The 72,089-nt window shown below is 37.6% G+C and overlaps 2 protein-coding genes, 2 long non-coding RNA genes and 1 pseudogene across 13 annotated transcripts in view; all 5 read left to right on the forward strand.

Moving 5' to 3' along the window:
* Positions 1 to 2,272: 2,272 nt before the first annotated feature.
* LOC147487173 (uncharacterized) lies at positions 2,273 to 42,248 on the forward strand. 8 transcript variants are annotated; one of them, XM_086571253.1, is made up of 4 exons: positions 2,273 to 2,474; positions 2,582 to 2,654; positions 2,734 to 2,883; positions 13,880 to 14,249. In XM_086571253.1, exons 1-4 carry the CDS (start codon positions 2,440 to 2,442, stop codon positions 13,949 to 13,951), a joined length of 330 nt encoding a protein of 109 aa, XP_086427379.1. In that variant the 5' UTR covers positions 2,273 to 2,439; the 3' UTR covers positions 13,952 to 14,249. The 8 variants fall into 8 exon arrangements, 4 of the variants coding, with proteins under 4 accessions (XP_086427379.1, XP_086427381.1, XP_086427378.1 ...); XM_086571255.1 differs by having other exon boundaries at positions 2,785 to 2,883; XR_015201282.1 differs by having other exon boundaries at positions 2,286 to 2,474; positions 2,771 to 2,898.
* Positions 21,343 to 21,437, forward strand: LOC147487174 (small nucleolar RNA R71; annotated as a pseudogene).
* A 5,065-nt stretch (positions 42,249 to 47,313) lies between the features above and the next one.
* Positions 47,314 to 48,138, forward strand: LOC147487175 (F-box protein At3g07870-like). Its single transcript, XM_086573966.1, has 2 exons — positions 47,314 to 47,581; positions 47,633 to 48,138. Exons 1-2 carry the CDS (start codon positions 47,314 to 47,316, stop codon positions 48,136 to 48,138), a joined length of 774 nt encoding a protein of 257 aa, XP_086430092.1.
* Positions 48,139 to 52,810: 4,672 nt separating this feature from the next.
* Positions 52,811 to 53,992, forward strand: LOC147487176 (uncharacterized). 3 transcript variants are annotated; one of them, XR_015202379.1, is made up of 4 exons: positions 52,811 to 53,032; positions 53,120 to 53,189; positions 53,342 to 53,524; positions 53,622 to 53,992. It is a non-coding gene; the product is annotated as an uncharacterized LOC147487176 (long non-coding RNA). The 3 variants fall into 3 exon arrangements; XR_015202378.1 differs by having other exon boundaries at positions 52,811 to 53,189; XR_015202380.1 differs by lacking the exons at positions 52,811 to 53,032; positions 53,120 to 53,189 and adding an exon at positions 53,228 to 53,317 and having other exon boundaries at positions 53,397 to 53,524.
* A 16,056-nt stretch (positions 53,993 to 70,048) lies between these two features.
* LOC147487177 (uncharacterized) overlaps positions 70,049 to 72,089 on the forward strand; it is a 3,393-nt gene continuing 1,352 nt past the window's right edge. The window contains exons 1-2 of the long non-coding RNA XR_015201495.1: positions 70,049 to 70,401; positions 70,506 to 72,089. The exon at positions 70,506 to 72,089 is cut by the window's right edge and continues 1,352 nt beyond it. This is a non-coding gene — a long non-coding RNA (uncharacterized LOC147487177). The remainder of the gene's footprint in view (positions 70,402 to 70,505) is intronic.

Below are 72,089 nucleotides of genomic sequence, written 5' to 3' on the forward strand. Positions count from 1 at the left end.
ACCTGGCCCTAAAAGTCTACACTGGCCTAGTGAATCAACCTGACCCACTTTAAAACATATGGACCAAGCCCAAAATAAAAACAGAAAAACGATCCAAAGAAAGCTAATTGGGTTCGACCCAAGCTAACAGAAAATGAAACTTAAACTGGCCCAAAACCTTAATTGGTTCGGCCCACAAACCACTAAAATGAAACTGGCCCCATAACAAACTAAACTAATCTTGGGCCCAAAGACTAAACTGAAAATGGCCCAACACTTAATCTAATCCGGCCCAAAACAAAACCAAAAGACTTGGGCCCAACCAAAAGTAAAAGAAAATAATCCTGCCCAACCACCTAAACCACCTAAGCCCAAGAGAAACCGACCCAGGCCCAAGTAAGAGGAACAGGTCGTCCTCTTCCTTCTTCCTCCCAGCAGCTCTCTCCTCCACCACTTCCAGCCACCACCCACCGGCGCTCCAAACCAAACCGAACTAACTTGGTTTTGTACCCCCCGAAAAACCCCATCTTTTGCTACCCTCAAACTCGAGTTCCCTCCTCCACCGGTAGCACGACTTCGCATCGGCCACCGCTAAGTTCCAATCGCCATTTCAACTCAGCGGTTTTGGTCCTGGAGGAAACCCCCACCACTTTAATACAACCAAAACTTTACTACCTAACTCCGAAAATTCAGCTCCCAACAACAGTCCGACCACCATTGACAAGCCATCAAGCTCCCAACAGCCCTATGCTAACCACCAACCATCAACCCACCAACATCACAACCTAAAATCCCATGTCTAGTTTCAACCAAAACAGTACAAAGCATAAACTGGTGATTTTTCTCTGGCCACCATTAACACTTTTACAGAGCACCAGCATAGCTTGAACAGCCACACTCCTCTCCAACAATACAAACCCACAACAACCAAAAACGAGTACAAACAACCAAAAACACAAACCCACAACAACAAAAACGAGTTCGAACAACCCAAAAACAGGACGATTCCATTATTTTAGTTTTAGCCGCCATTAACGACCTCCTGAGTTCGAGCACTCCAACAGTTCCAACGAATCCTACTCCTAAAGTTTTAGTAATTAAACGAAACAACACCTAACGTTTAAGAGTTAATCATTTACCTGGATGAGAAATAAAACAGCATAGAAAAATAGTACAGAAACTGAACGGAAGAAAACAGATAAAACAAACATATATAACTTCTATTTATTTTTCGATGGAAACAAAAATGTAACTACTCACAATAATGAATAGCTCGACGAAATTCCTCCGAGTCCGAGTCGTCGCGCTCCAACGCTCGAGCAAACATGCCGCCTCCATTTTTACTATTTTATTTTTCTTAGAACCCTATTCTCCAGAACAATACAAATATATACTTGGGTTTGAAACCCAATCCCAACGCAGACTCGGGCCCAGAAACCAGGCCCGTATCCCAAATCCAATCCAGCCGATTTTATATAAAATTAAATTAATTAATTAATAAATAAATATGTATTTTAAATACGGGCGTTATACATACGAAATCGGCGTCGAAAGTCGTGGTCACGAAATATAGGATTTGCGCCGAAGTAGTTAGCATTTACACGAGCCATTGTTGCCTCGTACTAACGAGGCTTATATTTTCTTCCTTTCTTCGAACCACCATGTGGTCTATAAGAAGACTCCGCTTCTTACTGACGCAATAAACTCAGACGATGTCGAACTAAAGGTAGAGCAATAGCTACTAATTTGCGAGTTTTAACTGCAGTGTTATCATTTGAAGAGCTCAAACTCGAACTCGAGCTGGATGAAGAATCAGAAAAAGATGAATGATCCATTGAAAAAATCTTCAAGAGTTTTGGTAGGGTTTTTTTATTTTTCTCAAAGAGATGAGATGAGAGGGAACATGAAAAATGAAAAGAAGATCGCAAAACTGAGAGTTAAATGGTTATAGCACGCGGTTTCTGGAAAACCGCGCAGTTTTGGCAAAACCGTGTGGGCTTGGACCTGTAAGATGGGCTTCTACGGAGCGGTTTTGGCAAAACCGCGTGGCCTATATGGCACGGTTTTCGCAAAACCGCATAGTTGTTTGGTGTTTTTTTGATGTTGCTCCTAAAATTACTTGGTGTTTTTTTGGTTTGGTGTTTTTTTGGTTCAAAATTTTGGTGTTTTTTTGGTTGCTCTGTCAAAGATGCTCTTAGGTATTAATTAATAAGTGGAAAAAGGCTAAATATTATGTAGATTAAGTAGGATGTTAAATATATATTTAATTAGCCTTTCGGGTACTTGGTTGTATCTCAACTATCTCTTGCTCTTTGTTCTCGATGAGCATGAACAATTTATGGACCAAATTGAATGTAGATTTCTATAGTGCCTATATGGGGAAGTATTCTTTCCTGTCAGACTTCTGGCAATTTGGATTGCTGATCTTTGGAAGTATAAATTTGTAACTATTCATATAGGATGTTGGTCTTTACATGTCCATTTAAAATGGTCTGGTATTTCCTCTTCTTTGTTTTTTGTTTTTTGTTTTTTGTGAATTGATGGACTGTTTCCTAATTTTATGTATTATTATAATATCCATCATTGTCGTATAAAATGTCAGGTGCTGTGATGGAAAAGGGTGCAAAAGAAACTATCATCTCAATTGTCTCAAGGTTGTTCTGCTTGGAGTGAAGGTATGGTCGCAAGTGAATACTATTTTAAATATTTTGCTTGTCTACTTCTGTTTGCCCTCTAATATGTGGATGATTGTAGTATTTGTGCCAATTTTTAATACGTAAACCGATGGTAGGAATCCACAAGCAGAAGAAATATTTGGTGAAGTATAAAGTCCTTGCTCATGTTCATAACAGATGGATCCCGGAACATCAGCTGCTTCTTGAAGCTCCATTGATTGTCGCCAAGGTCAAGAAACACCAGGTTTCCCAACTTGATATTTCCTTTCTGTATAACAGTATGCCATTTATGATTTTCTTATAGTGAGTCAGTAAATTCCTGTCTTTTGGATTTATTGCACTACTTTGCATTAGAGGATGTGTCCCTGCCTTCATTTATTTTTTCTACTATAGGTCCCCAAGTCGGAATAGACTAAACCATTAGGTATCAACATATTGAAATGTTGTCATGGTATTAGATCAGGATGTAGAAAGCAATGGGAAGAAATTGTTTCCAGTGGCAGCGGTCGCCTCTTTGCACTGCTGCCGGACTTGTATCCTTAACTATTGCTTCTGCTGATTATCGGTTCCCTTAGTTAGTAGTTTTGAGGTTGGAAGTGTTCCATTTTGCATTTCAATTGGCGTAAAGCATTTGCATTTATTCGGGACTTGGGACTATGGAATAAAGGTGGATTTGCTTCCGCCGGAATTTTTTTAGTTTGGGTAAGGGAAATCACAGCAAAAGTAGGAGCGTGTTTTTTCTTTAGGAAGGGCGATTACCAGTCTCACTCTGCTAAAAAGGTGTGACTTTCTTCCATTGCATCAATATTTCATTTATGTTTATAGACGAGTTTGGGTTTGTAAGTCGACTATCGATGAGGTCACAGTAGTAGGTGATTTGAAAGTTTGGTCAAGTTGGTTGTAGTCATCCATGGGGTTGTGTTGTTTTTATTGCCTTTTGTTTCCGCTGTAGCATTCGCGTTTCTTTCTTTCTCGTTGGATCTGATTATGGGTGCTTGCAACACACAGACTGTTTGTTTGCTGGATCAGATAGCACATAATCTAACCCATACACCCAAGATTCGCAAACATTGATAGTCATCTCGTTGCGTTGATTTACTTGTGCAGCCTCCTTATATTAAATTTATAGGTCTATTTTGTTCTCAAGCCTTTCTTTCTTCGTCTGAATTTGGTGAATGTTGTTGATGTTTGATGTGTTTCTTTGGAGTTTGGAGTGATGAAGTTAGTTTCAATTAGAAATGGAAGGTGGTCGATGAAAATATGAAGTGATAGAGTTTGAAAATTTGGTAATATTGGTGTGAAATTGGCAGTTCATCCAAAAGGTAGCTCTTACTTGTTGTTTTTCAATGTATCAGTATCAATATTTGATGTTGAGGAATGAGGTCAGTTGTTGGTATATCGTGTTTTGTTTAATCGGGTTTTAAATTGTTTGATGTGGTTTGCTTGCGTTGTATTGGATATGAATTTGAGAGGGCATAGAATCTGGTTCGAGATGTTAGTAGTTCAGTTTTGATACCCCTTTCACTATTTTTCTTCTTCGTTGGTGTTTATTGGTGTGGGAACATGTGATATGGTAGTTGGTTAGAATTTGTCAGATGTCTTGGTGTTGCAACAAGTTGGTTGTATCCCTTTCTTAGTTTTTGGCTGAGCTTTGTAAGTTGTTTAGAGCTCTTATCAAATTGTAATTGGGATGTAGCGACATGGTAGTAGCTATGGTAGCATGGTAATGGTAGTAATATTTGACATGGTAGTAGCAAGTTGAGTATCCAAGATGCTCAACTTGAGTGGGGGAAGGTGGTTATGGTAGTTGGCAATTGAAGATCAGAATTTATGGTAGTATTTAGTTGTAGGTATTTGTGTGTTTCTCAACGGTGTTGGAGGCTTTTGGTCAGTTTGTTTGGCAAAACAATGGCATTGCTTTGATGAATTTTATCATTTACGAATTACATCTTATTCCCTTTGCAGCCGGTACTTTATGTATGGCATTCGATTCTCTTCTCCTTGTTTTCAGCCACTACAGTGTAGGGCTTTTGAATTGGCATATTCTTCTATATGCCACCAGTACCTGATGTACAACATTTGTCTCTTCACCCCCCGTTGCAATCGGTATTTGGTAGATTTTCATGGCACAGTGGTATGGTTTGGCTTGACATTGGTGTTAAGATTTTGGCTTGGCAATGGCATACTCTTGATGTTACACATCATGAGTTTTAGTAAGGGTGTTAGATATTAGGCTAATATGTAAGAATACTTTAGTATATTACTATATTATAGTTAGGTATCAACAAACTGCATAATAGAAATGTTGTTAGTGAGATTGTATTGCTGTTTTTTTAATCCAATTCTAGCAAAATCCAATCCACAAGTGGGTGCATTGAGCAGTGCCAAAGGCGCCTGTCCTTTCTTGAGTGGCATTCTGTAGGTGAGCCAGAGGAAATTAGAAGCCCTCAAGTGGTTGGTTCATCCAAGAAAGTGAAAAAATGGAAAATAGATTCTTCAAATGGGTTCAAAAGGAGGAAAGCAACCTCCATTTTTTTTAGGAAGGAAGTTGTTTTCTTTTTCTTTTTTTCAGCCCGACGGCTCACAGGAGAGAGAGAGTGAGATATTTGGAAATTGTTGAGTTTTGCCAGGTTTTGATTGCATGCTTCACGGGTTTCATAAGCATTGATCCAGTATTCCTGAGCTAAACTGTAGGGGGATTTTCCGTCACTGAATAGATGACACGTGTGTGGGAAATAACCTAAGACTATAGATGTCCAGAATTAGACGAGGACCATCGGATCAATTCTGTGAATAAGTGATCTCGTGCTTAGCACGAGTGTTTAGTGGACATGTGCCAGGCACATGACTGACCGCCTTCAAACATAACAGTTACCTAGTCGTTAGGAACTTATATAGACAGTTCCTGAACAGAAAGAAACTGAAGATGACGATCTTTGATGATAAAGAAGGAATCGTGATGACATATCTTAGGAGTTATCTTTTAGATATAATCTTCCCATATACGATAGGACATTATGATCAACAAGGAAACTTACCTCTCACAAGATATGGTCTAGATTCAGACTTCTATAAAAAGATGAATCCTAATAGGAAGGCAGAGTCCAAAAATGGAAGGGAACTCACAAGCGGTGAGGACAGCCGTAACCCTAGGACTCTCGTCACCCTTCCTATATATACCATAGGGATTCGCTCTTAGGAACTACACAAAATAGGGTTTGATTCTCCAATAGAACAAAGGAGATACGTAGGCAGCCGTCAAATGGTTCAACCCTGAACTCACCATCATCTCATCCCTTCTCTATTCAGCAAAGGATTCCATATCACAAGGCACAGAGAAATATCAGGGGATACACGGAATTTCCACTACATCTTTTGGCGCCGTCTGTGGGAACGAAAGCAGGTAAATATTCATTGCAAACGATTAATTTATTCTAAAAACTATTACTGTTGTGATGGCAGGAGCAAAGAAAACAAAGGGTGGCGCTACCACGCACAACGTCGCCATTAGAGAAGACGTGCACGAGATGCTTGAAGGGGGTGAGAATGTCGATCGTCAAGATGCGAATGATCCCCCCCAAGGACCTATGACCAGCACCGATGGGCCAGTTGTTCCCGGAGCAGGTCCCAGAAATAACGCTCAGGAGGAACGTCAAAATGGCAAAAATGTTGTCCTCACGAACCCAAAGTCTGTTCAGGCGATTCAGTCGGTGCAGGCTTTGGAGCAACCTAGAGTGAGAATTACAACTACTAAGGCACTTATATTAGTCTGACACTGGAAAGGAGCCACTCATCGATCTCGATGATGACGACCCTCCGGAAGGCACTCGTACTAGGATCCCAAGGCGTGGGGACTCAATTTGGCGCGAGCTATCTAAGTCAGAATACAACAACTCAGATGAGGACTCAGGAACAGCCTCAAAGCCAGAGTCCACTGACCAGGATCGTGATGTCGACCCTAGACACCGAAAAAGAACTCAGAACAGGAAACTTTATATCAAAGAAAGTGCATGAGAAACTGAGAAGAATGACTTGATCCGTCAGATGCATCATATGACAGGCAAGGGGAGAAAAATGCAAAACTCCCTTGTTCAATCTGCCATAATGGGGGCAGGCAGATCTCCTTTTGCATCATGGGTGATGAAAAAGCCATATCTCTGTGGGTACAGACAGCCGAAGTTTAGTGTTTTTAGTGGCAAATCAGATCCGGTGGACCACGTGTTCAGGTATCGTGCCATTATGGGACAATATGAGAGATATGACAATGTCATGTGTCAGGAAGTTCAAAGCATTCTTGTCTAGATCTACGCTCCAGTGGTATCATAGATTACCTGAGCGTTAGATTAGGTCCTCAGAAGAACTATTTAGGACCTTTATAGACAGGTACTCATGCAACAAGCATCAGCCAAAACGGATCGACGCATTATCCAACATCAAGAAAAAAGATGGAGAGGCATTGAGATCCTACATGCAAAGGTTCATGGAAATTTCAATCCAAATAGAGTCTTATGATGAACAGACTGCTATAATAGCTTTCAAACAAAGGTTGGATGAAAACAATGCCTTATTTGGATCTCTCTCCAGGAAACCACCCCGTGATTTAGAGAAACTCCTTGACAAGGTTGAAACTCATGTGGGGTGGGAAGAAGATGTCCTGAACAAACGCCAGGAAGCGAAGAAGACTAGTCGGTCAGTTCATGGGCTCCCCAGAGAAGGGAATGGAAATACTTCCCCTCAAAAGTCGAAGAGAGACTGTAATCGTAATCGCCAAAGGGCCGAATCCCCATCAAAGGGACGAACGCCTAGAGGACAATACCAAAATGTAACTAGTAGTGCAAATGAAAACAATAGAAAAAACCACATATGGAAGGAACTAAAGAAGCTCTTCCATCGATGGACAGAAACTTCTCACCTCTGAACAAAATGCAGATGAGGTCCTGGACTCGATAAAAAATCAGAGCTACCTCAAATGGCCAGCCCCGCTAAAGCTAGGCTCCCTAGGTACCAGAGACCAAAGGACCTACTGCAAGTTCCATAAGAGTAAGGGTCATAGCACCAGAGCCTGCAGGACCCTGAAAAATGAACTACAGGATCTGATTGAAAGGGGGTATCTAAAGTGGTTTGTGGCACACGAACAGGCAAATGCAGTTCAGCCTGAGGAAATCAGCACTTCAGTTAAGGATCCCCCAGGTACTGGACCGCTCAATGGCCGACTCCAGAGAAATATGATTTTCGGAAAAGCAAGTAAACGGAGTGGACAGATCACTGAAAAGGTTGCGCGATATCAAATGTGCATCGCTAAGCAGATGAGGATCATGAACAACGAGCTGACTACAGGAGCTTAGGTTAATGCAGTACCCCACAAAGATCCGCGCATCCTCTTCACTGAGGCTGACTATTGTAGCATTCAGAGCCCCCATGAAGATGCACTTATGTTGACACTTCTTTTTGGAGATTATGATTTGCATCGCATATTGGTTGTTCCAGGCAGCTCAACAGATGTGTTAAACTATGCCGCATTTAAAAAGTTGCAGACTCTGAAATGGTCACCACCAGCTCCAACCTATATGGTTTCAGTGGGGACAATGCTCTGACAGTTAGGGAGATCCAACTACCCGTAGCTACTGGTCTGGTAACTCTCATCATAAATTTTGTCATAGTAAAAGCTAACACTCCCTATCATATGATCTTGAGCAGGACCTGGCTGCATAGACTCCGAACTGTTCCCAGCACCTATCACCAATGTCTGAAGTTCCCGCATAATGGGACAATTGAGACGATCAGGGGGGATCAGGTGGCTGCCAAAGCATGCTACGCGCTGGTAACGAAGCAGTCCCCACTCTCTTTTGAACCAATGGAGGTGGGGCGACCTGCCAAATAGCAATTACAGTTGGATCCACATCTCCCGGACCTAGTCCCACGAGAGAGGGAGGATCCCCCCCCCCCCTCACTGGAGCCGTTAGAGGAAGTGGAAATTATAGGTGGTAGCTCGCCAAAAACCACTTTCATCGGAACCTTGTTGAGTTCTGAAGAGTGCCAAGTTCTGATACAGTTCCTCCGAGAGCACAGAGATGTGTTTGCTTGGTCATTCGAAGAAATGCCAGGGATGGACCACGTGGCATGCCACAAGCTCAATGTCCGCAGTGATGCAGTAGTAGTCAAGCAGAAACCAAGGAGGATAGGTGCTGACAGATCCAAAGCGGTAAAAGCTGAAGTTGAAAAGCTAAAGACAGCTAATTTTGTCAGGGAAATCAACTTCTCCACCTGGATTTCTAATATTGTCCCGGTAAGGAAGAAGAATGGGTCATGGAGAATCTGTATCGACTTCACGGATCTGAACCGTGCATGTCCGAAAGACAGCTACCCTCTCCCACGAATTGACAAGTTGGTGGATATAACGGCTGGACACGAACTGTTATTATTCACAGATGGGTCGTCAGGTTACAACCAGATCCCCTTAGATGAGGAGGACCACAAGCATGCCAATTTCACAACCGAGGATGGCCTGTACTGCTATCAAGTCATGCCATTCGGATTGAAAAATGCAGGAGCCACATACCAGCGTTTGGTAAACAAGATGTTCTAAGGTTTAATAGGCGACATTGTGGAAGTGTATGTGGACGATCTTCTAATCAAGAGTCTGAAACGGGGAGATCATCTCTCCCACTTGAAATGTGTATTTGACGTTCTTCGAGAATATTGCATGAAGCTCAACCCTGCGAAATGTGTTTTCGTTGTATCATCAGGAAAGTTCTTAGGGTACCTGGTAACTAAAAGAGGGATTGAGGCGAACCCAGATCAGATCCGAGCGTTCATAGAAATGCCCTCACCTAAAAACATGAAAGAGGTTCAAAAAGTTACAGGTAGGTTAGCAGCTCTGAACAAGTTCATCTCCAAGAGTTCAGATAAGTGTAAACCCTTCTTTCAGTTACTACGAAAGAACACCTCCTTCGCATGGACGGAAGAGTGCCAAACGGCGTTCGATCAACTCAAAACATACATGGGGGCACCGCCAATTCTTTCAAAGCCTATTGAGGGAGAAGTCCTGGGTCTTTATCTCTATTCATCTGACTATGGCATCAGTTCGGTACTGATATGCGTGGATGAAAAGAAGGTTGAGAAACCTGTCTATTTCTTGAGCCGAACGCTCCTACCAGCAGAAACAAGGTACCCTAAACTTGAAAGAGTCGCTTTAGCACTTGTTTTTGCCGCAGAGAAATTACGACCGTACTTCCAGTCCACACCATCAGAGTGATCACAGAGTACCAATTGCGATCAGTTCTGGAACGACCGAACAGGTCAGGAAGGCTAGCTAAATGGTCTGTACAACTGTCAGAATATGATATTATTTACGTTCCCAGAATCAAAGATAAAGGTCAGGCACTAGCAGAATTCTTGGGAGATTTCCCAATGATCTACACAGGGTACGATTCAACCACTCCCAGTTCCGATGATGGCATCCAGCCTGAATCTCCAAACTCCCATCCCGACCCATGGGAGTCGAACTCCGGATGGCGTTTGTTTGTGGATGGATCTTCAAATGACAGAGGTGCAAGAGTTGGAGTTGTGTTAGTTACTCCCGACAATATACAGCTGGAAAAATCCATCCGATTGGGTTGGCACACCTATAACAATGAGGCAGAGTATGAGGCGACACTTGCTGGCCTCACAATGGCCCTAGACCTGGGCCTAACACACCTCACAGTTTTTAGTGACTCACAGCTGGTTGTGTTCCAAGTTGATGGAGGGTATGAGGCCAGGGATGAACGAATGGCCAAATACCTGGAACTTGTAAGGGGTATCCAAGGAAAGTTTGAGAGCATTCAGTTCTATCAGCTGCCTTAATTTGAAAATCGACACGCAGATGCTTTGGCTTATGTTGCCTCAATGCTGGGCAATAGTGAGTCACGTTCCATCCTTATAGATTTTCAGGAGAAATCTAGCATTCAGATCTCAGTTACAACAGTTTGTGTTGTTCCAGCCATTACTCCAAGTTGGATGGATCCATATAAATCCTACCTCAAAGACAGAACACTCCCTGAAGATAAGAATGTAGCAAGGCGTCTGCCGGCAAAGATACAAAGATTCACCCTCATTGGAGACGATCTGTACAAGAAGTCATTTTTGGGACCTCATCTCAGATGTCTCTCCCCAATCTTCGTTGAACAGGTTATGCAATAAGTTCATGAAGGAATTTGTGGCAACCATGCTGAGGGCAGAACACTAGCTCTCAAGATCCTAAGGCAAGGGTACTTTTGGCCTTATATGCAAAAGGATGCACAGGTTTTTGCCCACAAATGTGAAAAATGTCAACGATCTACTCCACTAATCTATGCTCCAACAACAGAGCTGCACCCATTAGCCAGTCCATGGCTATTTGCGCAGTGGGGAACTGACATAATTGGACCTCTACCACCTGCTCCTGGCAATGTCCGATTCCTACTAGTTGTGACGGATTACTTCACCAAGTGGATAGAAGCAGTTCTGCTTGTCTTCATTCGAGAACATGTCGTCAGAAAGTTCATTTGGAACAACATTGTCTGCAAGTTTGGTATACCCAAAGTTATCATCTCAAATAATGGGCAATAGTTCGCTGGAGGATTGGTCGCTGAACTCTATGAGGAGTTTCACATTACCCATATGTTCTCAACTCCAAGGTACCCATAAGGCAATGGCCAAGCTGAAGCTTCTAACAGGGTTGATAAAACATAAAATTGAATAGTTTTACCTACGAAATAAGCGATGAAACTCAAAACGCAAGTAAAACTAAAACTATCTTACGTGCCTATGTTTATCAAAGATTCTACTCTCAATCCTATAAGATATAGTGGAGTAGATTGATTCGTTCCACTCCTAGTCCTTCCGCATGCTGTGTTCTCTACATATAAGTACTCTAACTTAAAGTCTAATGAGAGATTTACGAAGTGGCGACTAGACTACGATGCGACTACCCACAAGGTGCAACTAGTCGGTTATCAAAATAACTAAGGGAATAATACGTTGATTCTATGATAAGGAGTTAGAGGAGGATTGATTCCACCTTAACTCAACTTAATCCTATTAACGACGAATCATCGTAATCCGACTTGGACTGCTTCGCAGAACAATTGGTTCTTCCTAATCTCTAATTACACATGGCATTTCTACCAATTCATAACTAGCATGTGAACGATCAAACTCATTCTCATAGTGAACTAATCGTTTCTAGAGTGGAAAGGAAATTACGACGACTCTACGATAATCGGAATCAAGCTTTCATCAAGACTTTTCAACCCCCTCTAATGGAGGTTTAGCCGAGAATCATTACGCAATCATTTCCGATTAAATTAAAACTAAACATAGTATAAAGAATTGAAATTTACTAATCTAAATTAAACAATAATTAAAATCTAATTAATAACTAATAATTGAATAACAAGTAATAAATGAAATAAGATCTAACACAAATGTAAATGACAAGAATCGAAATTGATAAACTAGCTATTTTATTTATCAAACTAATTAAAAACAATGATTCTAAGAGTTTAATCTAAAACAAGAGTTGGATTTTAAACTAAACTTAAATAAAAACAATTAAATCTAGATCTAGAAGCTATTCTAATGGCTACTTTCTATTCTAAGCTACTTTTTATTTTCTAATCTATTTTCTGCCATTAACAAAGAGTTAAGCTTTTGTTTTTATACTTTCAGATCCAAAAATCGTGCATGGGCTTAGAGCCATGTTTTGGGCCAGAGAATCAGGCCCAAAACCCAATTCTTTCAGTCCATAAAGGCCTCTTCAGCTGCAGTTGGCTTCAACAGACTTTTCGTCCACTTTTGCCCCTCTGATTGGATCAGGGCTTAGACCATTGGAAAGCTCTTTCCGAGCCGGTCGTTTTGACATAAGGTAGGCCCCATTCTGAGGTCTGAGTCCAAAGATACGGCCTTCGGAAGTTCTACTGACTTTGTGTGTTGTTTCTGCCCGCGTCAACTTTTCAGCTTTTGACTGGGCTTTAGAAAGGCTTTGTCTTCTTGAATATTGGCCTTTAATTACGGAACTCCTTAGCAACCGACCTTTGCTCCTTTATCTCGCTAAAGTGGCACATTTCTGCACATAATGGACTTTGAAGCCTGAAATGCATAAAAACACGTAATCAGTGTTAACTCTTAATTATTACTCACATAATTGGTCTAAAAGTATGACTCTTAAAGGGTTAAAACTACAGTTTTGGGCTTTTATCAAACCACCCCCAAACAGCATTTTGCTTGTCCTCAAGCAGAGATGAGAAATTAGAATAAGTGACCAAAAATGGAGTTTTAACTACTATCGTTTCGCTGAGTGCGATTGCATTGACCATATGCAACAAGGCCTTAAACCACTAGGAATTCCCTAGTAGACGAGTTATAGCCTCGTGAGAGTTTTCCAGTGAAGGTACTCACAAACTTCATCTATACTACAACGACTAAGAAATAAAACTATTGTTTTCTTATTCATGCTCTAAATTAACTATACCTCTCACTAGCAATGCATATAGAGTAATCAAGTCGAAACCTAAGCTAATATATGCATAATAATCAATCATCTACAATAAACATATATACAATGAGTAATACTATGAAATGTCTAGCAGGTTCGTTTCTGAAACTCAGAATAGCGTCCTTAAGTAGGTTCTCACAATAATAGTCAAGATACAACACTCTGATTTTTCCACTCAAGTTTCGTTACTCCAGTGTGCAGTGGGCACACTTTACCTTACAATCTTAAGGACAACAAGGAAGCCGGAGTCGATCAAACACATTTGCCACTTACTATCACACTAACCTATTCCTAATTGAGCTAGAGGTCTTTATTAGGTGTTACGGGGATTAGGAGATGGTTTAAGAAGGAAGGAAATGGATATTCAAAAAGGACAAGTCTGAGATAATAGAGTCTTCATATTATGTAACTTAGAGAAAACCTTGTTATTTTCTTTTGCTTCTATACTTTGTTTCCATCCTTAGCCATATTTTTTTTCTTTTTCTTTTCTTTGGCTTTTGACTCCTTTTTATTCTATTTTTGGAGTTTCTATTTTATTTCTATTTTTCTTTTTCTTTTCTTTGGATGGAAGTTCTTTTCTTTATTTTCTGAAGCAATTAACTAACTTTTGTATACACAGGTTTTCTCTTCTTCTTTCTTCCTCATTCTATTCTCAGACTTATCTAAACTGGGTAGGTTGAATTTTTTATTTTGTTTTGTTTTGTAACAGGGTAAAGGATTTGTGGTTTATGAAAGGCTAAAGAAAGGCTCAGAGGGGCGACTAGCGGAAAATAATTCATAGGTTTGAATTTCTGGCTATATCGATCCAAAGAGGGGCTAAATTCTCGCTTAGGATATGGCATAGTGATCAAGCAAGTGGACGTCTGATTCTTCTATCCGGATTTTACTTCTCCTTTGTGTCATTTCTCAAATGTTTCGCTCATATAAGGCTTTAGGCTATATTCTCACAGGATTTGTAGAATAAGTACTCTAACCTAGATTTCAGAAACTTCATCGCTAACAATCATAGATACTCATGTAATATATTTATAGATAGATGCAAAGATTATTACCTATATATTAACCTAAGTTTCTAACAATTATTACGATGCAAAAGCTACATTGAGACTTCTAGATTGTTAAGAGCATGGAGAAAGAAAACAATACCAATATCCCTAAGTGTATAACATAACTTATTTATTTATATTTTTAAATTTTTTTTTAAAATTTTAACTAGAAAACAAATGCATATTATATCTATCTATATCCTAACAGATGCCTTAATTACACGTGTTTCTATGCCCCCCCCCCCTCCCCAAACAAAAAATGCTTTGCTTTGTCCTCAAAGCATTTAAATAAAGAGGGTAGGAAAAATACCATTAAAGCGCGTGAAATTCAGGAACATCTGCAAAACAAAGTTAGAACGTACTAATATAGGAAATAAGAACTGACGCAACTCTATACGAGTTCTACCCATTATGGGGTTAACAAGAATGAAATTGCTTGGGACATAAGCAGACTCTACTAGAATGAAAACTTACGTTATCTCCCGCACTACTCATCATCTTCCTCATCCTCTTCTTTTATAAAGAAGTGAGGTTCCTTCGCGTCCTGCTATGCCATGACAATTTGTCAGGCTTCCCGCCATTTATCATCTATTATTGCTAACCTATTAAGAGCCACTTGGTCTGACGAGGTGTAAGGTGCAACCTGATGAGGTTGTATCCTCCACCCTTGCCAAGTCATTGCACGGAAAGATCGAATAATACTATTGGTGGTGGGTCGATTGATCGATAAGCCGTAATCCAATCCGTGAAACGTGTACAAAAAACAGGAAAGAAACATAGCATAATACGTGAAATTAGAACAGGCATAAGAATGTACTTATGCCTCATGCTATGGGATCGAGCTAAACTAGACATCAAGGTTCGGGGAAGGTCATGACACATACGTCCCGTGGCTAAAGCAAGGAAGACGCCGCAAGTGGCATCATTCACGTAAGAAAACGCCATTCCCTAAAAATATTTAGCATGATCCAAATCATAACAGTTCCTATGTTCATGGACAGGCTACCAAAGCGACGTTATATTCCCTTGGTCCTCTATAACGGAAAAATGCGGCCATACGACTCATGCAAAACTTCGTAAAGTGTAGACATACATATTATCTACCCAATAGCACCATGGGTCTTGTATTTCAGCGGGCATAGCAAGTCCAAGAATGAATGCTAGCAAGAACCTGGTAATTTCCATTGGTTCATTATCAATGTTGATGGAGAACACTTGTTCTCCATCTGGTCTTTCAAAGAAAATGCAGTTATCATAAAAATAAGATGCTAGTGTTGGAGAATAAAGTGTATTGGGTCTTACCATAAGTGGCTCTCAGCCAACGAATGTGATCGCCTCGCGAAACCAAGCACCATAAGTAGTGCTTTGGAACAAATCTTCGAAAGACTGTTCCGGTATCAATGTTGGAGATGTCATCTCAAACTTACGCTCTGGAATAGCTGCGAATGATCCGGATACTACCCGCAGAAAACTGGAAATTTTTCTGGTCCACGGAAGTCAGGGCGCGAGTGCGCTCTGTATAGTTGGAATTTCCAGTGTTTGAGCGCGGGTCGCGCTCACCTTGGGCGTGAGTGCGCTCTGACAAAAAAACTGAAAAAAATATGCAAAGCGCGAGCGCTTTTTGTAGGGCTGAAAGTGCGCTTCGGAGTTGAAACTTCGAAAAAATGAGCCGAAACGTGGGAATCGTGGGAGTGAAAGGTGAGTGATGGAGTTTAGGTGTAGTGTGAGTTGTGAGTGTAGAATGTATGAAGTTTATATAGGTTTTAAGTTGCTAAAATGGATCGGGAAGTTGCCAAAACTAATTACGGCAGTTTCCGGAAATCCTAAAATTTTCAAACCCGAAAACGGAAACAACTCATTTTCTTGATTCTAATTCAAACCTAGTATCTTTTAGGTTGAATTTATGATAGAATCTACCTATTTAATCGAGATTTCATCCTATCCTTATACTTATTCCTAGATATGCCTAAACGGCCATATTTTCACCTTGACTCCGTAATAAATTCTAACACGAGGGTTATATAAAAATCATGCTGGAATAGATAAAACCACCCCCAAACAATTTGGGAAGGTGGGATCAATATGAGACAACCACGCATAATAAAAATAACCGCATTATATTAAAATTTTCATTCGAAGTACATTTCACTACAAAATTCAAATTACGGAAATAAAACTTACATTAAAATAAATAACAATAATGAAACTACAAATAAACATAAAAACATCAAACGATGCTATCCCTAACCAACCGCTCGATCGGGTAGCGGAGGGCACACGGTCCGGAGATCGCCCGAGCTCCCGATGGACCTCCGCACCACTCGCTTTCGGCGACGGGCGCCGTGCCTCGAGGGTGTGTCCTCGAAGGAGAATCCCGTGAGGTGGGAATCGTAAGCATCTCTTCCCCGAACCGGCGCCGAGCTTCTAGCTCGCCCTAATCTATTCCCACCTCTCGTCCTCTCTGCGGTAACGGATCTCGGTTATGATGGATCGTTGTTCGCCGAGTCCGGAGGTCTTCACAGATAGTGTTAAGTTTAACGCGATGCCACGATGAATCACAGTCATGCGTTATGCGTCGACCGACCAAAGACCTCTCCAAGGCCCGCGATCAAAACAAGTCAAATCCTCCTCATCCTCCGAGGCATTCGATTTCCCCGGCCTCCTCGGCATTCTCCTCTCCACCATCCTCTTCTTCTTCTTCTCTATCCTCAGCCAACCTCCAAACTCGTTGGACACACTCCTTATAGATGCGAGGGTTACGGTGTAGGGTGATGTAAGTCCTATCGCCTCGAAGCCGCTCTCAACTTCAAAGATGATCTTGGTTATCAACACGAGGGGAGAGGTGCAATGGACTTCCCTACTCCCCTAATCATGCTAAGTAAAACTCCAAGATGCAGAACTCATACTTCGTTCTCGGAGTATCCATAAGATATGGAGGCAGTTCAGCCGATGTCGCCGACCTTCTCCTTCCCAGGGCGTTCCGACCAATCCATCGCCGCAGCCTACCGGTTGGTCCTAAGGGAAGCCTGACGAACACAATGCGACCTCGCATTGTAGTTCCCTTCAGTAACTGTCTCGTTCATCAATGGCTCTACCCCATTATGTTGGGACTCCTGCAACGCGTGACATCAGATGGATTCTAGGCGAATGCCTAGAATCTCAGCCAACAACCCAGTCGTCACTTCCTTCCTCCTCTTCGCCACCACAACAAAAATCCTAGTCCCTTCCAACTCCCTCGTATTGTAGAACCGTCGGACTAAGTCCTCGTGGTAATAGGCTTCAGTCGAGTACCACAAGCTATTCCGATCTCGATCGATCATTTCACACCGTAAAAACGGTCGCGGTGGTGGCCGATAAAAGCTTTGTCCGCAAAATTCGGGCGTTGTTGAACCATTGGTGTTTGGAATGTAGTGGGGGTTTAAATGGGATGTGGTGGTGGATTTGAATCGACCAATGAAGCAAAACAGTGGTGGTGGAGTGGTGGGTGGCGCAGCACCAAAATTTGGAATTTTCGGTGGTTTTGTTGATGTAAGTTGGTGGAGGTGGTGGTGGAAAGCTTTAGATTAGATTTGAAATCGATTTGAACTGGGGGCATGGGTTAATTTAGTTTTCTTTTTATTATTATTTTTTTTAGGTTTTGTTTGAAGCTTTGTTAATGGTGGTTTGTAAAAAAAACGATGAACTGATGGTGAAGGTAAGGGCGCTGGTGAGCTACCGTATTTGTCGATTGGTCGAGCCCAAGCCCAAATCGAAATTTTTGATTTTTTTCGATTTTTCACAAAACTTCAAATCAAAATTGCCGCTTCGTTACCGGTCCGATTTTTGTGAATGAGATATGAAAATGATCAGGAGAGAATTTCCAATCTAATGATCTATAAAACACTCTATTCCGACCGTGGATGACATATAAGATAGTGGAAAATGCCTCAAAGTGCGTGCATGACGTACGTTATGCGAACAATTGAACTCTAAATTCATGGATTATGTCAACCCGAATCGTAATACAATTAAACGGCCTAAGCAACTCTAATGGGACATAAAACATTTTAGGACGGAAACACGAACACCCCACCCCCAAACAAATTTTTTACAACGAAGCTTAAAAAATTTGTTTTTAGTAGTGGGTCTTTTAAAGTCAGATTTCCAAGACTTCCTAGGTTACTATGCTTATTCTATATATATATATATATATATATATATATATATATATATATATTTTAATTTTAAAAGAAAAACAATAAACAAGAAAGACATAATTCACCCCATAGAGAAACATGACTCAAAAATCCGAGAAAACATGCAAGAGTGGAAAACGGGAATTATGTTTAAACGTGGACTTAGGATCCGGTACTTACAGCCACGCACTCCGTAGGGAGGGCCCGGTTACCTTAATGGTGCACTCACCAATATATGGAAATGAAAGGAAATGCACCAAACACAAAAGTTGAGTCCTTTATAGTCAGATACTCGAGACTTTATCTAAACATATGTATGAATATGCAGTTTATCATATATCAACAACCGAAATAGTTGAGGATCATTCCATAAATAAAAATCACAGAAAACATATCCAAACACAATCAAGCACCAAGATTTCCTATGACGCAACCTAGTAAAATGAAAGCAAAGTCGGATAACCCTATTACATAACCTAGCATGCACCTTCTTTTTCATTTTTGAATGAGTGGGTGTTCTAGTAAATAAGTGTGGAAAAGTGAATGGTTGTGGAGAATATGGTGGATATGGATAAGTTGTAGAAAGGCAGCCTGTAAACAATGAGGATGTGGTTTTAGCACAAAACTCATTTATTGTGTGTGTAGGGACTGTCTCAAGTCTGAAAATGAAGGTGTCAAATGGTTTGTCCTTCTGAAGTATTTGTTTACTAGGGGGATTTAAAAAATTATGGAGCACAGAAGAAACAAAAGGATCGAGTGCAAACTCGAGATTCCTTTGAAAAGGTGGAAGGAGGGGAGTCGAGGTGGGTGTTGTGCAAAGTAGTTCTTGATAGGGTGAATCATCACCTGCTCTAAGAAAACCATCCAATTCCTCATCTAGATTGGTCATATCCACGTTACTATGATAGTCCTCTATATCTTTGAGAAAGTCATCTATCTCCTCGTCATCCGTAATATGTGTATCGACTAGTGTAGGGATGGAAATGTTGGAGTCTGAACTTCCAAAGGACAGAAAATTGGGCATATGATTATCAAGGAACGTGTTGTTGAAATAATCTCGAGCAAAGCTCTCAATCATGCTAACCTCTCCATCCATAGACGAATCGGGTAAATGTGTCTTTGTTTTAAAAACATTGACTTCAACAGCAAGATGGCCAAAAGACATGGACATTGAACCATCACGGCAATTAATGAGCGCATTGGCAGTTGCCAGGAAAGAACGCCCTAAGATGATGGGACGAGTCGTTAATCGACTTCTCAGATCGAGGATGACAAAATCAGCCGGATAGTAAAAATCCTAAATTTTACCGTAACATTTTCGACGACACCCTTAGGATACTTAATAGACCGATCAGCTAATTGCAACGCCATTTTAGTGGGTTGCATCTCGCCTAGACCTATTTGTCTATACAAATAAAAGCGGAGTAAGTTAACACTAGCCCCCGTGTCTAATAATGCGTCGTTGTATAAGAACCTCCTAAAGTGCATTTCAGACAAGAGGATCTAACCGTGGTCCTTGTACTTAACAATTCCATTATATTCAGATAGAGTGGGGAATTGTTCTGTTAAAAGGTCTTTTGGTATATTGGTCTTACGCTAGTAGTAGTACAATTCCTTAAGAAACTTAGCATGGTGTGGTAGCTTTTTAATAGCTTCGAGGAAGGGAAGGTTTATAGTTAGATTCTTGAAAACATCCCTAATCTCCTCATAATTTGTATCCCTAGTTAACATGGCTAATTTTTGTGGAAATGGTGGTTTCTGTCTATATTTAGCAATGGTATTACCTGGATGTTTAACCGTGGCTTCCTGTTTCTTAGGTTGTGTTGTAACTGGTACCTCTACAGTGGTAGGCTTTTCAGTTTCTATTTCGGTATCTAGTAAAATAGCAGGTGTAGGGGCTACTGGTGGGGTAACTATAGGAATAGTTACTTTGTTATCAACCACTCTGCCAGAACGGAGAGTGGTGATGGCCTTTAGCTCTCCTACATTTTCATATTCATTACTAGTATTATCGGTTATCTCAAAGGCTGTATTTGTTGTTTTAGGATTAGGTATTTCGTGACCTGGAAACACACATTTGGGTTGGGCTTTATCTTGGGCCAACTGTTTTGTTAAATTATTAACGGATTGTAGAAGCTGTTGGTTAGATTGAGCCATGGTTTGGAAAAGTTTTTGGCTCACTTGTATGAAGGTGTCAAGACGATCCGGTTGTGTGGGTGTAGTAGTCACGGGTGATGTGACTGGAACTATTTTACGTGAATTATTTATGGGTGGATTTTGATAGTTATTATTTACCGGAACGATACCTCTATTAGCATTATAATTATTATAACTACCTTGACCTTGTGCTTGTCCTTGTCGAGGTTGCACTTGGTTGTTATAATTATTAAAATTACCCTGACCCTGTCCTTGTCGTAGTGGGCCTTGGTTAAAGCTGTGCGTAGGCCTAACATATTGATTATTGTACCCTGGAGGTGTGACGTGTTGGTTATTTCTCCAACCGAAGTTGGGATTTTGTCTCCAAGGGGCGTTAGGTTCACTATTAATGGAACAAGCCTGTTCATAGGCTATAGGACAGTGGGAGTCGGGATGCTCAGGGCTCCAACAGAAACTACATGGATTTGAATTTACATTCATGACGGGGATAAGATTTTGTTGAACCGAAATGGCCTCTACCTTTTTAGTGAGTGATTCGATTAGAGTTTTAAGCTCGGGATCGTGTTTAATTTCAAACATACCGGCGGCCTTAACTGTATTTGATGAACTAGCGGAGCGGTGGATATCATCACTACCCCCCCAGTTGTTATTTCGCTTAGTTTGATCCTCTAAAAATTTATAAGCCTCCCGAGGCTCTTTTTACTTAAGAAACTACCCCCATTCATTATGTCAAGGACTTCTTTATGGTGGTGTAGAAGTCTTTTGAAAAGGCACTAACTAACTTGTCTTTCGCTAAGTTATGATGTGGACACTCTATAAGGAGATCGGTGAAACGATTCCAAGCCTCTGAAAATGATTCATGAGGATTTTGTCGAAAAGAAATGAATCTTGGAAAGCATCTCATCCGCCTTTAGGGGTGGGTAAAAATATTCCATAAACAGTGAACAAGTTTAGCCCACGAGTCCACGTAATTAGGCACTTGGGCAGTTAACCAAGACGCCTTTATCGGCTAAGGTGAAAGGGAATACCCTTAATTTAATTTGTTCCGCATCAACCGTAGGATGGTGGAATGTTGTTAGGACTTGTTCAATCCTACGATTAAGTTGATAAGGTTTTTCATGGTCTAATCCATGAAAAACGGGTAACAAATTAAAAATATTTGGGGGCATTCGAAATCCCCCATCGGTCCGCTAAAACGATGCAAGATTTGGGGCTATCGCCAAGGCTTTGTAGAAGTCGAGAGAGAGAGTCTCTCTTCTTCACCATTATATCGAGGTGGTGTGTGTGAAATAGTAGCTAGAGGTGTAGTGGGTGGTATACTAGATAGACTTGATTGTTGATGTTGTTGTGTATTTACGTTCGGTGTTTTTGTTCGGCCAGACCTTAACCTCATACAAGGCTAAAACCAAACTTAGCTAAACACGTCGACACTCCAAACAATTCTGATATACTAGTATAAACCTCTAACAGGAGATGCGAGGTGTGGAAGAAAGGAATACCTTATTGCGTCCTTGCTTTGCTTATGAATAGCGTTTTGTTTACGCGTGTTCAGTGTATATAACAAGTTAGAACACTGAAAAAATTGAAAAAACAAAGTTCGAATCAAAACTGTCGAAATCCGGAAAAATTTGCTAAGGGCGCGGGTTGCACTCGCATAGGGTGCGGTCGCGCTCAGTGTAACTTGGAATTCCAGAGTTTAAGGGCGGGTCGCGCTCCACATGGGGGCGGGTCGTGCTCTTGTTTACGGCTATAGGGCGCAGGTGCGCTCCTTATAGGGCGCGGTCGCGCTCAGTGTAATTTTGTCCCGGAATTTTTCGACGCTTAAACGGATAACCACAATATGAATCAAACAAGGGTGGGTGGGTGAAATGGGACTTTAGGAAAAGTACTTACACTACGAAAACAATGCGAAAGTGAAACTAAGATGGCAGCGGCGCCATTTGATAAAACATAAAATTGAATAGTTTTACTTACGAAATAAGCCATGAAACTCAAAACGCAAGTAAAACTAAAACTATCTTACGTGCCTATGTTTATCAAAGATTCTACTCTCAATCCTATGAGATATAGTAGAGTAGATTGATTCGTTCCACTCCTAGTCCTTCCGCATGCTATGTTCTCTACATATAAGTACTCTAACTTAAAGTCTAATGAGAGATTTACGAAGTGGCGACTAGACTACTATGCGACTACCCAGAAGGTGCAACTAGTCGGTTATCAAAATAACTAAGGGAATAATACGTTGATTCTATGATAAGGAGTTAGAGGGGGATTGATTCCACCTTAACTCAACTTAATCCTATTAATCCATTTAATCGTCGTAATCCGACTTGGACTGCTTCGCAGAACAATTGGTTCTTCCTAATCTCTAATTACACATGGCATTTCTACCAATTCATAACTAGCATGTGAACGATCAAACCCATTCTCATGGTGAACTAATTGTTTCTAGAGTGGAAAGGAAATTACGACGACTCTACGATAATCGGAATCAAGCTTTCATCAAGGCTTTTCAACCCCCTCTAATGGAGGTTTAGCCGAGAATCATTACGCAATCATTTCCGATTAAATTAAAACTAAACATAGTATAAAGAATTGAAATTTACTAATCTAAATTAAACAATAATTAAAATCTAATTAATAACTAATAATTGAAAAACAAGTAATAAATGAAATAAGATCTAACACAAATGTAAATGACAAGAATCGAAATTGACAAACTAGCTATTTTATTTATCAAACTAATTAAAAACAATGATTCTAAGAGTTTAATCTAAAACAAGAGTTGGATTTTAAACTAAACTTAAATAAAAACAATTAAATCTAGATCTAGAAGCTATTCTAATGGCTACTTTCTATTCTAAGCTACTTTTTATTTTCTAATCTATTTTCTGCCATTAACAAAGAGTTAAGCTTTTGTTTTTATATTTTCAGATCCAAAAATCGTGCATGGGCTTGGAGCCATGTTTTGGGCCAAAGAATCAGGCCCAAAACCCAATTCTTTCAGTCCATAAAGGCCTCTTCAGCTGCAGTTGGCTTCAATAGACTTTTCGTCCACTTCTGCTCCTCTGATTGGATCAAGACTTAGACCATTGGAAAGCTCTTTCCGATCCGGTCGTTTTGACATAAGGTAGGCCCTATTCCGAGGTCTGAGTCCAAAGATACGGCCTTCTGAAGTTCTAATCGACTTTGTGTCAAGTTTTCGCCGGCCGACTTTTCACTTTTGACCGGGCTTTTTAAAAGCTTTGTCTTCTTAAATCTTGGCCTTTAATCACGGAACTCCTTAGCAACCGACCTTTGCTCCTTTATCTCGCTAAAGTGGCACATTTCTCGCACATAATGGACTTTGAAGCCCCGAAATGCATAAAACACGAATCGTCGATGTTAACTCTTAATTATTACTCACATAATTGGTCTAAAAGTATGACTCTTAAAGGGTTAAAACTACAGTTTTGGGCTCTTATCAAGGGTCATCTTGGATAACATGAAGCGTAAATTAGACGACGCGAAAGGTTTATGGATTGAGGAACTTCCTAAGGTCCTATGGGCATACCGAACTACACCCAGACGGCCAACTGGTGATCGAATCCCCATTTTCACTGACCTACGGAACTGAGGCTATCATACCTCCAGAACTGGTAGCTCCTACTCAGAAATCAGATATTGTGCACACTCTGGACAATGAGGAGTTGTTATGCAGAGAAATGGATTTCTTAGATGAAAAGTGAGAAGGTGTCGCACTTCGCTTAGCTGCTAACCAGCAGATTCTAAAGAGATCATACGACAAGAAAGTCCGAATTCGATCTTTCAAAATAGTAGATCTAGTTTTGTGAGAGATCCCAGAACCTAACGGCAGGCTTGGGCCCAACTAGGAAGGACCATACATCATCGACAAGGTTTGTCGAACTTGTTTTTAATATCTATGCACTATTGAAGGGGAAGTTCTTGTCAAACCATGGAACGTGCAGCACCTTCGCAAGTACTATCAGTAAATTGTTATTCTATGTTTTTCTATACATTGTTCACTCCTCTCCGAATCATCAATAAAGTGCTTCACATTGCCATCTAATTTATTCCTTGCATTAGTTCTTTATTTATGATCCACAATGGACTAAGCTTTTAGGGAATTATCTCCTCACTATCTGTTCAAGAATATTGTATATGCCAATTTGCTTTCAAACCAGTGATACTGAGTATGGGAAAGTTGAACTAAACGTCAAATCCTTTCCCACTCCCACGCAGCTGGAACTGTACGCCAGTTCTTTCAAACTGTGCTTATCCTCGATGGGTTAAGCCTTTAGGGAATCTGACCACACTAACTGTTCAATAAACTATATGCCAGTTTGACTTGGAGCAAGAGATAGTGTTTTTGAGAGTTTTAACTGCGGTACCAATTCCTACCACTCTCGAACATCAACATAGGGGTTGCTGGGAAGATTTGGGTTGGATCCAGATCCTAGCAAGCAAATCATGGGCCTGGAACTGTATCGGCATGATAGGCGCTGAGGAAGACTCCCCCACTGCTGTTCTGGCGATAACATATGTGTTTTTTAAATAAATTGGACCTATTGTTATTAAACACAGTGTTGTGCTCAAAGCACCGAGTTACTTTCACAAAGCTATATGACTCTTGCGATCGAACTCCTACTTACAGTTAAGTTGAATGGCTTCCATGATATCCTTATCAGATTCTGGACATGCCTCATTTTAATCTGTTTAGCCTACTAGGGTCACCTATTGTTGTTCCAAATGGACTTTGGGGGCATCAAAGGTAGAATATGCATAGTAACAAATGTCATATAACATAAAGTGCTTCTAATCCTTAGATATATATTATAGCTATACCCTATTGGCTCTATTTTTCAAGGCTTTACAGAGTTTCCAACTTTTTCTAAACTCTAATACTAATTACGGAAAAAAAAAATCTAAATCTTTAGATATATATTATAGTTATACCCTCACCAATCTATTTTTTGGAGCACTCTAGAGACTCCAATTTTTTCTAAACTCTATTACTAATTATAAAAAGTAGGATATAAATAAATAAACATTCTTATCTAAAGTTTCATGGAATCGTCCAACTTTTTCTAAAACATATAGCTAATTACTAAAAAAAAAAAAAACTAAATTGCAAAAAAAATAATATTTTCAACCAAAAACGATTTTCCTAAAATCCTTACGCTTACAAAGAATAGTTTCCACACTAATTTCGCATCTAAGTTTAACATAACAAAGTTTCTTTCTAGAAAATGATAATGAAACAATGAAAGAACAAAGGAAAAAATGAATTGAGTTGCTTGAACATTTACTTTATGTATTTGTTAACCACACATGTAACTGGAAAAAAGGGAAAAAAAATAAACTAATCATAAAATAAGTAATAGTGTACACCAAAAACAAATAAAATTGTATTGTATGCAATATATATATGGGCATAACAAATAAATTTGAATCAATTTGAGGTGTAAAATTTAGTCATAGTTAAGGATTTCAAAAACCACATGCCATAACAATTACGATATATTCTAATTAAATTTATGAATTTTATAATTTCTAATTTTAGCGGAATAACGAGATTCAGTTAAAACGGACGTTGGCTTAAATAAATTATATAACTATTGATTTAGTTAAAATAGACGTTGGGCTTAAATAAATTATATACCAAACCAAACCAAAACAAATTACATGTGGAAAATTAAATTATATAAAAAATAACATCACAAAATATATAATAGCAATTGGAAAAAAAAAAAAAAACCCCCCCAATAATAACAAATATTTTCAAATATATATAATACTGCATGAAACTAACGTCAAAGAACAATTACCGAGAAACAGAAAACTAGATGCAAATGCATTGAACTAATCTCAAATAATATTTAACAGGAAATCGGAAATTGGATGCACATGCAAACATTAAACTAATAAACTAATCTTAAAAATTAATTAATGGACAATCAGAATATTGATACAACTACATTAAACTAACTTCAAAAAATAATTAACGGAAAATCAAAACTTGGATGCAAATACATCAAACTAACACCAACAAATAATTGTCGGGAAATCGGAAACTGGATGCAAATGCATTGAACTAACCTTCAAAAATTAAATTACCGGGAAATCGGAAATTGGATGCAATTGTATTGAACTAACCTAAAAAAAATAACTAAATTGCAAAAACCAATATTTTCAACCAAAAACGATTTTCCTAAAACCCCTACGCCACAAAGAATAGTTTCCACACTAATCTCAGGTGAAGTTTAACATAACAAAGTTTCTTTCTAGAAAATGATAATGAAACTACGAAAGAACAAATGAAAAAAATGAATTGAGTTGCTTGAACATTTACTTTATGCATTTGTTAACCACACATGTATTTGGGAAAAAGAAAAAAAAAAAAAAATTAAACTAATCATAAAATAAGTAATAGTGTACACCAAAACAAATAAAATTGTATTGTATGCACTATATATATGGGTCTAACAAATAAAGTTGAATCAATTTGAGGTGTAAAATTTAGTCATAGTTAAGGATTTCAAAACCACAGGCCACAATAATTACGACATATTCTAATTAAATTTATGAATTTTATAATTTCCAATTTTAGCGGAATAACGAGATTCAGTTAAAACGGACGTTGGCTTAAATAATTTATATAACTATTGATTTAGTTAAAGTAGACGTTGGGCTTAAATAAATTATATACCAAACCAAATTACATATGGAAAATTAAATTATACAAAAAATAACATCACAAAATATATAATAGCAACTGAAAAAAACCCCCCCAATAATAACAAATATTTTCAAATATATATAATATTGCATGAAACTAACGTCAAAGAACAATTAATGAGAAACAGAAAACTAGATGCAAATACATCAAACTAACCTCAAATAATATTTAACGAGAAATCGAAAATTGGATGCACATGCAAGCATTAAACTAATCTTAAAAATTAATTAATGGACAATTAGAATATTGATACAACTGCATTAAACTAACCTCAAAGAATAAATAACAGGAAATCAAAACTTGAATGCACATACATCAAACTAACACCAACAAATAATTATCGGGAAATCGGAAACTGGATGCAAATGCATTAAACTAACTCTCAGAGATTAAATTATCGGGAAATCGGAAACTGGATGCAACTGTATTGAACTAACCTAAAAAAAATAACTATAAATTGAAAACAGGATGCAAATGCGTGAAACTAATCTTTACAAATAATTAACGGGAAATCCGAAACTAGATGCAACTACACTAAACTAATTTCAAAAACTAAATTTGATGCAAATGCATTGAACTAACCTCAAGAAATAATTAACGAAAAATCAGAAATTGGATGCAAATTCATTGAACTAACCTCAAACAATAATTAACGGGAAATCAGAAACTAGATGCAAATACAACCTCATCGAATAATAAACGACAAATCGGAAACTGGCCGGATGCAAATGTATTAAACTAATCTAAAAAAATGATTAACGGAAAATCGGAAACTAGATGCAAATGCATTTAACTGAGCTCGAAGAATAATTAGCAGTAAATTGGAAATTGGATGCAAATGCATTAAACTACAGCAAAGAATAATTAACAAGAAATCGGAAACTGGGTGCAACTGCATTGAACTAACCCCAAAAAATAAATAACAGAAAATCAGAAATTGAAAGCAAATGCATTGAACTAACCTCAAAATATAGTTGTGTTATATGTTGTGGGAATGTCTCGATAAGTATAGTTTTGCATTTAAAACGGTGTTTATCTAATCTTTTTTCGTATAATTGGGAACACCTTGCTATTCAAGTAGCTTCAATATGAACTTTATCTTATTAGACAATTTCATAAAACTTCAATCAAACTTCTATTATTAAACAACAAATGAAGTTGAAGGTTTTATCAATGGCGAGTTATTTTTTTTTAATAGAGAGTACGTGAGGTTTTCATGTTATAAAAAATTTGGATGAGTGAGCAATATAATATCTGTATATAATAGTTATGCGTATATAGTTGAATATATTTTTCAGAATAATTAATATGACAGGACCCGTTCGTAGATAATCTTTGAAGATCCCACATAGTGAGTCAGGTATATAATTTAAAGAATAATTAACGGAAAATCGGAAACTGGATAATGTTTGATGATCCAATATAGTAAATCAAGCATAATTTATATTTATGCCATGTTTGCAAGGACACTACATATAGATAAGTAGAAAATTGGTATTACACACCACATTGGATAATTAAAAGGAAATCGAAAACTGGATTCAAATACATTGAACTGCGCTCAAAGAGTAATTAACGGGAAATTAAAAACTTTATGCAAATGTAATAAACTAAACTCAAAAAGTAATTAATTAGAAATCGGAAACTGGATGCAATTGTATTAAACTAATGTCAGAAAATAACTAATGGGAAATTAGAAATTGGATGCAAATACTTGAAAAATATTTAACAAGAATCGGAAACGGTATGCAAAAATGCATCAAACAAATCAAACAAACCTCAAATAATAATTAACGATGAATCAAATGCAAAATTGAATGCAAAATGAAAAATATTTTGAACTAACTTCAAAATATAATTAACATGAAATCAAAACCAAATGCAAAATTGAACTAACTTCAAAATATAATTGAACTCAAAACCTCATGAACTAAGAATAATTGACGGAAATCAGAAACTACATGCAAATACATTAAAATAACTTCAAAGAATAGTTAACAGGAAATCAGAAATCGGATGAAATTGCATCGAACTAATTAAAATCTTAAAGCATAAATAATCATAAATCATAAACTAGATGCAGATGTATTGAACTAACCTTAAAGAGTTATAAATGAAAAATCGAAAGTTGTATGCAAATATAATGAACTAATCTAAAGACTAATTAACGAATATAGAAACATAAAAAATGGATGCAAATGCACTAAACTAACCTCAATGAATAATTAATGGGAAATCATAAATTTGATGCAACTGCATTGAACAAACCTCAAAAAATAATTAACGAGAAATCAAAAACTTGCTGCAAATGCATTAAACTAACCTCGAAAAATAATTAATGGAAAATCAGAAATTGGATGCAACTGCATTGAACTAACCTCAAAGAATAATTAACGGAAAATAGAAAACTGGATGTAACTGCATTAAACTAAAATCATATATTAACTAACAGGCCGGGAAATCAGAAATTGGATGCAATATCCTTGATGAATATTTAACGGAAAATCAGAAACTGGATGCATATGCATTAAAATAACCTTAAAGAATAGTTAACTAGAAATCGAAAACCGGATGTAACTACATCGAACTACCCTCAAAGCATAAATAACCGGAAATTGATTGGAAACTAGATGCAAACTAACTTCGAAAAGTAATTAACGGGAAATCAGAAATTAGATGCAGATGTATTAAACTAACCTCAAAGAGTAATTAACGGAAAATTGGAACCTTAATGCAAATGCAATTAACTAATCTCAAAGAGTCATTAACGAAACATTGAAAACTAGATGGAACTGCACTGAATTAATTTTAATGAATAACTAACGGAAAATCGTAAACTTGGTGCAACTGCACTAAACTAACCTCAAATAATAATTAACGGGAAATCAAAAACTTGATACAACTACATTGAATTAACCTCAAAGAATAATTAATGGAAAATCGGAACTAGATCCAACTACATACATTGAACTAGCCTCAAAGAATAATTAACATAAAATTAGAAACTTGATGCAAATGCATTGAACTAACCTCGAAATATAGTTGTATTATATATAGGGAGAATATAATATCTAAAAGTATAGTTTTGCATTTTAAGTAGTACTTATTATAATTATTTTATTATGATTGAGAATGTCTTGCTATTTAAGTAGCTTCAATATCATCTTCGCCACATTGAGCATTTGATAAGCACCCAAAACTGTAATATTAAACCCCGAGAGACATAGCATTTTGGTCGATTATGTGTTTAATAATCATGTAATAATTATATTTTCGCACTTTGCAGGTTTCCGCTAATTAAAATGAATATAGTGATAAAACACGATCGAAGCACGTGAATACGGAATATTTGGAGTTTCCCATCGACTCGCGGAAGTCGAAGTTTCAAAAGAAGAACCAGTCATGAACGGGCCCACATATGAAGAAGCAAAAATTTCGAAGCTCAAATCGGATAAATCTAGATGCCGACGCGTTGGCTAGTGAAGTCGCCAAATACAGAATACGGGAATATTTGGAATTCCCACTCAATCCCCGTGAAGCCCAACAAAGCCCCGACTAGAGCCGGTTCCCAAAAGAACGTAACCGGTCGCGAATCCGGCCCACATATAAAGTTAAGGTGAAACTTCCGGCTCAAATCGGATAAATCTAGGTGCCGACGCGTTGGCTAGTGAAGCCGCCAAGTACAAGAATACTGAGGAATATTTGGAATTCCCACTCAATCCCCGTGAAGCCCAACAAAGCCCGACTAGAGCGAAGTTTCCAAAAGAACGAACCGGTCAAGGGGGCCCACATATAAAGAAGCAGAAACTTCCGAAGCTCAAATCGATAAATCTAGGTGCCGACGTTGGCTAGTGAAGCTGCCATAGCGACAAGGCGGCTTAACTAACTCGCAAGAAGGACAAAAGTCGAAAACGCCAAAATCGGCCACGCCCATCTGGACACACTCTGCGCCCGTAAGGCATGATGAGTCAAGATAGGCAGGTGGCAAAGGATGGTTTAAATTTGATACCACCGAAAGAGAGAAGAAGATCGCACTCAATTCAAACCGGTGGTTTGAATTGAAATGAGCTAACAAACAAAACATAAAATCGCTAAAGGACAAAAATTTAATATTAGTGGAAAACAAAACTTTGATTCTCAAAGTTTTGAACGTTTCAAATAGGTAACAAACAAACCTGATTTAATTGTTAGAATTCACGTGAAGGGACATCCGCTATATATATATGAGGGTTCGCCTTCATTATAAGGTCTTCAAAGATATTAATGCTTTTTATTTTACGCTTTAGTTTTTCTTCTTCTTCAAGACTTACATTCCGCCATTTTTTTATTTCAAAGAAGCTTTAATACGTTAGTTATTTTACCCTTAATAACATTCATTTCTTTCTAGTTTTTAATTTCGTCCTGCATTTATTTACTTAATGTATACAGCAAGTTTTATTATTCCTTCTATGATGATGAGCTAATCCCCCCTCAGGGGGAGGGTTATGCTGCTCGTGTAAAAATCCGGATTGACTCGTTAATATTCTAGAATCACTACTTAGGAATTAGGCATAGAATTAACATCCGGTCCCAAAATGATCGAGATCAGTATAAAGTTGGATCGGCCGATGCTCCAGATTCGGTCGCCGACCCAAAATGTCTCACGCGCGACTCTCTGGTGTCAGACAGCTCTCCAATTCGTCCAGCTAATGTGAAATCGAGCCAGGAGCGGAAATAATATACCAGAGATGCGGTATTATTAAAACTCCTTATGCTAGTGAAATGCGACCTAGAGATGTGGGCATGCACTAGGGATCAATACTCGACGTCGTCTCCGAAACGAGACGAATTAGAGATGTAGTGATTTGGTAATAAAAACTGTTAAGAAATGATTCTTGCATGAGCATGATTAACTCTCTCCCTGTTTCTCTACATTTTGTTTACCTACATATAATCGCCGTAGTAATTTATTTTATTTGCATTACCGTTATTTTAATTAAAAACCAACTAAAAAGAAACCTAAAAATCCTTCTCACTTAAAGTTGTAATTTCCAGTTGTGAACCTATCCGAGCCCTAAGGTTTGGATGATCCCTTACTCGACCTATCCTACCAAACCCACGGAGTAAGGTAACTTGACTAAAACGCATCGACTATACCGTAACGTTGGACTTTGGACTTTGGACTTGGTGTGGACCTCGGACTTAAGAAAATAAGTGGCGAAAGCCAATAAACGTCGGTGTAAAGAGCATTTTATCAAAGATTCTCACAAAATTTCAATCAAACTTCTATTATTAAACATAACAACCAAAAATAAATCGACGGGTTTTACCAAGATTTGGTGTTTTTCGTTTGATAGAGAGGTGCAAAAATTTAAACAAGTGATTAATATAATTTTCATATCTCATAGCTATGAATAGTTGCTAATATTTTTTAGAATAATTTAATATAACGACACCCGTTCGTAGGACGGGTTCGAAAGCTAGTATATACATAAACTAGAAAAGCTACAGAGCTCAGTAAATAAATAGTACGCATGCATAAAATAGAAGAGCTACATAGCTCGGTAACTAAATTGTATGTGAGCTACATAGCTCAATATTACAGATCCATAGAATAATTGTTTAAAAATTGTTTTTGTGAATCATCAACTGAAAAGCTTATGAAGCAGGGGTAAAGTCAAACTTTGGTTCACCATCAGTGATTGCTATTGCACTAGCATCAGGAACTCGTGCTTCACTCTCGTGAAACGGAATCGTGGTGGTTGGATTAACCGAACGATTGAAGGCTGAATAGAACACTCACCAAACCGAACCGCGTAAAAGGAAGTTGAATGGGAGGCATGTGATCATCGATTGTCTTCTTCTTCAGAGGATGAGGAAGCATCGCATAAGTTCTTCTTGGATAGCCGAGATATTGGTGTCTAGATCAGGAAACAAGATGAAAGGGTTGGTCACTCAAGCCTCGAAAGCATCCAACCGAGAGACATATCCAAGAGCCTCAATAGCCTCCTCAAACTTAACTTGTCCGGCAAACCTCGAATGACTCTTGAGAAACATCAAAGTACTCTCGAGCAAAGTGAACGGCATTTTCAGTGACCTCTACCTCACCTCCTTCACCACTTGAGAATAGAACTCGTGAGGTCTCGCCAAGAGGTCACCGGTCTTCTTATCGAGCGAAGACATTTCTCTTTTAGAGCCTTTCATAACCCCGACATGACCTCATTTGCATGGGCAATGGCTTGCCCGCGGTCCTCATCTCGGTGTCCCTACGGTTAAGTTCCCCTTGGACTTGGTCATGTTTTGCTTGCGGTGGTAGTGAAGTGGGCGCTAGAAGTTCCAAGAACTTTACTTTCCAAACGACAACATCGCCAGCCTCCTTTTGGGCTTTCTCCGAGAGCTCCGGCGTTGGAGATAGTGTGTCTCATGTTCCTAAAACAAGATCGATTTCTTCTCTTTCACCAAGAGCTGGTCAACCCGATCTGCAGCTCGCAAGTTCTCTTCTCGGCAAGCCCTCTTTGCCCCAGATCACCACCGGTGATCACACAATCATCAATGACAGCAGGCTCCTGAACTGAACCCGACGTCGCAGCTTCACTGGAAACGGCCTCTGAACTCTTCTCCTTGCTATTTTCTCTTCTTCTAGTAATTAGAGAGGATTCATCCTGAACTGGAGGAGGAAGAAGTCCGGCATCCTGATCAACAGGAGGAGGAAGTGTTGTGCGCCCAGAATTCACAGTATTTAATCCAAAGGGGGAAGAGCCAGGAACAAGTTGCAGCAATTCTTCAGTAGACATGTTGAGATATTCAAAAAGATGGGTGGGATCAGGAACTATCACCCAAGGCATCCTCTGTTCCTTGGGGATCTTCTTGATAATGTCCACCATAGCAAAGCATCAGTTGCAGTTAGTTCATTCTAGGGGGAAGAATCATCTAAGGAATAATAGCAAAAGATATTCGTGCAAAAGACTCTATATCAAGTTATATAAGTACCTAAGTAGGAAGACTTACCGTTGGAGCATGGGTGTGTTTTCTTGGCACAGGAATTCCCATGGGCTCACCATCGTCATCGGAGGGGCGAATGTCCCAAGCATCACCCAATACACGAAGGTGGTGATCAGCCCAGCCTTTGTCACTCTGCTTCCCCTCAAAAAAGACGATCGGAGAATTCTTGTCTCTCGGTCACGGAGGTAATAGGCACGATTGGTCTCCGAATACGCCGGACCTCATAAAAGTAACCGAACACCCAACGGTTGAGAGCAAATCCATGTCTCTTGGCGAGAAGGGCAGGGTACATAACAGTTCTGTAAAACAGGGGTGCTGCCTGACCAAGAGCAAGATTGAAGTGAATCAGACACTCTCGTAGCAATGGGTGGAGGGGAAGAGTGAGTCCGGCCCTAAGTTGACCAATGGTGATGAGCGCCACCTCCTTGTAAGCCAACTTATCAGATATCCTCCCCCACTCCAAGCCAATATCTTCAGGGATGTGAAATTTTGCGCGGATCAGTTCCAGGGAGGAAAGATCTCCGAAGTTTACAAGTGACCAGTTGGGATTCATGATCGAGAAAGATGAAAAGTTTCAAGCTTTGGTTAAACCCTAACGGGATATCAAAAGGTTCAGTATGCAGAAAAAGGCAGTAGAAGAGATAATGAAAATTCTCTCACCAGATCTCTTATATACAGACAAGATAGACGGTTAGGATGAGCCCAAGCGCCAAGGTCTTTTTCGGGATGGAACTGCCATCATTACCTTTTTCGGGAAACGGAGTGTCTGTTCGAGTCGTCTTTTCAGAGCCTTAATTAGTTAAGTACGTCCGCAGTTCCCAACAACAGTTTTGGAAAAATGATTCTCGCGCCAAAAAGCAAATGCTTCCACGCGTGCTAGCCTGGCATGAGCGGGGGGCATCTAGTAGGGGATTTCCGTCCACCGAATAGATGACATGTGTGTGGGAAATAACCTAAGACTATAGATGTCCAGAATGAGACGAGGACCATCAGATCAATTCTGTGAATAAGTGATCTCGTGCTTAACACGAGTGTTTAGTGGACATGTGTCAAGCACATGATTCGCCTTCAAACATAACAGTTACCCCAGTCGTTAGGAACTGATATAGACAGTTCCTGAACAGAAGGAAACTGAAGATGGCGATCTTTGATGATAAGGAAGGAATTGTGATGACATATCTTAGGAGTTACTTTTTAGATATAATCTTCCCATATACGATGTGACATTACGATCAACAAGGAAACTTACCTCTCACAAGATATGGTCTAGATTCAGACTTCCATAAAAAGAGGAATCCTAATAGGAAGGCTGAGTCCAAAGATGGAAGGGAACTCACAAGCGATGAGGACAAATTTCTAACCATAGGACTCTCGTCACCCTTCCTATATATACCATAGGGATTCGTTCTTAGGAACTACGCAAAATAGGGTTTGATTTTCCAATGGAACAAAGAAGATACGTAGGCAACCGTCAAACGGTTCAACCCTAAACTCACCATCATCTCATTCCTTCTCTATTCAGTAAAAGATTCCATATCACAAGGCACAGAGAAAGATCAGGGGATACACGGAATTTCCCCTACATAAACTATGCTAAAACAAAATTTTCCATTTCTAACCAAACATACATAAACCAGATTCATGTAAAAATCAATTAATGGAAAAACAAATCAAGGAATCTAATTTCTTCTTGGAATCATATTTCAACGAACCAAACACAACCAAAGTCCATAACCACCCAGTTTATAGTTTGAGTCTACTTTCGATACCCATACCCAGCAAACTAGGTGTGGGTCATCAGGTCAAATTCAATTCAAAATCCGCCACTATTTGGGCCTAGGATTAGTTTATGTATTGGGCTTAGGATTTAGAGAGGATTTTACCTTACAAAAGAACTACTTGCAATACACATCACTAGGCCTTATGCTGTTACGTGATTCTCAAGTTGACTTCTTTGTGAGACTTCTCTTTGAGTTTTGCATTTTCTCCCTCCCTCCGTCAAAAACGATACGAGTTTTTGCTGTCTCCTTTGAGGTATCATCTCCTTTATCCTCAATGCTTTATCAAGTTGATATTAGATATTTGTAGAGTAGTAGGTTAATTATTAGGTTGGTTCTTTCGAGAGTTGCTAAGTTATGTCAGATTCATGAAATAATTATTCACTTTTCTTGATTTCACAACTGTTTTGAGTGTTAAAAATATTCTGTCATAGCGTTTCTTATTATATAATTGGTACTTGGTAATCTTCATGTGATCCTTGAACTATTTGATAGTCTTTTGAAATTCTAGCTATATCCAAAGTCGAACATATAAGCTAGTACGTCATTCATTGCTCTTGACTGTGGATTGTGTATGTTGATTGATTTTTGTTCCCCTGCCATTGCTTATACAGTTCAACTGCTTCATTATTTTCAGGTAACTACTCTTCTTCGTTCGATGCCCACCGTGGTTGGGGTATACTAGTTTAACTGTTTAAGTACCACAAGCTTTGGTCGCGAAACCCTAGCACCCCTAGTCGGCTAGTCCCCTACCTACCTCTATCGTACTATTCTCTGTCGGCTGTCGCTCAGCTGTTTCTCTCTTTGTGGAAGAAGAAGCAAAAAAAATAGAGAACCTATCAAGAGATATTACAACCACCATCCCTTTCAAGACTACCCTGTAAAACAACTGCACAATGTAAGTGTGTTTCCAAACTCTGGTGCACTATTCTTTCTGATTCCACATTTCCGAAACTCCAACTCACCCACCTCCTCCAAATCCACCCTGACATTTATCTCTCTTACAATGACCTTAATGGACGCCTTAATTATTTTTACTATCTTGACCCATCATCAAATGAACAAGGACACATTTTCAAGATCAAGCCATTCAAAACCACTGATACTGAATTCATTAGACAAACATTCTACAACGTGCCTCAAACCCTGGGTGCTTGTAATGGTTTTGTCTACATTTCAGAAATCGTTGTGGTTGACTATACTTGGCTTCCTCGCAACCCCATTTATGTGTTTAACCCCATTACTAAACAAACTGGTGAACTCCCTAAGTTCACTGTCCCTAAACGCAATGTTCCCGGTTGGGTTGATGAGGTATAGACAGTTGGTAAGTTTTTATCTGGTTTTGGTTACCATGACTCGTAATCTTCGCTGTTCGTAAAGTTGTAATTACAATGCCCAGATTTTCAACAATGAAGTTCAAATATTTACTTTAGGAAGTACTAGTTGGAGGAGAAAGGTGGGTGTTGTCCCCAAGGTGCTTCCTCGAGATTCTGGAATACTTTCGGCACCTATAGTTAATGGATCTCTTCACTGGATAACTACTAGCGATAATGATGAGAGTGACCCCTTAAAGGAAGGAGGAAGTCTTCTAATTGTATCACCGATCAAAAAAAAAAAAGTCTTCTAATTGTATCATTCCACTTGGGTGTGGAAGAATTCAGATTTGTTCCGACTCCAACATTGCAATTGCTAAAAAACTCTTGTTATCCATATACACTTGGGGTGCTTGAAGGTCATCTCTCAATGCTCATCTGAACCATATATTCAAGTTTGGGTTATGAACAAGTACAATGTTAAGGAGTCTTGGGTGAACCAGTTCTGTATTGAACTTGATTCGCTGGGGGGCCGAGGTCTTGGGATGCCCTATTACTATGTGAAGCTTTTACAAGTCTGCAAAAATGGGCAACTTTTATTTGTTTCTGGTAGCAAGAACCTGGTTTCTTATAACATCACTAGCCGCAAGTGTCGATTGGTTGAAATTGAAGGGGTTCTAGAAAGAAGTAATCGTTATTTCTTTGCAGCACATCCCCTTGTGGGCAGCCGCATTTCACTTAAATCAGCTTTTGGAATGGACCAGTGGCGCTAGAAAAATCAGAGAGAAGAAAAAATTAAGTCTGACAAAGTGTCTTTGAGATAATAGGGAAGACGAGTCACTAATCAATGCATCTGTGGCTGTGGGAGTAAGCTTTTGAGTCAGGTTTGTGTAAAGAAAATTTTGCTTATATTTCGTTGTGTTAACCACCTCACCCTCATTTGGTTTTTGAGCCTTACAATATTTTGAAGATAATATCCTTTACACGATTAGACCTTTAACAATTTAAAGTATCTTATTGTACCTTTGTTGGGTCTATGTGAACTTATCCTATGAACTCCATTTGTCTGCTTATAAACATGCTATATCTCAATGATTCCCATGATACTCGTAGTCATTTTATTCTTTCTGTTTTTTGGCTGTATACTCCGTGTTTAGTTCGTACAAGGGATTCCTGGATGGAATGTATGTTATGGCGATATGTAGTACGATATCTATCGTGGTTATGAAATTCGCTATTTAGAACCTTCTTACGATTCATTCACCTCCTATACTATTTACCAAAGGACAGACAAATGATTTAATAATTTCAGAGGTAGTCATCTTGCCTTAATAGATCCTGAATATAACTGACCACTCCTTCTTAGCATTAGTTTCACCAGTTTTATATCCAGGATTGGTTTGATATCTCTGCACCTCCTTGTTATAACTTCACAGAAAAAGAATTAAAGGTGCTTGGAGTTCTCTCTGGCCTCTGTCACTGTTGAAGGGGGCAACATTCAGAGTAAGGACTCTTTTGGATCAAATTGATCTTGAGTTTGTAGTCTTCCAGAGAAAAGAATCCAAGTGTAGAAGGAATGCCTGGGATGCGCTAGTGTGCCCAGTACCAGTTGAGACCACATGACTTTAATAGAATACCTATCAAGTGCAAGTTAAGCTGATTTTAGCAGTATGTTCCCTGCATGAGTTGGTAATGGTGAGGTGTGTCTCTGTGTGCAGGTCTTACCTCCTCTGTTCCAGATATTGCAGAAGGTCACTAGGTCGGCCTAATGGTTCCTTTTGCTTCAGAAATAAGCTCAGTAACATTAGGGGCAAAATAGAATGATCATTGTGCTAGAAGTCATACCAGATATAGGTTCCAGTATTTTGCTGTATTGTTCCTGATAAAATTTGTGACAGTCTCAAGACTGATAAATAATCCGTAGGGTACTCGGTTGTCAAAGAATACTTGTCTTTAAACAGTTTAGAGGGTACTCTCTATTGGTCAGTTCTGATTCCCGTGTAAGCCCTCATCCGGAACGTGGATGCTTAATAGAAATATTCAGGATGAGCGGTTATTTTCAAGCTCTAGGTCATATAGCTAATATCCTACTAATAAGTTTTTGAGTCAGGTTTATGTAAATAAAATTACGTTTATGTTTCATCGTGTTTTCCACCTTACACTGTTTGGGTTTTGAGCCTTACTATATGTTGAACATAATATCCTTTACTTGTTTAGACCAATGACAATTAAAAGTATCTTATTGGAGCTGTGTCGGGTGAGTATACGTAAACATTTCCCATGAACTCTAATTGTCTGCTGATAAGCATGCTAATATATGAGCTTACTAGCATCTACAGAGTAGGTTTGTTGTGTGAGTCTAAGTGAGCTTTTCCTATGAACTTTATTTGTTTGCTTATAGACATGCTATATCTTAATAATTCCATGATACTCGTAATCATTTTATTTTTTTCTTCTTTTGGCTTTATACTCCGTATTTAGTTCATACATTGGATTGCTGGATGTGATGTATGTTATGGAGATATGTATTACGACATCTATTGTGGTTCTGAAGTCCCTTATTCAGAACCTTCTTCTGATTCTTTCTTCCCATGTACTATTTACCACAGCAGAGATCCTGAATATATCTGACCCCTCTTTCTTAGCATTAGTTTCGTAAGTTTTTATATCTCCAAGATTCCGTTTGATATGTCCGCACATCCTTGGTATAACTGCACATAAAAAGAAATAAAGGTGCTTGGAGTTTTCTCTGGGATCTGACACTATGTTGAAGGCAACATTCAGAGCAAGGACTCTTTTGGATCAAATTTATCGTGAGTTTGCAGTCTTCCAGAGAAGAGAAGCCAAATGTAGAAAAAATGCCTGGTATGCACTAGTTTGCCCCATGCCAGTTGAAACTTGAGACCATCTAACTTTAGTAGAATGCCTATCAAGTGCAAGGTAAGCTGATTTTAGCAATATGATACCTTTATGCGTTAACCAGATTGTTGTTGTCTTGATCAAGACGTGAGTGGAACTCTGGGTGCAGGTCTTCCATCCTCTGTTACTGCTATTGCAGAAGGTCGCTAGCTAGGTTGGCATAGTGGTTCCTTTTTCTTCAGAAATAAGCTCAGTTAAGATTGGGGCAAACTAGAGTTATGATCATTGAGCTACAAGTCTTACCAAATATAGGTTCCAGTGTATCGCTGTATCGTTCCTGTTGAAATTTACTGCAGTCTCCCTACCCATAATATAATCCCTAAGGGCTAGGGCACTCGGTTGTCAAAGAATGTTTGTCTTTAAACAGTTGAGAGGGAAGTCTCTATTTATCAGCTCTTCTACCCATATAAGTCTTCATCTGACACAAGGACGCATAACAGAAATATTCAGGATGCGTTTATTTTCAAGCTATAGGTAGTATAGCTAATATTATACTAATGAATTAAATACTGTCTTCTCTTTAAACCTATTCGTAGGGGTCCTCTTTAATCCAATTTTATTTTCTACATTCCTATCCTACTGGAGCATCGTACTGTCATATATAGAGGCTATCAGGCTAAAGGATTTGCAGCCTCCTAAGAGTGCCGCATGGCACCTATTATTTTAGTTTTAACATGTTTCAGCTTTACGTGTATCTGGAGTTAAAGATGGAAATTATGAGTAGCTGTTATATCTTGATTAATAATACTCTGTATAGTTATATCTTCGTCAAATTACTCTAAAGTAAAATGGGCTTATGTGTTATATATATAGTGGAAGAGGGATAGACAGACTATGAAATGGTTCTCTCAATGCAATACTACGAAATGTAGCTATTTCGCATCTCGCCTGTTCTTATTTCAGTTGTTTTAAATCTATTTGTAGAATTATGGCATCTTCTACCTATGTGTAAATTAGTCATTCTTCCTCTGTTAACTGGTTTTTGGGGGATGAAGGTTGGGAACATGTGTTGTTGCGCACTGAAGAATGAGAAATATGCGACAAGAGTGGCACTTATAACTGCGCATAAAAAGTCTCATAAGGCGGTTCTGAATTAGATAAGTTGGTGATGCAAATGGATACACTTGTGAGGTGATTATGTGCAAAAGTTATAGATGTCTGTCTTTGCAGGATGCAAATGTGCTTTTTTAATATCACTAGAAACTGCATATCAAGTATCATTTATTTCCAGTTACTAATGCCATCATTTCTTTAAGCTTTTAAGATGTTAAATGAAAAGTAAGGCATTATGTATGTTCTGTGCAGAGCTCTGCACTACTTGAGTTTAGAACCAATACAAGAGAAAAAAACAAACAGGAAGCGTTGCAACCGCTGAAGTCTGCAACTCCAATTGCGAGTTGGTCCACAAGTAACTGCTGGGAAACTTTTAAAAGTAAGCAAGGATGGGGAACTTTTACTTGTTTGTGGTAACAAGGATCTGGTTTCGTACAACACTACTAGTGGTAATTGTCGTTTGGTTGAAATTGAAGGAGTTCAGAAAAGGGATGAGCAGTATCTTGAAGCACATCCACTTGTGGGCAGCCACATTTCACTCAAACCAGCTTTTGGAATGGACAGTGGCGCCAGGAAAATCGAAAGGGGAGAGACACTTGACAATTTAACATGAAGTGTCCTTCGTATGGGTCATTTGGGTCACTAATCACTGCCAATGTGGTTGTCAGAGTGTGCTTTTGAGTCAGGTTTAGATTTCATTTTGCTGTGTGACTGTATTAGCCACCATATCGCATATGGTTTTCGAGCTTCACTTTGCATGTATCCTTCTCTTGTTTAGACCTTTGCCTACTTGAAGTATCCTATTGGAGCTATGTTAGATTGATGTAAACTTTTCCTATGAGCTATGTTGGTTATATATAAGAGTACAACAGTTTATACAACACCATTTTGGTTATATATATACAACATTTTTAGCATATATATTGGTCATTTTACTTATAAAATCATTTTACTTTCTCTTTTTCGGCTTGACTTCATATGTTGGTCATACAATGGTTTGCCGGATGCAATGTCTAATTGTGATATGTCTTACTTGTGGTTCTAAAGTTTGCTTGCAATTGGTTATCTGTACTCTTATATACATATGCTCCTAATCTGTTGAGCTATTAGAGGAAACAATGTTTGATTGTGTTCTGTACTTCTGTCGCATCACACATTGACTTTCCCTTCTCTTTGCGAATACAAATTCGAATGAAACTTATCCCGCCACGAGTTTCTTCGTTGTTTGCGACTTTAAGGGTTGTTATTTCACTACGTTTTCTTATTTGGGTCTCGTCTCTTTAAAAGCTATCACAGGTTAGTTCTCTTTCTCTCTCTACTGTTTGTCTTATTTTTTCTATTGGGTTTCACTTTTACTTTCCCATCTCAAATTTATTTGACAACACCCTTTCTAATCTATTATCGAAATATCTTCACTGCTAGGGGGTAAGTAACTCCATCTTTCCAATGCAAGTATATTAAACCAAGTAGAGTTCCACCATAGACTCTTTGCCATTTACGATACTTAACAACTTCAAATAGTTATTGCCATTCATTGCAGTCATCTTTTTACTCCATTCTTATTGGCGGAACATAGGAATGTTGGGTGTACCTAGCATGTATGACAGCCGTCTGATGTAGTTGGTTATCCTTTAGCTCTTATCCTTGGGTTACAGTAGAGTGTTTCTGGTATTACTCATCGAGGCCAACATAAGTTTATACCCTGTGTTTGCCAGATTTGTTGATTTTCTTTTATTTTACTCTGTATCAGCTTTTTTGGCATCACTTTTATCAAGGCCATAGCACCCATGTAGGCACAACACAATTAAAATGGTGTATCTGCAAAGCAAGTAGATTACCTGTAGCATATCAGAGACTGAGCTGATATAGTGTGACACCATCATATAAACATGAATTGTCTGTCCTTCTATACTGAGCTGAGGAAAATATTGTTATTGTTATGTAGAACCCCTTGCTGAAACGATGACAACCTGAAACGGATTGCAGTTGAGGAAGGAGCAGAATGAGTGCTAGTGCTGTTTCAATTCTAAAACCTTCTCCTAGGCATAACCCAGGTGCAATCCGTAAGAGCTTTGACATTCAGTTTCAGTTGTATCCTCTGCTTCAGTTAGTTCAGGTTCAATGTATAACCAAATTTCATCAATCAGCCCTTCTAACCGTACTCTTCACCACATATACTAGTCACCACAGCACAAAAAAATTATGCAATAATTAGGTAGTCTTCTTGCCTAAAAAATCCTGTATGTTCTGACCACTCCCTGTTAGCATTAGTTTCGTTAGTTGGTATATCAAGGACTTGTATGATGTCTCTCTGCAACTCCTTGGCATAACTGCACTGTTTTATTTCTCAGGCACTATGAAAAGGCAACATTCTGAGGGAGGACTCTCTTTTGGATCAATCAGAGCAGAGAGGCTAAATGCAGAAGAGATTCCTCGGATGCACTAGTCTACCCATACAAGTTAGGCCTGGTCTACCACGAGAATATCCTCATAGGGATGAAGGTTCCGAGACCGTTAGATGTGTGATCCAACAGTCCGAAAATCAAAAACAAAAAGGAAGAGAGAGAATGTGAGTTTGTTTTTTATTTTCAGACCGTTGGATCACACATCCAACGGTCTCGGATCTCGTCCCTATGAGGATATCCTCGGGGTAGACGAACTCTACAAGTTAAGAACATCTGACTTAATAGAATGTCAATTAGGTGCAATGTACGCTGATTTGGCAGTGTAAGTTTCTGTACGGTTAACTACCCCCTAATTGGATGACCGAATTAGGATTTTTCCCTACTAGATGGGAAATTAGCCCCCACACACACACACAAACACACCGTCAACTTGAGTTGACCATTAACTTTGAGGTCAAGCTACTGAAAATGACACCACTGCCCTCACCATTTTTAAGAAGTAAACCTTCAATTTTACATAGGTGAGGGCAGTGGTGTTAGTTTTAGTTGCTTCACCTCAAAATTAACAGTCAACCCAAACTGACCGTGTGTTGGGTGGGTGGGTGGGTTGCAATAAGGCGTGTCCATGGGAATGGATCTTTGTGTGCTGAACTTTTCTCCTCATTTCTTGATTTTCTTGGTAAAGGATATTTTCAGTTCATCTCCATGTTTTATAGTTTGAATACTTTTGATGTGAAACAAAACTGTTGCTATTAAATCTGAATTTATGGTAGTGGTTTTATATCTCAATGTGAGATTTGAACTTTTTCTCAGAATGTTATTATGCATCTTGCCATCCTTTGTTTCTCTTTGATCTTTTGTAGTTGGGCACCATTTATCTACTTTGTTTTGGTGAGTTTCAACTTCTCTTTCTTTCTAAATGCGCTTTGACAAAACAGTTATGCACTTATGCCATTTTGTTAGTTCTTTATTCCACCAACTTTATACAGCCTTTTGGCCAATTTCCCAGTTCAGTTTCATATCTTTTTGGGCCATTATGCCATCATTTCTTGGTTAAATACCACAACAGCACCTACGTCAGAATCTGGCTTGCCACTGATCTTTGGTTTATCTTTCTAGTATATATATGTAGTAACAGAAGCACCTCTATTTGGCTTTCCTCCCATACTTCCTTCTTCAGTCATCATGGAGAAGTTGTTTAATTGAGTTTGACCCATCCAATAAGCTCGTGACTTCTAAGATGAAAATGGTTATTTGCCACAAGACTAAACACCATGCCAGTATGCCACACAACGCACACAAGAATTACCTTATCCTCTATCTAAGATAAGACGTACACAAAAATTGCCTTACCATATTACTATGTCCCTATGTAAGGAACATGTCCTGCATGTGCGGTCTACAAGATCTTGCACAGCATGGAACTATTTAAAATTATTTCTTATTGATTTCTTAGATAAGGTTCTAGAATATTCCTTGAACAAAAAAGACAAAGAAAGTTACCATAAACCCTACAACAATCTTTAACCGTTGATCCTCAACAACAAAACAAACATCCTTATACTTCCGATCCCCACCTACCTCACTTGACACTTCCCTTTTGCCACTCTCTCTCTCTCTCAGCTTCTGAAACAAGAAGACCATAACGCCATCAACGAGAACAAAAAAATGGAGAAGCTACCAAAGGAACTCACAACCAACATACTTTCAATAGTGCCGGCCCTGACATTTTGGTGGCCTAAAGCAAGGCAATAGAATGTGGCCCTATATGCGTTAATGTTATCGATTTTTTTTTTTTAATTTGTGTTATTCAATATAATCCAAGAGAGAGCAAGTGAAGTGATTTTGTTATTTGACAGAAGAGTTTTATTTGTTTTTTTAGATATAGATAAAAGTTTGGGTTTTTTAATTGTGAGTTGGTTTAATGTTTTTTGTTTTTTTTATAATTGTTTGTAATGAGTGGGGGTAAGTATTGCCAAAGAGTTTAATAAGGAGTTAGGTTCTCGGGGATTGTGAATGATTTTGTTCTTTGGCAGAAGAGTTTTATTTGTTTTTTTAAATATAAATAAAAGTTTGGATTTTTTAATTATGAGTTGGTTTAGTGTTTTTTTTTTTTTTTTTGTAACGAGTGGGAGTGGGGGTAAGTATTGCCAAAGAATTTAATAAGAGTCGGGTTCTCGAGGGGATTGTGAGTGATTTTGTTATTTGGTAGATGAGTTTTATTTGTTTTATATATATATATATATATATATATATATATATATATATATATATATATATATATATATATATATATATATATATATATATAAAAGTTTGGGTTTTTAATTGTGAGTTGGTTTAGTGTTTTTTTTTTTTTTTATTGTTTGTAATGAGTGGGGTAAATATTGTAAAAGAGTTTAATAAGGGGTTGGGTTCTCGGGGATTGTGAGTGATTTTGTTATTTGGCAGAAGAGTTTTATTTGTTTTTTTAGATATAGATAAAAGTTTGGGTTTTTTAATTGTGAGTTGGTTTAGTGTTTTTTTTTAATTGTTTGTAACGAGTGGGGTAAGTATTGCCAAAGAGTTTAATAAGGGATTGGGTTTTCGGGTATTGTGAGTGATTTTGTTATTTGGCAGATGAGTTTTATTTGTTTTTTAGATATAGAAAAAAGTTAGGATTTTTTAATTGTGAGTTGGTTTAGTATTTTTTGTTTTTTTTTTTATTGTTTGTAACGAGTGGGAGTGTGGTAAATATTGTCAAAGAGTTTAATAAGGAGTTGGGTTCTTGAGGATTGTGAGTGATTTTGTTATTTGGCATATTAGTTTTATTTGTTTTTTTAGATATAGATAATAGTTTGGATGGGTTTTTTAATTGTGAGTTGGTTTATTGTTGTTATTTTTTTTTTTTTTTTTTTGTATTGTTTGTAACGAGTAGGGTAAGTATTGTCAAAGAGTTTAATAAGGAGTTGGGTTCTCGGGGATTGTAAGTGATTTTGTTATTTAACAGAAGAGTTTTATTTGTTTTTTTAGATATAGATAAAAGTTTAGGTTTTTTAATTGTGAGTTGGTTTAATGTGTGTTTTTTTTTAATTGTTTGTAACGAGTGGGGTAAGTATTGCCAAAGAGTTTAATATAAAGAGTTGGGTTCTCAGGTATTGAGGGATTAATTGAAATTGTGTGTTTATTTTTTTTTCTTAAATATGGTTGGTTTATTTTTTGTCCAAAATAAGTGGCAACTAACTAAACTCTTTATTAGAAAATTTATTGTTTTGTGCCGATAATAGTGTGGCCCCTATTTTTTGTTTTGGTTTGGTGGCTCAAAGCAACTACTTGGGTCGCTTTGCCTCAGGGCCGGCACTGACTTTCAAGACAACCCTTTAGGTGTACCATTCTTTCTGACTCATCATTTCCCGAACTCCAACTCACACAACACCTCAATATCCACCCTGACATTTTCCTCCTCTCCAAAGGTGGTGCTAACATCAACAACTTCTTCTATATTGAAGAAAATGATAACCAGGAAGAAATAGAACAACCCAATATCATTAAACTTAAGCCATATAAAACTACTGATAGTAAGTTTATTGCTGATACAATGTATGACATGCCTCAAATCTTGGGAGCTTGTAATGGGTTTGTTTGCATTTCAGAAGTCAATATGTTTAACATTTCATTTCTTCCTCGTAATCCTATATATGTGTTTAACCCCATTACTAAAGAGACTGCTGAGCTTCCTTACTTTACTATCCCTGAACGTGATGTGCCTTATTGGGTTGATGAGGGAAAGAAAACTGACAAGTGTTTGTCTGGGTTTGGGTACTATGATTCTGTTTTTAAGCTGGTTCTTGTTATTTTCACTGCCCGTAATTACGATGCCTAGATTTTTAATAATGAGGTTCAAATTCTTAGTTTAGGGAGTACTAGTTGGAAGAGAAAGAAGGATATTGTTCCTAAGAGGCTTTGTCGAGCTTCTATAGTTCTATCGTCGCCTATGGTTAATGGTTGTCTTCACTGGATCACTACAAGTCATGAGGATGAAGGTTTTCCCCTAAAAGAAGGAGGGAGTCCAGTGATTGTTTCTTTTCATTTGGGTGTCGAAGAATTTGGGTTTGTTCCTACTCCTGAATCACATTTGTTGAAATACCCTTACTATCAGTATGCACTTGGAGAGCTTGAGGGTTGTCTGTCTTTAGGGGAATGCTCATCTGAACCATGTTTTAAGGTGTGGGTTATGAACAAGTACAATGACAAGGATTCTTGGGTGAAGCAATTCTCTATTGAACATGATTCATTATGTCGTGTCGTAGGAAGTCTTTCGAAATATAAATATGTGGAGTTTTTGAAAGTAAACAGGGATGGGGAAGTTTTACTTGTTTGTGGTAACAAAGATTTGGTTTCTTATAACGCTACCAGTGGCTAGTGTAGAATGGTTGGTATTGAAGGGGTTTAGAAAGGGGATAGGCATTTTATTGAGGCACATCCACTTGTTGGGAACCTGATTTCACTAAAATCAGCTTTTGGAATGGATGGCGACACTAGGAAAATCGGAAGGGATGAGAAACTGGACAATCTAAGGTGAAGTATCTTTAAGATGATTGGGGATAGCAGCCACTGATCTAACCACTACACCTGTGGTGGTGGACTAGTGAGGGTAAGCTTTTGAGTCGAACTATATTTAGATTTCATTTTGTTGGATAACTTTATTAACCACCTTAAATGCTCATTTGGTTTTTGAGCCTTGCTCTGCATCTTTTCCTTGAACAGCATATCCTTCAATTGTCTAGACTTTTGATGATCGGAAGTATCTTATTGTAGCTATGTTGGATTGATGTAAACTTTTCTTAGCAACTTTATGTGCTTATTTCTACATTTATGCTAATATTTAAAGTTTCTACACTTATTATCATTTATATTGTTGCTTTATTTTGCTTTATACTTCATATATAATAGCTCACAAAATAAATTGTTGGATGCAATATGTGAAGGCGACATTTGATATTAGAAAATTACAGTGCGAAGACGAGAGAAAGATATAAGTGTCAAGGATCCTTTGAGTTAGAGAATAGTTGTGTTGTCTACGTTGTTGACTTTGGTTAAGTCTTATTCTTTATATTGAGTGAATCTATACTCACTTCTGGTCTTCCTTTTGTTTGGTGGCCTGATAGGCAAAGATAACAAGCGGTAACAACCTCGTAGAAATGTCTTAGGCCGTGCTTCTGTGCTAAATCCTATATAGGGATGTCGAATAGTGATTTTACTAATCCCATTCTTGGACCCAACATCTAATTTACTTTTTTTTATCAAAGTTGTAACAACCTTGTAGAGTTTTCGTTGGCCATACTTCCATAATGACTCATAGGGATGTCTTAGGTTATATTGATGTCACCACTCCCATTCTTGGGCATAATATATTTTTTTCTTTGATCAAATAGATTTATTCAAGGAGAAAACTATGAAACTCTTGTAGAAGTGTAGTGATTCTAGACGCTTTTAGTCCAAATCATATATGGATAGGCCGATAGGGTGGAAATGTCTCCATCCCTGACTTTGAGCTACAATTATGGGACTCCCGAAGGTCATTCTAGCCATAAGAAGGGATACTAATTGCTGCATCCATTGTTGAGAATGTCTGACTTAATAGAATGTCTTTTAATGCAGTGTTAGCTGATATGGTAGTAAACGTATCTGTATGAGATGATTTCTAGATTGTTGTGTCTTACTGCTGTCTTCATCATGATGAGAATGGGCCTTTCATATTTGTGTGCAGTTTTTCTCCTCAGTTCTTGATCATGTAGTATGTTAGTGGTGTTGGGATTACTTTAATCCTAAATATTTATCAAAAAGGAATTAAAAGCACTACACCATAATAGGATATTTGCAACACGCACCTTTTTTTATTTGCAACGGTTATTTACCGTTAGTAAATTTCCAACGCTAAATAAGCGTTGGCAATATTGTAAAGCGTTACTTTATTTGGTTGAATTTTCGGAATTAATTGCTAACGCTTAAAAAGCGTTGGAGAAGTGTTACAAATTAAAAACTTGAAAATTTCGCGAAAGAGGTAAACGAAAATAACGAAATATCATTGAGTTAAAAACGAAAATTTCTTTCTCTCCTCGCTCTCTCTCTCTCACCGCCGCATCCCTAAAATCATCATCCCCTCAAAACTAATTCATCACCGCCGCAATTTTCGGTTATGACAAATAGATCTCGCACTCAAAACTAATTTTCGGTAGATTAACCAGGTTTGTCTTTCTTTCTTCAAAACTTTAAAGTAATATCCTCGTTCTAGCTGTTATTCAATTTTTTTATTTTGTTCAATTCTTCTAGTGATCAATTTCAAAAGAGACACAAATGCATTTTCTTGAAAAGTAGTGTGGCCGTCTTGTACCCCGCTATTGTTTGAACTATACCTCTCAGAAACAAACAAATGCAACTTACAACGGATAAAGCAACATAGACAAGTATGAGAGTGGAGGATTTAACAGGAGACTCAACATCTTTAGATACAGGAGTAGATTGAGCCATCCAGAAATTGCTTCGAATTTGAAGTGCTCACTCTGTATTACCAATATTATTGGGACAAAAGCTCCTCTGTATGCTATAGTGAGATATTTCCAGTACACATGAAAATTAACTCTTCCTTTCTCTCTCTCTTCTTCTTGAACAAGTTGTGCTTCAGTTTCAAGTAGTTCATCCGTATTGGTTTAGTGTATCCATTAAAAAGAAAAGAAAAACGGGCCGTAAGGAAGTTAAATCAGTATAGATCAAACATTTGTGCTCTAGTAATATGGTGAACTGTATTCTGGATTTATATTTGTTTGTGAATGATGATAATATGAGAATTCAGATGGTCTGTTTAGATTTATCTTAATCAAATTCTATTTGTTTTTGAACTATGTTTTAAACAGAAATTTAAGATTACCTTGATATTTTTTGTATGAAGTACCTTACATTTGAGCAGTTGGAAAATGCAGAGGTATGTAGTCCTTGTCGCATCTTTTGTCTCTCTTTTATCTATGTCAGGTTGATTAGTGCATATTGCCACTCTTTTAGCACACTAATTTCTTGTGATTTATTTTTTTTTCTTGACATTTGTTCAATGTCTCAACGGGATGGTCGGAAGGTGTCACTAAATGTGTATGACCTAAGCCAAGGACTTGCACGTCAACTATCTACAAGTTTTTGGGGAAAGCTATTGAAGGAATTTGGTAGGGATCTTATCTTCTCAGTCCACTACACCTTGAGACAATTGTACTACATTATGTTTAGCACATTTAGTTTTGCTATGGTAAGCGTGGAACTAAGAGAAATCTCTTCGAATTACTACTGCGCAAAGATTGCATAATGGATAATGATAATAGATCTACACATATCATTAAATTGGGAAATCTCTTTATTTTTGCATCTTATTTATTTGATGTTTATTATTGATGACTACCGCAACAGGCACACTGGAGTAGTAGTGTATGGTAACGAGTACTACTTTGGCCACTCTCTCTTCTTTAATGGTTCTTTAATAGCAAAACAGAACCTGTATTACCAATATTATTGGGACAAAAGCTCCTCTGTATGCTATAGTGAGATATTTCCAGTACACATGAAAATTAACTCTTCCTTTCTCTCTCTCTCTCTTCTTCTTGAACAAGTTGTGCTTCAATTTCAAGTAGTTCATCTGTATTGGTTTGAGGCTTCTGTTCAGTTGCTCGAATGGCTTCAGTCGGGAAATCAATCCATGTTTTTAATATAGTCCTAGTCATTTTAAGTCTATGGGCTTGTCAAGCTGCTTCTCGAACTCTCAATGAGGCTTCTATGTTGGAGAGATATGAACACTGGATGGTTCAAGATGGTCGTATACAATGAAGAAAACGGAGAAGGACAGGCGTTTTGAAATATTCAAAGAAAATGTTGAACGTATTGAGTCCTTGAACAGGGCTGGGAACAGAACCTACATATTAAGTGTTAACGGGTTTGCAGACCAAACCAATGAAGAATTTAAGGCAGCTCGAAATGTTGCATTTTTACAAGGAGAATATCAAAATTGGGTGATAAAACTTTGATTCCCGTTTCGTTTTGTTTTTGGAAACCAGAATATCAAGACTCTGGTGAGTTGTTAGTAGTTGCACCATGACTTAGCTCCTGTCTTCCTTGACTGTGATTGAAGGGCGGTGGTGTGTTGGTAACAACATGGCTCAGCTCTTCACTTCCTTCACTGTGAGTGTAAGACTGTGGTGTGCCAAAAGCTTGGCTCAGCTCATCCCTTCCTTGATATCTATGTCTTTTTTGTTGCATAAAGGGAGGATAGGTATATGGTGCACCAATATTCCGATTCTCAACGGAATGTATATCATTGCTTATCGGATATTATTTATTGTTTGGTTAGGACTTAGGAGTCAGGTTATTTATTGTAATTTTTTTATGTTGAGACAGGATGAATCTGATGAGATGTTGAGCAGAGGGTTTAAAGATCAAATTTATGACGTTCTGAGATATCTTCCACCGTGAGCTTCGGGTAATTAGTAGGTCTTACTGTCTTGCTTTGATAGGAAACCTTAATAGAAGTGACGACTTAACGTCTTAGCTACTTAGTCATGCTATAGTCGGTTTGTGTAGATGTTTGATATTTTATAGCCTAATATGTCATTGTATCTTGGATTATTTAATGTATTACACAAACCACTTCATATGGTCTATATTGGAATGCCATAGTCTTGTAGTGCCCTTAGTGGTGAAAGGATTTTACTGCCTGATCACCTTTCAATACCCGTTCCTTGTCGTGCATACCATATATCTATAATGAGCTCTTAAGGTTTAGATCCAAAATCCTATTACGGTGCAGTTAGTTACTCATGAAATGGCACTTGTGTATATGCAGGTCATCTTGATCTCTGCAACCCTTCCACATGAAATTTTGGAAATGACAAACAAGTTTATGATAGATCCTGTTAGGATCCTTGTTAAACGTGATGAGCTAACTTTGGAGGTATTTGTTTTTTTCTTGTGGAATTGATCTACTTTATGAGGGCAGCCTTTTCATCTTTATGGCATACTAAGTTTGTTGCTTGTGTTGTTTAATAACAGGGAATCAAATAGTTCTTTGTTGCTGTTGAGAAAGAACAGTGGAAGTTTGAAGTGTGCATTTTACTTTCTTAATTCTATGTACATCACGAAATTATGGCAGTAGACAAACGCAATGGATGTTGCCAACTTTATACAGAAAGAAATCAGGTCACCACCTGTTTTACTAGGACATTCATTTGGGGGACTTATTGTCCAGTCTTACATTTCAAATATGACCAACATACATTTCACAGGTGATTCCTCCTTTTGGCCATTTTATTTGTTTTCCTTAGCTGCCATATTGTCTTTGCATACTGATGGAGCCCTATTGTGAAATATAGGAAGGGGAAATTTGCATCCATAACCTGCAGGAGCAGTCCTTGTCTACTCTGTACCTCCTTCAGGGAATAGGTAATTGTAGATATATACTTGAACGTCTTTATTCATGAATATGATTGACTTCTGACTTGTTCTTTGTTACTATTTTCCTTGGGTTAGTGTGGCGATATCTCTTCTCTAAACCCATTGCAGCCTTCAAGGTATTTACTTGAGTTTTTTTGTAGGAGAAGAGTGCCCATTTGTACGTTTGTTTTTCTGTTACTTTGGGTGGGTTTGCAGCTTGTAATGGTGTTGAGAATGTGAGTAGTAATTCCAAGAGAGTTGGGAGTGGAATGAGTGCTGGTGAAGAGGACTCCCCATCAACAAGTAGTAAATGTAGTAGCAAGAAACTTAAGCTCCACTCTAAGGTAGGTGCTTGTTATAGAGTAGAATCTTCTATTACTTTTTAGTTTAGTTATTGTAAATACTTGTCGAGAATTAAACTCTGGGCTGTTTTTGTTTCAGCCATTTATAGATTGTTTTGTCGTAGATCATGCTAAAGTTCCTCGGAAGCTTCGCTCAAGTATGCCATGTTTGGTGCTCTCAATAAAATGAGAATGTTTATTCAATTTCAACAATGTTCCTGATTCTTTTTCTGTACTGCTTGTTTTCTTGAACATTAGTAGAACTGGATTCCCTAAAAAGTTTGGAATTATTAAAGTGTAAGAATCACAGGTCAAATCTTGAAACTAATACAATGTGATTTTAGGGATGTGCTTGTTGTAAAGCAAAAGTTTGCAAAAAGAATCCGTGTAAAATGTCAACAATTGAGATACAGTCATATGTTGGGCATGCACATAATGGATTGTTTCCATTTTTGCAGATATCTGTTCCGACTTGCAGGGCATCGGGTAATTTGCAAAGTTGATAGGGTAGTTGAATACATGAATTTTGAGCTACCAGAAGAAGTTGGATTTGCATCTTTGTCATGGAATATGCTTCCGACTTCAAAAGCTTTGCCGGTTTGAAACGAGGAGATTGCTTTTAGTAATAGGGATAGTATTTCTTCTTTGTTTTGGTGTTTGATCTTCTACGCTTCCTTATGGAAATGTTTTATTCTCTCTTCCCTTCCGGTAGAATTCCACTACTTGGAAGAAGTAGCTCCTCGTCATTTATAAATGTTTGGTATTTTTTATTGTTTTCTAAAATATGTGTCCAAATCGGATGGGTGATTCTCAATTTTCTTTCAGCTCTGTATGTCTTCAAGTTTGATGAGCTTATAATATGAGAAATTATTTTTTTTTATTAGCAACCCATTAGCAACGGTTTATAACCATTGCAAACGAATTTTAAATTATTTTTTTAAAATTAACTAACAACTTTGCAACGGTTAAAAACCGTTGGTAATATTTTTAACAAATTACTAAGCGTTGGAAATTTCTGTTTGCAACGGCTAATAAGCGTTGAAAATTTCTGTTTGCAACGCTTATTAACCGTTGCAAAAATTTCCACCACTTTACCCACGCCATATTTGCAACGCTTAAAAAGCGTTGCAAAAATTATTAGCTATGCTTTTTTGCCGTTGCAAATAGCCTGTTATGGTGTAGTGAAGAAAAATATCTTCAAAGTCGGAATTGGAGATTGACAGTAAAGAAAAAATTTCCAAAGCTGAATCCAAAACTTAGTCTTCAGCCTTCTAGTAGTATTCACCACACAACACACCACAAAACATTTTTGCTTTTATCCTACTTTTAGTTGTACTTTTCCTGGAAAGACTAATGGTCCCTTTCACACAACACACTACAAAACACTTTTGTTTTTCTCCTACTTTTAGTTGTATTTTTCCTAGAAAGACTAATTGTCTCTTTATCCAAAAAGTCATTCTCTTATATAGAGAAACTTTGAGAATACGTAAGTGTGTGTAGTTGGATACACTTAGGATTCCAAGTCTTATCTTAAGAGGACAAGTCCTTGTCATACAAGTACTTGTACTTGATATATTAAAACAATTTTAATATATATCCCTTTAATATGGAAAGTGCCCATTAACAAATCCATATTTACAATAAGGCCCCTAGAACTTTCAAGAAAGTCATTTCCTACCATTAATTATATCTAAGTCTTTCCACCTTTTTTGTATTCACAATTAGACCATTGGGAATTTGTTCTTCACTGTCACACCAATGTCTAATTTACCCAATGTGACATTTAATATCAATTGAGCATTAAGAAACTATTTCTTATACCGGCCGAGTTTGAGCTCAATTAGTTATGTCACAACTTCCTAATACATAACTCCGTAGAGTGGTGGATCCTTTATTAGAATTCGTGATTCAAGACGTCCAACATTCATTACCCAAAACGTTAAGTCTAGTCTATGAATAGACATTACTTTTTAACGTTTCAAAGTAATAAATTTGAGACACAATGAATTTTCACAATTCCTCAAGTCTATGGATTAATTGGTAGAGTGAGATTTGCACACTAACCTTAACAGCAAATTTATAGTGTGTTCTCACTTTGATCCCCTCAATGTCAGTCATGTGACTACACTAATATACAAACTTAGAGTCATACTCAAATGATTGAGATATCATCATCCTATCATATAGCAGTTATGTATATTACAGTCTTATAAGTGAAGCGTCCGACTTCACCCCTAACTGTGAGCATTTTAGGTAAATAGATACAATCAAATCTCCCGCACATGACTCTTCATATGCTTGATTGTACGTTCTAATTCTATTATACCTATTGAACTTATGGTTTCATCATATGATATTAGTTCACCCATATGCATAATAATAAGATTCGGCCCGTGTATTTAATTAAACATCATCATGTATAATCAATAAATGTTCATTGGCTTTGTAAAGGCCAAATATCCCAACAAGTGGTTCCCTCATAGACAAGTCACTAAAACTAGCATTAGGGCCAAAATTACACTCTAATTTATCGTTTGCTTATGGAATAGGAAGGGAACCAAGCTACATTGTAAGTCATGTGAAATATAGGTTAGTTGCAGCACTATTTGCTATCCTTCCTGATGAAAGTTGCAGTTATCTTTCTGGTCTTCAACATGTGTCTCCAAACCCATGAACAATCCCTAAGATACTCCATTGTCAAAAAAAATGCTTATCTTCAAATAGTTGAGAAGCCACTCTATATTGATCAGTAAATACTTTATTAGCTTCCGGTGATTGTTTTGCACTCCCAAATTTCCCTCTTTATCTCAAGTGCTCTTGTTTCTATCCCCTTTTAATCCATCAATTTTCTGTCTCTATGTAAATGTTCAAGAAATATGAAGATGCTTCACTGCTAAGATCTACGTGGTACCGTTTTTTGTTTCGGTCAAAATGTATAAAGATGTGAGTTATCAAGTCTTGGAAAAGATATCAATTGGGATTGAACAAAACATTGGGCCTAACACAGAATCGATCACTAAGAAAAGTGGACATGTTGTTGGATGAATTTAACTGAAGGATGATATTTCGATTATATTAGAGAATATTTAGTCTTATGGAAGTGAGGCGGCTGCACTTGGCAAGAACACTAGCTATATAAAATGGTTCTGCACGTTGTTTAAATATACTTTACGGTTGAAGATGAGCCATCCGTTGGTTGTTGCAATCAGAGGTGAAATATAGTTACATAGTGCTTGTAGGTAGGAGGTTTCCTAGACATATTGTCATTCTTTTAGAGAGTACTATCGTAAGAAGCACAAAAATAAGAAACGCCTGCAGAGTAGAAAGCTCAAATACCCAAAGTTGCGGACAAAGTGACAAACAGTCCAGTGATTTTTGTTGAAGGGTCTTATTGTTATAAGTTTCTGATGAAGGATCTATCTTATGCCATCTCTTCAAGAGTTGGTTAACTAGTTTGTATGACTTTTGATGTGAACTCAAACTTTTAATATGAGTCTGAATGTTATGGTTGTGGATTTAAATCATTATTAATTAGTTTTTTTTTGTCAGAATGTTGATTGTATGTATAATATAAATACATTTATTTATATTGTTTTGATGAGACTTCCATTAGTTTCTAGATGCTTACCCTTTTCAAATCGCTTAGTTACACACTTACACCTTTATTGTTTGTTCCTGTTTATCCCACTTCATTTCTACAGCCTTTTAGTTAAATAAACATCATACTGTGAGTCGGTGATCCAAAGGCTAAACGATCATACAAAGCCAGCACCTACGTCAAAATCTGGCCTGTTTTCAGCGTCATTTTAGACTTTGGGTAATTCACCATGTTGCAAAGTTCACCAGAATCTTGCTTGATAAGTAGAGAAGTTAGAAATTGAAATGCTAATAGAAGCAAGTACAAAAAAAATGTTCACTACAAGATCAATGGCCCAATAATCAAGTAGTGTATTTCTTTGTGCCAAATGTTACACGTACTACTAGTTGTTAATCTGAAAATAAAAATGCAGAATACCAATCATGTTTATTCAAGTATAAGTGCATCTAAACAATATAAAAAAAATCTGGGGTGCGAGCAACAGTAGATTCTGTTTCTGTCATGGTGGCAGAAGTGTAATTTCACAGTTTGTTTTTTTTTTATTATTATTATTTGAGTTTTTAAGGACATAAATGTAATTTTACAATTCTAAAATTTGTTTTTATTTGTTAAACGTGTTGCTTCAATAGGCCCCTGTGTCGGTAGAAAAGTTTACCCATGGCAATTTCAAATTGTTAATATCATCAATTGCAAGGGCAAAATTGTAAGTCTTCTTTTAAAAAAGAAAAAAACAAAAAACAAAAGCAAGTTTGTCAACCTATGGGCTCCGCTCCACTCAACATTAAAAAACATGGTTTTGCCACGTGCACAAAGCTAGTACGTTGTAAAAGAACCATCCTTTTTTGTGGCTTTCTGCCCATACTTCCTTCTTCGACCATTCATGTAGAATTTTTTTGATTAAGCTCCCTTTCAAGTTCTATCAAATCCATATATTTCACACAACAACTCCTGGAGAACCACACCAGGACCAAAGGTGTAGGTCCACAAAAATTACCCTAATACAATACCCCTAATTAAGGGGCAACAAAAGGTCAATATTGGAGTGTGATTTTTCCATATACTATCGACCAAATCTCCAAATCACAAGTGGAAAGACTTCTAGAATATTCCTTGAACAAAAGACAAAATAAGTTCCCCTTAAACCCTACAACAATCTTGACCGTTCATTCTCAACAAAACCCTACTACTCCTCTCACTCTTTTTGCCACTGTGGAAGAATAAGACCACACACCATCAACACTAAGCAAAAGGAAATGGAGAAACTACCAAAGGAAATCACAACCAGCATACTTTCAAGACTCCCCTTTTAAAAACCTATTTGATAATGAAACATGTGGTTGGAGGGTTTATGTCAGGATAATGACAAATAACCACACCATGAAACTCAGAGGTTTAACAAATTAACATTGTTGTGAGGCTGATGTTGAAAATAAGAATCCAATGGCTAATACTACATGGATTGTAGCTCAGGTTGAGAATGATATGAGGATGCATCATGGGAGTTTTAAAGCTAAGGACATCAAGTCAATAATAATGACTAGATTTCAGGTAAGGATAAATTACTGGCAGGCTTGGAATGCATGGAACCTAGCCATTGAGAGGATACATGATAATTATGATTTGTCATATGCTAAAGTACCTAAGATGTGTAGGCAACTATTACTTTTTAACCCTAGAAATATTGCAAAATGTAGTTTCCATCAAAACTATAAGAGTTTTGAATGTTGTTGTATATCTTTCAAGGCATGTATAGATGGATTCATAGTAGGGTATAGACCTCTCATAGGACTTGATGGGTGTTTGCTAAAAGGGATCGGAGCGAGGTATGGGGGTGTTTGTCTGTCAATTATTGCACTGGATGGTAATAATGGGTTGTTTCCTCTAACATTCTATATATGTGGTTAAGAGAACACAGAAACATGGACACATTTCTTGGATATTATGGCTCCACATATCAGTAGGCACCCTGCAAAATTAGCCATTATTTCTGATAAGCAAAAATGGTTAATTAATGCAGTTGTAACTCATTTCCCTCATTGTAACCAAAGATTCTGCTTCAGACACATGATGAAGAACATGAAGACCAAGTTTATTAAAGGCCTGGAACTTGAATTATGGAATGCTACAAAAACTTTTTCACCATCAGAGTTTGTGAAGCTTCTGGATAAAGTTACTAAAAGAGATAACAAGGCAATAGAGTATTTGATGAGTGAACACCCTTCTCTTTGGGCAAGATCTCAGTTTAATGTAACTACTAAGTCAGATCATCTTTCAAATAACTTCACTGAAGTTTGGAATAGTTATATCTTAGAAGCTAGGGACAAGCCAATTGTTAAGATGGTGTCAGCTATTATGGTTTTGCAGATGAAGTTATTGTATGGTAGAAAGGAGAAATGTGAGAGTTGGAGTGATGATGACTTGGTGCCTAGGGTTAAGAATATCATCAAAAAAAGATAAGATGAAATTGGCCCTTATCATGTCAGTCCTTTAGATAACAACACTTACCTAGTGATGCTTACAAGTGGTGTTTGGTGGAATGTAAGTTTAATTAATAAGACTTGTGACTATAATGAATGGGAAGTTACAGGGATTTCTTGCATTCATGTTGTGGCTGTGATCAAGCCAAGGAGATTTCCAATAGCTCAGTAAGTTTTAATTAAACTTTTAATTCATGTTTTCAATTTAATTTATTTTATTTAATTGGGTTAATTGAAGTTCTACTTCATATAGGTTATGTAGTCCTTATTTTATTGCAAAAGCATACAAAACTGCTTGTAGTGGCATATAACACCATACTTGCATGAGGATGAATGACAAATAGTGAGTACCCTACAATGTTTGCTATAATGTTTATAGTTGTTTGTTTGCTACAATGTTTATACTTGTACTCTACAATGTTTGATTGTTTTATATGTTTATTTTTGGTACAACTTATAGAAACTAATTGGGTCTACCCACCAATCAGAACTAGACAACTAGGGAGGCCTCGAGTTAATAGAAAAATGGGTGATGATGAAAATACAAAAAGATGTTTTGGGTGTGGAGAGCATGTCCACAATATTAAGGGCTGTCAAGGTGGACCAGTTGGTGGCAATGATGTCATTAACGCTCAAACTGGAGCCCAAGTTGGAAAAAGAAGAGGAAGAGGTGGGAGACCAAGAACTAGAGTACAAAAGAGTCTTTTTCTTCAAAGACCATTCAATCCTGAAACTGGATCTCAAGTTCCTTAAAGTGAAGATGGGAGAGGGAGAGGAAGGGGAAGGGGAAGGAGTGTTGAATGCCAGAGTGAAGACCAAGTTTTTGAAAGCCAGAGTGAAGGTGAGCCAGAAAGAGGGAGGGAAAGAGAAAAAAAGAAGAGGTAGGGGTAAGGGTGTTCAAACTCAAAGTCAAGGTGAGACAGAAATAGGAAATGATGGGGGTGTTCAAAATCAGAGTCAAGATGAGACAAAAATAGGAAGTGGTGGGGGTGTTCAAAATCAGAGTCAAGGTGAGACAGAAATAGGAAATGATGGGGGTGTTCAAAATCAGAGTCAAGATGAGACAAAAATAGGAAGTGGTGGGGGTGTTCAAAATCAGAGTCAAGGTGAGACAGAAACAGGAAGTAATGGGGATGTTCCAACTCAGAGTAGAGGGATAGGAAGGGAAAGGGGTGGTCGAGGAGGGGGAAGGGCTTTACAATCACAGACTTCACATGCTACAAGGTCACAAGCTCAAGCCTCATGCATTGATGGACAACATGTTAGACCTATTTTGAACATACATGGCATGCCACCCATGCCTCATCCACTAAAGAGAAGGAAGCAACAAGGAATGACATCAACTCAAGCATCATGCACTGGTAGAGCTTCGCAGCCTACTAAAGTTTGGAAACCATGATTGAAGTGTTGGAGTGTTTGATTGGGTATTTTGTATGGTTCATGGGTTGTTTTTTACTTTTTGATGGGATGTTGTTAGGTACTTTTGGGTCCTATGGTCCTATGTTATTCTAGTACGCTATCTTTATGTTGTTTGTGTTCTTCTACTACTCTACTGCAGTAGCGATTTAAGTATTTTTATGTTGTTTGGGATGTTGTAGTGCTATTCTTATGCAGTTATTGTCATATGGTATTGAATGAGTTTGCAGTGCATGTTAGGTGCATGGGTTTGCAGTTATTGTCATATACTTGGTGCATGCTGTTTTGTTTTTGTTATTTTTTTATTTGTTAGGTATGTTACTAGTACTTGTAATTGTAGAATGAATGTGCTGACAAAGAAGTGAAAGTGTTGACAGGAAAAAAAAACAGATAAGTGAATGTGCTGACAAAAAAAAATGTTATTAATTTAGATGTGATAGGTTCTTAATAAGTTGTGTTACATCAGAAACATTGCCCTCTATTTGCATCTTCACAGGGCCATCAATACAAAGCTTCAATTTCCTCTCTTCCATATTTTTCCCTTTTATTTTGTCATGTGCACTTTCTACATTCAACTCTGCTAGAACTTTATCAAACCACTTGAAGCCTCTGCATACAGGGGAACGGGGAACCATTAAAGCTCAAAAACCTTTTTCCTTTGCTATGTTCCACTCCACTTAACTTAACTTTCATGGTTTGTCCACAACATTTGACACAAGGATAGTGTAGCCAAGGACAGTCAGGCTTCCAATGGTCACACTCTCCACAATTAAAACAAGGGCCATATGTGCTACTTGATGGTACCATTTGTCCTTGAAAGCATTAAACTTCAAAATTAAAACAACTTCACACTTTTGTCTAAACCCCCCAAAAATAGATTACATTTTGTTTAAACCCCCCAAAAAAGTATTTCATTTTGTCTAAACCAATAATGTTTTCATTTGACTCTACCCCCATCAAACCAAAATGTGTTTTCAATATACGACGAACCAAAAAGAATAAGGGTAATTAAAGAATCGAAGATAAAAAAATTAGGGATCCTAAAAAGTTAGGAAGATTAAGCAAGAGGAACCCCATAAAATGTTTTCATTTGACTCTACCCCCATCAAAATGTGTTTTCAACAGACGATGAACCAAAAAGAATAAAGAATCGAAGATAAATCCCAAAAATTTAGGAAGATTAAGCAAGAAGAAAAGTTGGGCGTTATCAAGCCTTGCTTGAGCCACCACCACCGCCACCCACCATGACAAATAATGTTGTTACTCTAAGAATTAAAAGCTTTTAAAAAAAATGAGGAAGACGAGTTGTATTTATCAATGAAAGAATGGTCAATTATGTATGAGGGTGAACCAAGGGTTATAATAGGTATTTCATAACTAGTCTTTTTTTGGACAAAGACAAAATTTGATAACGACTCTTTTTTAGGGGTACTTTTGGTATTAGGTTAAATACCAACGAAACTTGGATGGAAGTCAGACAGAGCGGAGGGAAATTGTGCTGTTTACAAATGTGGGGGGTTTATTATAAAGTTGTGACAAAAGTGGGGGGTTTACACAAATTAACCTATATCATATAGGTGCACAAGCGCATATCAGCTCCTAGAGGAGTGGAGGCGAGGACCTCATGTTATTGGGGAAGTTCGGGGCATGGGCTAATACCACTCACACCGGGACCAAACGTGTGGGTCCAATCAAATTACCCTAACATAATACCATGTCCTAAATGCTAAGAGCATCTCCAATGGGGGGATGTAAAATTACGCCTCCACATAGACGCGCTCCACCTAGATGCCATTAGGATTTTACAACTCCAATTGCAAATTATTGTATAGCCCATAAATATCCACTCTCTATTGTTCCCAATGGAAAAATGTAAAAAAGTTCAATTTTAAACTCGGATGACACTTGAAGTGATGTCCGAACATTTCTTTTATTCAGACGTGTTCAAGTGTTGCCCGAGCTATTTATCAACTAATAACGAGATGGGGAATTCTCCACCCCTCTTTCAACTAATAGTTTATTATCTACGGTTTAGCACTTTATTCAGACGTGTTCAAGTGTTGCCCGAGCTATTTATCAACTAATAACGAGATGGGGAATTCTCCACCCCTCTATCAACTAATAGTCTATTATCTACGGTTTAGCACTCCATTAGAGCATCTCTAATGGGGGGGGGGGGGTGTAAACCGTATAAAGTGGAAAGTTTACACCCCAAGTGTCAAAAAACTCTATCCAATATATGGGGATGCTAAACTGTAGATAATAGACTATTAGTTGATAGAATGGGTGGAAAATTCCTCATCTCGCTATCAGTTGATAAATAGCATGGGCGATACTTGAACAGACGTCTGAGCAAAAGAAATGTTTAGACATCACTTGGAGTGTCGTCCCTATTTATTTCTAAATTCATGATTTTAAAATTTTAAATTCGGACGTCATTTCAAGTGTCATCCGAGTTTAAAATTGAACTTTTTTACACTTCTCCATTGGAAATAATAGAAAGTGGATATTTGTGGGCTATACAATAATTTACAATTGGAGTTGTAAAATCCTAATGACATCTAAGTGGAGGTGTAATTTTACACCCCCCATTGGAAATACCCTTAAATAGAGTTTTTTTTTATACTTTGGGGTGTAAACTTTCTAATCAATACGGTTTACCCCCTGGAGATGCTGTAATTAAAGGTCAAAAGGTGTCTATGTTTCACAATTGAAATTGAAAATAATGTCGAATGTTTGAATATCTTATTTTGACTTCTTGAAGAGCCTTCTAGAATATTCCTTAAACAAAAAAAAAAAAAAAAAATGTTCCCCTTAAACCCTACAGCAATCTTAACCGTTGATTCTCAACAGAACCCTACTTCTCTATTTGTCAGTGTGGAAGAATAAGATCACACACCATCAACACCAAACACCAAGCAAAAGGAAATGGAGAAACTACCAAAGGAAATAACAAGCAGCATACTTTCAAGACTTCCCTTCAAAAAAAGTGCACAATGTAAGTGTGTCTCAAAACTCTGGTGCACCATTCTTTCTGACTCATCATTTCCCAAACTCCAACTCACACAACACCTCAATATCCACCCTGACATACTTCTCTTCTACAAACTCCAAAACAGACGCCTCAACATCTTCTATATTGAAGACAACCATAACGAGGAAGCCCCCAACGTCATCAAAACCAAGCCATTTCAAAAAACTGGTACTGACTTCATTACTGAAACATTTTACGGCATACCTACTATCTTGGGTGCTTGTAATGCTTTTCTCTGCATTTCAGAAATCAATGTCATGAACATTTCTTTTCTTCCACGTAATCCTATTTACGTGTTTAACCCCATTACTAAAGAAACCGGCGAGCTTCCTAACTTTATTGTCCCTAAACGAGGCGTGCCCGATTCGGTTGATGAGGGTAAGAAGACCGATAAGTGTTTGTCCGGGTTTGGGTATTATGATTCTGTTTTTTAAGTTGGTTCTTGTCATTTTCATCGCACGTAATTACCATGCCCAAAATTTTAACAATGAGGTTCAAATTCTTACTTTAGGAAATAGTGCTTGGAGGAGAAAGAAGAGTATTGTCCCCATGAGGCTCTGGTCGAGCTTATAAAACTGTTTCGCACCTATTGTGAATGGGTGTCTTCATTGGATCACTACAAGTGATGAGGATGACAGTTTTCCCCCAAAGGAAGGAGGTAGTCCTTCAATTGTATCGCTCCACTTGGGTGTTGAGGAATTCGGGTTTGTTCCTACCCCGGAATCCCATTTGATCAAGCACACTTACTTTGAATATTCACTTGGAGTGCTTGAAGGTTATCTCTCTTTTATGGAATGCTCTTCGGAACCGTATATTCAAGTGTGGGTTATGAAGAAGTACAACGATAAGGAATCGTGGGTGAAGAAATTCTGTATTGAACATGATTCTCTCAGGTCGCCTCGGTAATCGGGTTTGAGATATGACCGTGTGGAGCTTTTACAAGTAAGCAAGCGAACTTTTACTTGTTTGTGGTAACAAGGATCTGGTTTCGTATAACATTAGTACCGGAATGTGTAGATTGGTTGAAATTGAAGGGGTTTGGAAAAAGGATGAGCTTTATCTTGAAGCACATCCACTTGTGGGAAACCTGATTTCACTAAAATCGGCTTCGGAATGGACAGTGGCGCCAGGAAAATGGGAAGGGAAGAGAAAATGAACAGACTAAAACAAAGTATATTTGAGTTGATAAAAATGAGGAGTCACTGATCTATTCGCTGCATCTGTGGTTTTGGGAGTAACCTTTTGAGTCAGGATTACTTAAAGAAAATTATGTTTAGATTTCGTGTTGTTGGATGACTATATTAACCACCTTAAATGCTCATTTGGTTTTTGAGTTTTACATTGCCTTGAACTGCATATCGTTTACTTGTTTAGATCTTTGACAATTACTAGTATCTTTAATACATTATTTTGGATTGATGCTAAATTTGGTATGAACTCTATTTCTCTAATTCTCTGCTTATATATGTGCAAGATTTGAAGTTTCTCTGCTTTTAGTAATTTTGTTTACTTTTTTTGGATTTATATTTAATATATGGTTTATACATTTATTCACGGTGGATCTTTCTTTGAGAGCCAAGTGGCTAGCAGAACATATTCCCAAGGCAATAGTGTGGGGGATTTGGTTGGAACGCGATTAGAGAGTATTTGAGAACAAGGAAAAGGATATGCACAAGATTTTGTGGATATTAAGGAGCTATTGTATAATTGGTCAAGGAATGTGTCCATCTTTAGGGAGTTGAGATTTCTTGATTTTATTTGTAATTGGGATACACTAGTGTTGTAATTTTACTTTTGGGAGTCTTGTGGCCTTGTGGGGATGTAGTTAACTACTCTTAATTCCTTGCTAAGGGCTAGCTATCTTGTTTGTAACACTCTTATTATTATTGAGAATGAAATTTAACTTTTACGGATCAAAATAAAAATAAAAATGTATGGTTCGTACAATGGTTGGTGCCTGGTGGAAGCAATGTGTTATGCGTACTATATGAAAACTGCAGTGTGAAGACTAGAGAAGTATCAGTGTCAAGGATTTTGTATTGAGTTGGAGAAAAACTATGTTGTCTAAGCAGTTGGCTTTGGTGGTGATTGTTAACTATAGTTATCTGTCTTGCTTTCTGTTCTCGAAAGTGAATCCATACTCATCCTAGCCTTCCTTTTGTTTTGTGGGTCAAAGCAGTAAGTCAGGAACAACCTTGTAGACTTGTCTTAGGCATACTTCCCTAGTGACTCGTAGTATTGTCTTAGTACATAGTTATGCCAGCACTCCCATTCTTGGACCTAACACTTTACTTTTTGATCAAGTAGATCTAAGCAAGGGGAAAAGAGTGTGAAACCAATTTCTCGTAGAAGTCTAGTGTTTCTAGAGTTCTCCTTTGAGTCCAAGTCATATATCAATAGAGTGGAAATGTCTACACCTGTTACTTTGAGGTACACTTATGGGGGTTGAAGCTTTCCATATGTTAATGACATGTGTAAGTGTGGATTCTTGGGACGAGCACCACCCAGAAATCTCCTTTAACTCTTACTTCACCGTAGAGGGAATTGTTATGGACTTAATAGTATGAAAATTGTTCCTGTGAGATTTGAATGTAACAGGGTTCGAGAAGCTCATTTTATCCGTAAGAGAGGACGCTAATCACTACGTCAGTTGTGGAGTAAGTATTAGAGTCAGGATTATGCCAATTATAAATCACCTGATCGTTTGGTTTTTGAGCTTACTTTGCTTTAATTGGTTATACAGCCTTTATTACTTTGCCTTAATTGTTTGAAGTATCTTATTGTAGCTATGATAAATAATTAATGTAAACTATTCCTATGAGCTCTATTTCTCTGCTTATATATATATGGCATGTATGCTAATCCTTAAAGTTTGTTATTCCCATGATACTAGTAATCAGTTTAATTTATGTTTCCACTTTATACTATATATGTTCATACAATGGATTGCGGGATTCAATGTGTGTTATGGCGATATGTTGTACGGTATCTCTTGTGGTGCTAGAGTAAACTTGCCATTGCTAATTCACTAAGGTTTTAGAGAAAACATGTGTATGCAAGTTTTTGTAACACGTCTCGTGTTACAGAATCACATGCTTAGTACAACATTTGATTGAATTTTGTTTCGCTACCCTTCCCTCTGTGAATGCACAATGTAAGTGTTCCTACTCCTGATTCGGATTTGGTGAAAAACCCTTACCATGAATATTCACTTGGAGTGCTCTTCTGAACCCTGTATTCATATTTAGGTTTTGAACAAATACAATGTTAAGGAGTCCTTGGTCTGGGTGAAGCAATTCTCTATAGAACATGATTTGTTGTGTCATGTGGGTAAAGGGTTGCATTATGACTATGTGGACCTTTTGGAAGTAAGCAAGATTGGTGACGAACTTTTACTTGTTTGTGGTAACAAGGATCTGGTTTCGTATAACATTAGTACCGGAATGTGTAGATTGGTTGAAATTGTAGGGGTTTGGAAAAGGGATGCGCTTTATCTTGAAGCACATCCACTTGTGGGAAACCTGATTTCACTAAAATCGGCTTCCGGAATGGACAGTGGCGCCAGGAAAATGGGAAGGGAAGAGAAAATGAACAAACAAAGACAAAGTATATTTTAGTTGATAGAATGAGGAGCCACTGATCTAATCATTGCATTTGTGGTTTTGGGAGTAAGATTTTCAGTCGGGATTTCTTAAAGAAAATTAGGTTTAGATTTCATGTTGTTGGATGAGTCTATTAACCACCTTAAATGCTGATTTGGTTTTTGAGCTTTACTTTGCCTTGAACTGCATATCATTTACTTGTTTAGACCTTTGAAAATTACAAGTATCTTTAGTACATTATCTTGGATTGATGTTAGATTTGGTATGAAATCTGTCTCTAATTCTCTGCTTATATATGTGCTAAGATGTAAAGTTTCTCTGCTTTTAGTAATTTTGGTCTTTCTCTTTTGGCTTTATGTTTAATATATGGCTCATACAATGGTTGGTGGAAGCAATGTGTTATGCGATATATATTATATGAAATTGCAGTGTGAAGACTAGGGAAGTATAAGTGTCAAGGATCTTGTATTGAGTTGGAGAACAACTATGTTGTCTAAGCAGTTGGCTTTGGTTGTGATTGTTGACTAAAGTTTTTTGTCTTGCTTTCTGTTCTCGAGTGAATCCGTATTCATCCTAGTCTTCCTTTTGTTGGTGGGTAGGCAAATGATAAGTGGTCAAAGCAGTAGTCGATAAAAACATCGTAGAAATGTCTTAGGCATACTTCCCTAGTGACTTGTAGTATTGTCTTAGGACAGTGTGATGACAGTACTCCCATTTGGACCTAACACTTAACTTTTTCATCAAATAGATCTAAGTAAGGGGAAAAGAGTGTGAAACTAATTTCTCATAGAAATCTAGTGTTTCTAGAGTTCTCCTTGGAATCCAATTCGTATATAAATAGGGTGGAAATGTCTCCAGCTGTTACTTTGAGGAGGACTTATGGGGATTGAAAGTTTTCAAGATGTTAATGAGATGTCAAGTATGGATTCTTGGGATGAGCACCCAGAAATCTCCTTCAACTCTTACTTCACCATAGAGGAAATTTTTACAGGCTTAATAGTATGAAAATTGTTCGCATGAGGGTCATAGAGAGGACACTAATCACTGTGTCAATTGTTGTGGAGTAAGCATTTGAGTCAGAATTATGCCAATAATATTTTCTTTAGTTATTTTATTGTCTTGAAATGTCTACATCACCTGAAATACTACTCATTTGGTTTTTGAGCTTAGTTTGCCTTAATTGGTTGAACAGCTTGTATTCAGACCTGCGGCTGTTTGAAGTATCTTATTGCATGTACCTATGATGGCTTAAATGATTAATGTAAACTTTTCCTATGAACTCTATTTCTCTGCTTATATACATGGCCTATATTAGTTTGTTATTCCTATGATACCAGTAATCTGTTTATTTTATGTTTTGACGTTATACTGTATAACTTCATACAATGGATTGCAGGATGCAATGTGTGTTATGGTGATATCTTGTATGGTATCTCTTGTAGTGTTGGAGTTAACTTGTCATTGCTAGTTCACTAAGGTTTTAAAGAAAACATGTGTCTATGCAAGGTTTTGCAACATGTCTCGTTTTACAGAGTCACATTCCTACTACAGAATTTGATTGAGTTTTGTTTCGCTTCCTTTCCCTTTGTGAATACAAAGAATTATAGTTGCTCATTCTACAAGTTTCTTCCCAGACTTCTTTGTTTGTGCACCGAGGGCATTTTTCCAGTGTTTTATGACTTGGTAGATATATTGGACGAAGCAGTTTTGTGTTTCATCTCTTTCTACACCATGAGCGTGCAGAAGCAAAGCCCTCACAGATTGGGGTCTCTCTTTCTATCTCTACATACTGTTTATACGATTGTTAATATATTTTGATTCCTATTGATGAGTGTTTTCGTTTTTGCAATGGAAGTATATATATGTATATTCAATTGGTTGTCAGTGAATCAAGTTTGTTGAGGTTAAGAACATTCCATTCTTTCCCTCTGTTTCGAGATTAATAGTTGTGGAAAGTTAGGTTTTTATTTACCTTAAAGAAAGCTATAGTCTCTTTGAAAATAAGCTGCACTGGAAAGATCTCGATTCCAGACTTATTGGAACTTTAAGAACCAATAAGTGTTAGTATTCAAAGATTTTCCTAGAGTAGATTGCTTGCAAGAGATTACCAGTTGATAACTCTGCAAACTACTCGAGGAGAGGTATTTCCGAAGTTTGATGTCTTGTTTTTTTTTTGTTTACCATCCCATGGTGATATGCGTTCGTTATACATTTTATTAGCTATTGCCAATAAGAAAAATTCTTAAAGTGCTCTACGGTCACTTTACTACATATTAATTTTATATCTAAGTAACACTGACACAGATACGCGTATCAGTGTTTGACACGGCAACCTATGTAGGACACGGGGACCAAACTAAGTGAAAGAAACATTATTACTATTCTTTAGATATACATCTAATTCTTGGTCTCAAGACCCTACAAAGCTCTTCCTTAGAAGTATGAAAGTGTGGCATATTGGGGAGTTGTAGCTATGATAACTGATTATTTTATTAGTCTTTAAGGGTATAGAAGAAACCCTAGTTAGAAATCGTATGCACAACATGTCCATGTGACATGAGTGTCCGTGTGCTTATATGTCTGACACGGATTTTCTTAAGAATATGAAATGTCCATGTTACTCAGATTTATATGGATGATATCAGGTAATATATATTCAGCTTGGAAGGAACTTCATTGAGATAGAATGGTGTTAGTTAGGGTATCCGAGTTCCTTCATCAAATGTTGCAAGTTAGCTTTTAGACTTATTGGGGTAAAGCTACACTTTATATTATGCATAAAGATGATGATTTTGCAAAAGAAAATTGGTCGAGTATATATTTATCACTGTACTGTTTGCCACTTTGTCATTTGCAGGCGTTGCTGGTGGAAATTAAAGGATACAATCAGTTGTCTAAATGCTTAAAAGGCTACCAGTCCTACCACAGTAAACTGAAAGGAGGTAGTTCTACCCTACTAATACCAAAAAATGATTGGCTTTTACTAGATTTTCGTTTTTTTACATTGTAATTATTATTGTGCTTCTGTGTTTACTAAATGAATAAAGTTACGGGAAGAAACCATTAACCTTGTAGTTTGTTTTTCACTATCTAAGAATGGTATTTTTGAGTCCCTACAAGGAAACCCCACCCAAGATTGTCATCATTTGGTAGATATGAACATGGTTTAGGTAATCATAACATTCTTGGTTTTGGATAAGGATCATTCGTTGAATAGGTAGTATTCACTTATCGACTCCATTAAGAGCATGCAGGTAGGCTTGCTTCAAAAGATTTGTTGTTTTTTGAAGACTAAGCAGGGGTTATGGAGACCCCAACTTAAGTACAATGTACACCTCCTTCACCATCCTCCTTTACAACAATTTGCAATTTATTAGGATCCAAAATGGATATAAAGCATATTTACATACATCATCATTTCCTGTTGGAGGTTCTAGGGCTTCTAAGAAATCTGCAGCTCTATTTGTTTATGTGAAAACATGTATATATTCAATATATAAAAACTAGTGAAAGTTTTTGGATTGGCACGACTAAGTCTAAGCACCCTAGGGAGTTCCTCAGTCTTCTTTATAGCATCTATGGCCCTTTGTGATTCTGATACTAGTAGAACTCATTTCCTATTGATCTGAATACATCCTTGATCCCTGCAATCGAGACTCTATAGCTGATGGTTCATGACATATTACTTGTTTGAGCTTGCTACTGCCTGTGAATAGAACTATGTTTAGATTTCGTTGTGCAGGATGACTGTATTAACCACCTCAATTGCTCATTTGGTTTTTGAGCCATATTTTGCGTCTTTGTTTTGAACAGCATATCATCCAATTGTTTAGACCTTAGACATGCAATTGCAAGTATCTTATTCTAGCTATATATGTTGGATTAATGCAAACTTAACTTAGGAACTCTGTATCTATTTCTCTGCTTATATGCTAATATTTTAAGTTTCTATGCTTGTAGTATTTCTCAGTGCTCCTTTATTTGGCTTTATACTTCATATATTGTTCATAAAATGGATTGCTGGATGCAATGTGTTTTGGCGATATTTGCTAGTAGAAATTTACAGGGCGAAGACTAGAAAAATGCAAGTGTCAAGGATCCTTTAGTTAGAGGAACAGTTGTGTTGTCTAAGAGCATTCCCAATGCAGGTGGATATGGTGGGTTTGTGACTTTATTCACCTCTTTTTTGTTCAAAACTTTTGCCTAATGCAAAGGTGAATATGGTGGTGACTATTTTCCCAAGTCAAAACGAAGGTGAAACCTTCAACCGAGATAGTGGCTGAGTTGTGAACTTCGGACGGGATGTTGGATTCCGTCCTGTGTGTTTTTTTTTTTTAAAAATGGGTTTTTTTTTCCGGACGGAATGTTTCATTTCGTCTCACGTGATTTTTCGACTTTTTTTTTGTTTTTTTTTTAATTTCAGATGGAATGTTTCATTCCG

The sequence above is a fragment of the Coptis chinensis genome, chromosome 7 (genome assembly GCF_015680905.1).
Source record: "Coptis chinensis isolate HL-2020 chromosome 7, ASM1568090v1, whole genome shotgun sequence".
Classification (NCBI taxonomy): domain Eukaryota; kingdom Viridiplantae; phylum Streptophyta; class Magnoliopsida; order Ranunculales; family Ranunculaceae; genus Coptis; species Coptis chinensis.

Excerpts from the sequence above, each read along its gene's own strand:
- LOC147487175 (XM_086573966.1), top strand. The coding sequence starts at position 47,314 with ATGTATGACATGCCTCAAATCTTGGGAGCTTGTAATGGGTTTGTTTGC. Across the intron at positions 47,582-47,632 it reads TCTTGTTATTTTCACTGCCC|GGAGTACTAGTTGGAAGAGA; the intron begins GTAATTACGATG and ends TTCTTAGTTTAG.
- LOC147487173 (XM_086571252.1), top strand. The coding sequence starts at position 2,440 with ATGTTGGTCTTTACATGTCCATTTAAAATGGTCTG. Across the intron at positions 2,475-2,581 it reads TGTCCATTTAAAATGGTCTG|GTGCTGTGATGGAAAAGGGT; the intron begins GTATTTCCTCTT and ends ATAAAATGTCAG. Across the intron at positions 2,655-2,733 it reads TTGTTCTGCTTGGAGTGAAG|TATTTGTGCCAATTTTTAAT; the intron begins GTATGGTCGCAA and ends GGATGATTGTAG.